At 46.0% G+C, this 72089-nt stretch overlaps 1 protein-coding gene across 4 annotated transcripts; it reads right to left on the reverse strand.

Annotated features, from left to right (window-relative positions):
- Positions 1 to 10459: 10459 nt before the first annotated feature.
- LOC129708458 (uncharacterized) lies at positions 10460 to 42204 on the reverse strand. Of its 4 annotated transcripts, none has more exons than XM_055654251.1 (7): positions 41953 to 42180; positions 25054 to 25135; positions 24033 to 24368; positions 20737 to 21042; positions 14073 to 14213; positions 12010 to 12054; positions 10460 to 10688 (listed from the first exon to the last, which is right to left on the reverse strand). In XM_055654251.1, exons 2-7 carry the CDS (start codon positions 25115 to 25117, stop codon positions 10681 to 10683), a joined length of 900 nt encoding a protein of 299 aa, XP_055510226.1. In that variant the 5' UTR covers positions 25118 to 25135; positions 41953 to 42180; the 3' UTR covers positions 10460 to 10680. The 4 variants fall into 4 exon arrangements, with proteins under 4 accessions (XP_055510226.1, XP_055510224.1, XP_055510225.1 ...); XM_055654249.1 differs by having other exon boundaries at positions 41821 to 42176; XM_055654250.1 differs by lacking the exon at positions 41953 to 42180 and adding an exon at positions 41731 to 41779.
- Positions 42205 to 72089: the final 29885 nt, after the last annotated feature.

Consider the following 72089-nt stretch of genomic DNA (forward strand, 5'->3'; position numbering starts at 1 on the left):
AGGCAGGAACAGGGTGATCGGCCATGATCCCTGAGAATGGCAGTACTGGCTCAAAGGGCCGAATGGCCTACTCCTGCACCTACTGTATTGTCTATTGTCTATTGTCACATGCTCCAAGATCCAACAATATCAGGACCGGGACATTCCCTCGTTAATCAGTACAGTAAACAAACTATTAACTTTAAACTTTTCCTGTTTATTCATGAAGGTTCATAAATAAAGAGAAAGTAAATCATGAACTCTACCACAAGTAAAAGTGGAAATCCAATTGACTGTGGAGCTAGGAAAAGCAATAACAAGATCCAAAATGAGTCAACTAATGTTGAAAATGAGAATTAGATTAAAATAAACATACTCAAGTCAAGTCAAGTTTATTTGTCACATACACATGCGAGATGTGCAGTGAAATGAAAGTGGCAATGCTGCGGACTTTTGTGCAAAAGACAAAACAACCAAACAAACCATAAACACAATCATAACACACATATTCTTTTACATCATAAATAATGGAAGGAAAAACGTCCAGTAGAGTTAGTCCCTGGTGAGATAGGCGTTTACAGTCCGAATTGCCTCTGGGAAGAAACTCCTTCTCAACCTCTCCGTTCTCACCGCATGGCAACGGAGGCGTTTGCCTGACCGTAGCAGCTGGAACAGTCCGTTGCAGGGGTGGAAGGGGTCTCCCATGATTTTATTTGCTCTGGAGTTGCACCTCCTGTTGTATAGTTCCTGCAGGGGGGTGAGTGAAGTTCCCATAGTGCGTTCGGCCGAACGCACTACTCTCTGCAGAGCCTTCCTGTCCTTGGCAGAGCAATTCCCAAACCAGATGGTAATGTTCCCGGACAAGATGCTTTCCACCGCCGATGCGTAGAAGCACTGGAGGATCCTCGGAGACACTCTGAATTTCCTCAATTGCCTGAGGTGGTAAAGGCGCTGCCTTGCCTTACTCACGAGTGCTGAGGCGTGTGATGCCCATGTCATATCCTCGGAGATGTGGACTCCCAGATATTTAAAACAGTTCACCCTATCCACAGGATCCCCATTTATCCTCAATGGAGTGTACGTCCTCGGATGATGTGCCCTCCTAAAGTCCATGATCAGCTCCTTCGTTTTTTTAATGTTCAAGAGGAGGCAGTTATCCTGGCACCAGAGTGCTAGATCAGCCACCTCCTCCCGGTAGGCCTTCTCGTCGTTGTCTGAGATCAGGCCCACCACCACAGTGTCATCAGCAAACTTAATTAATGAGTTGGAGCTGAACCTAGCCACACAGTCATGTAACTTGTAGGATTGTTACAATTACAGTTTTACATAGAAACATAGAAAATAGGTGCAGGAGGAGGCCATTCGGCCCTTCGAGCCAGCACCACCATTCATTGTGATCATGGCTGATCGTCCCCTATCAATAACCCGTGCCTGCCTTCTCCCCATATCCCTTGACTCCACTAGCCCCTAGAGCTCCATCTAACTCTCTCTTAAATCCATCCAGTGACTTGGCCTCCACTGCCCTCTGTGGAAGGGAATTCCATAAATTCACAACCCTCTGGGTGAAAAAGTTTTTTCTCACCTCAGTCTTAAATGGTCTCCCCTTTATTCTAAGACTATGGCCCCTGGTACTGGACTCGCCCAATATTGGGAACATTTTTCCTGCATCTAGCTTGTCCAGTCCTTTTATAATTTAATATGTTTCTATAAGATCTCCCCTCATCCTTCTAAACTCCAGTGAATACAAACCTAGTCTTTTAAATCTTTCCCCATATGGCAGTCCCGCCATCCCAGGGATCAAGGGATTTAACCCAAATATATAAAAAGGAAAGGCAACAACACAACCTCAACAATAATTTGCAACACTAATGCCCTGTAACGATTTGTTCCCAAACCCTTTCTTTACTTTTTCAAGTTCAGAAATGAACTGTATTCGTAATAAAACATATACAAAGTGAAAGAACAGTGCAAAACTCTTAATACATTCTTAGTGTCTGTTCAATATTGTTAGTGTTATTCCACATATGGTAGCACTGGGGTTTCCAACTTTCTAAATCCCAAACAAGGGACAAAAGGTCAAAATAAGGGACAAATTCCTGCTGGCAATTCGTTGACTGACTGGGCTATGGCTGGGTGAATAATGAGTTGGCCCGGATGCTGGACTGTACACAAAGCCCAGCCGGTGGGCCAGCTGAGGAGTTTTGGCCCGGGCACTGGACTTTGTGTGTGCGTGGGCCTGGGCCAAAACTCCTCAGCTGGTCGGCCAGCTGAGCTTTGTCTTCTGCTGCATGCAATGTCTGGCACCCCATCCAACTCATGAACTGTTGAGGCGCTGCTGCTGCACGCCATGGGCTGCACTACAACGGGACGGGTGAGGTGGGGCCGTACGCGGGTCTCCGACCCGACAGTATCCTCGACCCGAGTAGTAGCATTCAAATACGGGACAAGGGCGGACCCAGTATGGGTCCATTCAATTTAGCCCAATACACGGGATGTCCTGGCTAATATGGGACAGTTGGCAACCTTAGTTAGCACTTCCCTTTTTCTTTACACAATGCACCCTTGTCCCTCATTTGACCCCCTGGGGTGATGTCCCTTTCCTTGTATGAGGCCATATTCCTACAGACACAGTACTGCACAGACAAATTCTGCTCCAACTTCATTCACAGTTTGCAGATGACACCACTGTGTTGGGCCTGAACTATGATGTGACAGAGTTCAGAAAGGAGACAGAGAGTTTATTCAAATGGGGACAAGACAACAACTCTCTCTCTCAGCATCAACAAGGTGAAGGAGCAAGTTATTGACCAGGAAATGAGGTGGCGTACATGCCCCAGTCAGTATCAATGGTGCTGAAGTGAAGATGGTGGAGACCTTCAGTCCCAAGGTGTAAATATCACCAACAAGTCCTGGTCCAACCATGTTGAAGCTAGGGCCAATAATGCACACCAACATTCCCAATAGAGCAAAGGAAGTTTGGCATTCTCTAACAACTCTTGCCAACTTTTACAGCCACCTCATCATCCTAATGGGATGTGTTACAAAGTTTCTGAACCTTTTCATACCGCTAGTTTCCCTCACCCCTGACTCACAGTCTGAAGAAGGGTCTGGACCCGAAATGCCACCTATTCCTTCTCTGTAGTGATGCTGCCTGTCCCGCTGATTTACTCCAGCATTTTGTGTCTATCCTCTGGGATGTATCACAACTTGGTTTGGCAACAGTTCTGCCCAAGGCCACAAGAAATTGCAGAGAGCTGTGGATGGGTGTTACTTCATCACACAAGCCAGCCTCACACCATCGATTCTATTTACACTTCACACTGCCTCAGGAATGCGGCCAATATTATCAAAGATGACCACCCCCCCACCCTACATCAGTCTGAAGAAGGGTTTCGGCCAGAAACGTTGCCTATTTCCTTCCCTCCATAGATGCTGCCTCACCCGCTGAGTTTCTCCAGCACTTTTGTCTCCCTCCTAAGCCCATTCTCCTGCCTTCTCCCCTTAACCCCCGACACCCGTACTGATCAAGTTTAAGGAAGGACTCGATAAACCAGGGGGAGGGATGCTTTGTAATTATGGTGTGGAGGCAGAGCATATAACCATATAACAATTACAGCACGGAAACAGGCCATCTCGACCCTCTAGTCCGTGCCGAACACATAATCTCCCCTAGTCCCATCTACCTGCACTCAGACCATAACCCTCCATTCCCTTCCCATCCATATAACTATCCAATTTATTTTTAAATGATAAAAACGAACCTGCCTCCACCACCTTCACTGGAAACTCATTCCACACAGCTACCACTCTCTGAGTAAAGAAGTTCCCCCTCATGTTACCCCTAAACTTCAGTCCCTTAATTCTCAAATCATGTCCCCTTGTTTGAATCTTCCCTACTCTCAGTGGGAAAAGCTTTTCCACGTCAACTCTGTCTATCCCTCTCATCATTTTAAAAACCTCTATCAAGTCCCCCCTTAACCTTCTGCGCTCCAAAGAATAAAGCCCTAACTTGTTCAACCTTTCTCTGTAACTTAGTTGCTGAAACCCAGGCAACATTCTAGTAAATCTCCTCTGTACTCTCTCTATTTTGTTGACATCCTTCCTATACTTAGGCGACCACGGAATGAAGGGAAACAAATCGGACTTATTTATCTCTATTTGGACTTTACTGCTACTGATTGTGGATGATCAGCCATGATCACATTGAATGGTGGTGGTGCTGGCTCGAAGGGCCGAATGGCCTACTCCTGCACCTATTGTCTATTGTCTTTACCTTGCACTAGACGTTATTCCCTTTATCCTCTATCTGCACGCCGTGGACAGCTCGATTGTAATCATGTGTAGTTTTTCTGCTGACTGATTGGCTGTTCACTGTACCTCGGTCCACGTGCCAGGCCGAGCTTCCGTTGTGCTGCGTCTGTCTCTCATAGGATTGCCAAAGTAAAGGGCCTGTCCCACTTACGTGACCTTGGCTCGCAAATTACGCGACCTCGTGGTCGCTTGAGGCGTACGGGCACCGTATGGCCGCGCGGGGCCGGTCCCACTTAGAAGTGTAGAATTGTGCGGGGCTGGTCCTGAGATCGCGTGGGGCTACGAAATTGTGGCAGTGGCCGAAATCTTCGTGCGCCAATGGCCTGTCGACAAACAGGCGCTTTGCAATCGTACGCAGCGTCTTGACGGCGTACGCCTAGCGCGTAGTGTTGCGCGATGACGTCACCGCCCGGCGTGGCGTTGTGTGATGACGTCACCGCCAGATGCCGTGCGACGCCCAAATTCAGTCGGCCCGCCTCCTGCCCAGCTGATTGGTAAGTATGACGCAAATGACGTCACGCACGAACTTTAGCGCGTACTTAGATGCTTAAAAACACATTGCATCAGGTTCAGAAATAGCTACTTCCCCACTGTTGTCAGTCAACTGAATAGTCCCCCCCATGTGCCAGGATGTGACTCCATCTTCATCTACCTCATTGCAGAACCTGCACTTTGTACCTGTAACACTATAACTGTATACTATATTCTACATTCTGGTGTTTTCTCCTTATACTTGAATATGACGTGACTATTCCTGTGTGGAATGATTTGACTGGATAGCATCTCAGTATAGATAATGATATTAAACCAATAATAAGAAAACATGAGAGGTTAAGGGGAAAGGCCATTATTAAATACTGATGAGAAACAACAGAGTTAGAGTTGCCACCTTACAATGCCAGAGAACCAGGTTCGATCCTGTCTACGGGTGCAATGGAGTTTGTTCGTTCTGCCCATGACCTATGTGGATTTTCTCCGGGAACTCCGGTTACCTCCCACACTCCAAGGATGTACAGATTTATAGGTTAATTGGCTTCGGTAAAATGATAAATGATCCCCAGTGTGTAGGATAGCACTGGTGTACGGGTATCACTGGTCGGCGCAGACTTGGTGGGCCGAAGGGCCTGCAATTGAATTTGGAGCAAATTTTGTTTTCACTCAGTGTCAAACAAGGAGCAAATCATACAGTAAGTTGAGACCCAAAAGGAACTACAGTACTACCAGTGGGACATCAATATTCTGGAGACTGAAGCTCGCCTAATATTTAATTTTCATGTAATATTTACACTTTTGTATATCGGCAGCACACATTCAAATCTCACAGCATCGTGGCTCAGTGGTTAGTGCTCCCATTTCTGGGTTGGAAGGTTGTGGGTTCAAATCCCACTCCAACGCACAGAAATCTAGTGATGTTTGGGTGCTGAACAGGGGGAGAACTGCAGTGGTGGGTCTGTTTTTCAAACAGTGGCACAGGCAACACAGGCAGACATGAGCACCTCCATCCCCCACCACGATGGTCTCACAGCCCTCCGGTTCTTCCTCGACCAGAGAAGCAACCCATACCCAGCCACTGACACTCTCCTCCGCCTAGCGGAGCTGGTCCTTACCCTCAATAACTTCACGTTCGACTCCTCCCACTTCCTCCAAATCCAAGGCGTAGCTATGGGCACACGCATGGGCCCCAGCTATGCCTGCCTATTTGTAGGTTACGTTGAGCAATCCTTGTTCAATACATACCAGGGCCCCATCCCCAACCTCTACCTCCGCTACATCGACGACTGCTTTGGTGCCACCTCCTGCACCCGCACACAACTGACTGACTTCATCCACTTCACCACTAATTTCCATCCGGCACTGAAATACACCTGGACCATTTCCGACACTTCCCTACCATTCCTTGACCTCACTATCTCCATTGCAGGTGACAGACTTCTAACCGACATACACTACAAACCCACTGACTCCCATGGCTATCTTGACAACACGTCTTCCCACCCTGCTTCCTGTAAGGACTCCATCCCCTACTCCCAATTCCTCCGTCTACGCCGCATCTGCTCCACGGATGAGGCGTTCCACACCAGGACATCTGAAATGTCCTCACTATTCAGGGAACGGGGGTTCCCCTCCTCCACCATAAATGAGGCTCGCACCAGGGTCTCCTCCATACCCCGCAACACTGCTCTCTCTCCCCATCCCCGCACTCACAACAAGGGCCGAGTCCCCCTAGTCCTCACCTTTCACCCCACCAGCCGTCACATACAAAAAATAATCCTCCGTCAGTTTCGCCACCTCCAACGTGACCCCACTACTCGCCACATCTTCCCATCTCCCCCCATATCTGCCTTCCGCAAAGACCGCTCCCTCCATAACTCCCTTGTCAATTCTTCCCTTCCCTCTCGGTCCACCCCCTCCCCGGGCACTTTCCCTTGCAACCGCACGAGATGCAACACTTGTCCCTTTACCTCCCCCCTCGACTCCTTTCAAGGACCCAAGCAATCGTTCCAGGTGCGACAGAGGTTTACCTGCATCTCTTCCAACCTCATCTATTGCGTCCGCTGCTCTAGATGTCAGCAGATCTATATCGGTGAGACCAAGCGGAGGTTGGGCGATCGTTTCGCCGAACACCTCCGCTCGGTCCGCAATAACCAAGCTGACCTCCCGGTGGCTCAGCACTTCAACTCCCCCTCCCACTCCGCCTCCGACCTCTCTGTCCTGGGTCTCCTCCATGGCCACAGCGAGCAGCACCGGAAATTGGAGGAACAGCACCTCATATTCCGTTTGGGGAGTTTGCACCCCCGGGGCATGAACATCGAATTCTCCCAATTTTGTTAGTCCTTGCTGTCTCCTCCCCTTCCTCAGCTCCCCTGCTGTCTCCTCCCACCCTCCAGCCTTCTGGCTACTCCTCCTTTTCCCTTTCTTGTCCCCACCTACCCCTACCCCCGATCAGTCTGAAGAAGGGTTTCGGCCCGAAACGTTGCCTATTTCCTTCGCTCCATAGATGCTGCTGCACCCGCTGAGTTTCTCCAGCTTTTCTGTGTAACAGGCAGACATGAGTTCAATCCTGACCTCAGCTGATGTCTCTGTGGAGTTTACACTTTCTCCTGGTGTTCCGGTTTCCTCCCACATCCCAAAGATGTACGAGTTTAGAAGGTTAAGTGGCCTTAGTTGAGATTAGTTCCATTTAATGTCACGTGTACCGAGGTACAGCGAAAAGCTTTTTTCTATCGTGCTATCCAGTCAGCAGACAGACTATACATGATTACAATCGTGTAATTTTTGACCATCTTACTCAGAGTCCCCCACTGCTGCGCAGGACAAGAGGATTTTTCCCATCGATGAAAAATAAAAGAGTTATTAGTGTTTAAAAAATGTTAAGATTCTCTCTCCTGAAGGCCACGCCCCTTCCGGAGGGACTATAAAACCCAAAAGTGTGGAGGTGCCTCAGTTTTCTGCAAGATGGGGGAGCGAGAGGTCATAATTCTCAGTCTGAGCTGTGAATAACACTGATTACATGTCTACTAAACTGTGAGTGGTTTTACTCACCTGTCAGTGCCCTTAATGTGGTTTGAAAATGTAGTTTTAAAATGCAAAAGTATGTTTTGGTTTAAAAGTGCTAAAGCTGTGTTGCCTTTGGTTTAGAAAGTGCTAAAGCGAGCTGCCCTGCCTAATTAGAGCTGCCTTGCCTTCTATATAATTTAAAGTCTAATCTTGACCACTTCCTGTTTGCGCTCTATATTGATTTTAGAAAAAACCGCTACCACGTACTGCTGTGATTTTTGGCCATCTTACTCAGAGCCACCCTGCGCTCATCAGGTGCTGAGGATTCTTCCCATCGATGAAAAATAAAAGAGTTATTAGTGTTTAAAAAATGTTGAGATTCTCTCTCCTGTCAATCACGCCCTGAAGGTCATGCCCCTTATGGTGGGATGGGGGGGGGGGACTATAAAACCCGGAAGTGTGGGCGTGGCTCAGTCTCTGCAATATGGGGGAGGGAGAGGTCACGACTCGCTGTCTTTAGTGGCCTTGCACCCTCCTTGAAATTATATGAAACTGCACTTGAATTTGGTGCCCTTGCACCCTGTATGAAATGAAATTTCAAGGAATAGCCGTGAGTCAACTGCGAGCCCACCAGCCGTGAGTGAGTGAGCTGCCAGCACAACAGGCTTGAGTGACTGAGCCACCAGCCCAAGAATCCATTTGGCCCACAATGTCCATACTAGCCCTCTGGAAACCAGTCCCTTCAGTGCACAACACCCATACTAGCTCTCCAGAACCCCCCCCCCCCCCCACTGGCCACCAATATTGGAATTGGCGGAGAGGCGGAACATTGCGTTGGGGGACCAGCCCTCCCGTGTGATGCTAGGATGCAACGGGTCCCACTTAGTCTATAACGGGTCCCACTTATCCCTATAATTTGCCTCTAGTGTGAAGGAAGTGGATGGGAAGGTGGAATAACATAGAACTAGTATGAACGGGTGATCAATGGTCAGCATGGACTCAGTGGACTGAAGGGCCTGTTTTCATGTCTTATCTCTAAACCAAACTACAATAAATCTTAGCATGATGCTAAGGAGTGCAAGATAATTCCATTGCTCGCAGTGACTTGAGGCTAGAGGGTATTCTGGACCCATTCTATAGCATTCACAATAGCATTGGGCTATTGTGAGGACACTCATCATAGAGTCACACAGCATGGGAACAGGCCCTTCATCCCAGCTTGTCCATGCTGACCAAAATACCACATCAAAGCTAATCTCATTTGCCCATGTTTGGTCCATATCCTTCCAACCTTCCCTATCCATATACCTGTCCAAGTGTCTTTTAAGAACATGATGATAAATCAGCAGAATTTATGCAAAAAATCTTCACTATAATCTCAGGTTTTATTAGCATGGGATGTACAGTACACATGAATATAAATTTGACAGTGTTTGGAGGGACATTGGACATAACACACCTTGTTTTCAGTTATTATTTTTCCAGGTTGCATGTACAACTACTTGCCCACCTTTCATTCATCACTGTGTTAATCTCCCACTCTAACATGGTCCTAATACACTGTCAGCATAAAACAAGGCAGCATGTAGCTGTACCTGTGACTCTTGTGGTCTATGACTCTTGTAGGCGGCGCGACTCTCGTCAGCAGCGGCCTCTGCAGCCCGTCTGCGTTTTTATTATTTTTTGTCTATGTTTCTATGTAGTTTTTGTTATTTTTTGTTGGGGTGTGTGTGTGTGGGGGGGTGGGGGTGGTGTGGGAGGGAGGGGGTACTTTTAAATCTCTCCCTGCACGGGAGACCCGACCTTTTCTTTGTTGGGTCTCCGTTGTCGTTGGGGCTGCAACGAGGAGCGGCCTCCAACAGGAGAAGACCGGGGACTCTGGTGCCGACGACTCACCTCACCGTCGCAGAGCTGGCCGAGTCCGGAGCGGGTGGAGCGATGGTGGAGCGCTGCTGCTGCTGCGGCCCGACCTCCGGAGATTCTGTGGCTGCAACTGCGGGTCTGGTGGACGGCGGCACCGGGAGCCCGCGGGTCCCTGGAGGGAGACCGCTTTTCAGGGCTCTCGCAACGGCGACTTCTCCCGCCCGAGTTGCGGGGTCGAAGAGCTCCTGGAGCGGGGCCTGACATCACCGCCCCGTGCGGCTTGGAATGGCCGCGGGACTCTGCGAGCGCACGCCGGGGGGCTCTAACATCAAGACCCGGTGTGCGGCCTTGCACCTCCCGGCGTGGCTTTAATGGCCGCGGGACAATCTCCATCGCCAGCCGGGGGCTTTGACTTTGACTCTGACATCGGGGGGGGGGAGAGTGCAGTGGAGAGATAAGTTTATTTGGCCTTCCATCACAGCGATGTGATGGATGTTTATGTAAATTATGTTGTGTCTTGGGTCTATTTGTTTGTAATGAATGGCTGCAGAAACGGCATTTCGTTTGGACCTCAAGGGGTCCAAATGACAATTAAATTGAATCTTGTATCTTTTATCTTGTACACTGTCAGCATAAAACAAGGCAGCATGTAGCTGTACCTGTGACTCTTGTGGTCTATTAAGTTAAGGCTGGGTGTTTGTCAGGCTGATGGGATAAGTCTGAACTTGGATTTAGAATGCAAGAAAGAATGTCATGCTTAGACTTTCAACATTTGTCAATTTCATATTACAATAAAAAACATGTTGAAAATTGTCAAAAAACAAATTTAATGATAATGATATTTTCTTCGTCATCAAAGATTTACAATGTTGCCAAGAAATTTGAGTAATCATATAGCAAAGGCTATCTTTCTTTTATACTTGAGTGACGCCTGATCATAATCTTCTGAATGTCAAGTCTCTTCTTGTTATTTCAGCTCCGTTTATACACCCTTCATTCACTCTTCTTTTCTGAAGGATCAGATCTCAGTCAATTGGCTTGGAAACAAGTAAAATATAATTAGCTGTTTGAATTGTGATTTATCAGTACTTTGAGCTGTGGTGGAAATATCGAGACATGATGATGTTGCTAATTTACCTGAATGATTATGATAATAGGCAAGAGGGTTTTTCATATCCTAATCTAACACTTGTTTCAGGAATTTAACTTGATAAAATAATTTAGTTTGCAGATCATGTAAAGTCTTGTCACTTCAACTCTGTGCCATCTGTCACGAAATAAAGGGCAGCACAGCAGCGCAGCTAGTAGTGCTGTTGGCCCGCAGTGCCAGAGACCCAGTTGCGAACTTAACCTCGAGTGCTGTCTGTGTGGAGTTTGCACATTCTCCGTGTGGGTTGCCTCTGGGTGCTCTGCTTTCCTCCCACATCCCACAGATTGCACTTTGGGAAGTCAAATGCAAGAGGAATGTATACAATAAATGATAGGACTCTTAGGAGCACTGATGTACAAAGGGGTCTTAGGGATAGACACAAAAAGCTGGAGTAACTCAGCGGGTCAGGCAGCATCTCTGGAGAAAAGGAATAGGGGATGTTTCGGGTCGAGACCCTTCTTCAGTCTTCAAGGGATCTTGAGGTGCAAGTTCATAGCTCCTCGAAAGTGACACACAGTAGTCAAGCTGGTAGAGAAGGCATGGTTCCCTTCATCGGTGATGATGTTGACAATTCAGGAAGTCAGGTTGTAACTGCGTAACATATTGGTGACGTTGCATTTGGACTATTGTGAGCAGGTTGTTGTTGCCGTACTGCAGAAAAGGAGAGGGGGTGTTGAAGAGGGTGAAAAATGGGCTTACCTAGATTCTGGATTGATTAGAGAATTTTCTAAATTCTAAAAGGAGAGATTGAACAAACATGATTGTTTTATCTGGAGCATTGAGGTTTGATGGAGGTTGATAGAGGTTTATAGAATAATGAGCGGGTAAATAGTCAGTCTTTTTCCCAGTGTGCAAATGTCAAATACTTGAGGGTATAGCTTTAAGCTGAGAGAGGGATAGTTTAAAGGAGATTGACCAGGCAAGTTTTCTTAACACAGCCGTAAGTGCCTGGAGTACACAACCAGGGAAAGTGTTGGAAGCAACATTTAAGAGGTGTTTAGACAGGATTTGGTCAGGAAGAAAATGGACGGATATATACAATGGCTGATGGAATGAATTTAGATTGGCATCACAGTCTGTGCATACATTGTTGGCCAAAGGGCCTGGTCCCATGCAACACCATTCCATGTGCTACGTTCTAATTAAAGGTAAAGAAGGCGCTCTTATTTGACATTGTAAAACATTTTATTTTAAAAAAATTGACATACCTATTAGATTTGACCGTGATGTTTCAGAAAATCTCCTCATCGATGCTTTAGAGAAAATCACAACATTATTATTCAAGTAAATGTCAGGTTAGCAGTAGGTTAGAGTTGAAAGATTATTTCCTAGATAGCATTGCTTCATAAACATGCACCATGTCACACTCCTGTCTAACACCAAACTCTCGTCTTTTTTTAAACTCTAGATGTGTCTCGAGGTGTTAGGCGAATGGGCCAATGTAAGGCTAATGGAGTTTACTGTGGATAATCATTTACATTGGTACTTAAAACAGGAAGGCATTATTACTCGAGTCAATGATAGACTGGCAAAAGAAAATGTGCTGATGCCTGGTGTCCATGTGCACCAATTGTTGAGATTGAATCCTAGCGAGCCGCAGCCATGTGCCCAAAAACAGGCTGGGGTGGAATGGGAGAACTCGGAAACCACCCGGTGGGGAGGATGGAGAGAAACGGTGGCGGACACTGGATACAGGGCCCCTGTGAGGCACTGCCCATCCCAACAACTGGCCCGACTCACCCGCTGCGAGAGGAGGAGGATAGAAGGAGACGACGGCGGTTGCTGGACCAAGGGCCCAGTAAGAAGAACTGGGGGTCTTATGTTCTGCTCCCTCAAGTTCCGTTGCGGGAAGCGCCCCCCCCCCCCCTCCCAAGAACAAGGGATAAGGCAGCGGTGCAAGGAGAGGGACATCGGATCGCGGGACGACACAGATTGAAACGATGGCTTTAACAAGCTTTTGTGGCCGGCTGCAGCAGGGACTGTAAGATGGCATCAAAATGGCACCTCTTGCATACAACTAGTGCACTGTTCTACATTCTGTGTTAACTGGTAGATGGTGCTTATGTACGTGGATAATCTTGCTGAGTTTTATGCAAAAAATGTATTTCACTGTACCTGGGTACACATGACAACAAAGAAACATTGAACCATTGAAAGCAGCATTCAGTTTAGGTTAGTTTAGTTTAGAGATACAGCATGGAAACAGGTCCTTTGGTGCACCAAGTCCACACCGACCAGCGATCCCCGCTCATTAACACAAGCCTGCACACACTAGGGACAATTTACACATACACCAAGCCAATGAACATACATACCTGTTTGTCTTTGGAGTGTGGGAGGAAACTGACGATCTCGCAGAAAACCCATGCGGTCACGGGGAGAACGTACAAACTCTAGACAGACAGCGCCCGTAGTCAGGATCGAACCCGGGTCTCTGGTGCTGCAAGTACTGTAAGCAGCATCTCTACCCATGCACCACTGGCCAGCCACCCACGTCGTGGCTGCTTCAGCTAGCAAGGCCTCCATTGCAAGAAAGTTTGAGTACAGGAGCAAGGCTGAACTGTGCAACTGCACAAGATCTGGCTGAAATCCAATCTGTTTCATGTGCTATTTTGATCCCATTGATGTGAGCAGGAATGTGTTTGTTATGGAAGGATTGAGTGGTTGTTCACTAGACTGATTCCCGTGATGGAGACATTGATGGGTGGGCAGAGAATAGGTTAGTCAGATCTATATTCACACAAGATTAGAATAAAGAGAAAATAGGTGGCTCAGTGGCACAGCGAGTGGAGCTGCTGCCTCACGGCACCAAAGGCCCGGGTTCAATTCTGACCTCGGGTGCTGTCTGTGTGGAGTTTGCACGTTCTCCATATAACCGTGTGGGTTTCCTCTGGGTGCTCCGGTTTCCTCCCACATCCCAAAGATGTGCAGGATTGTAGTTTAATTGGCCTCTATAAAAAAAATGTCGCATTGTGGCACCCATACATAACGTGCTCCAAAAATAACAAGTTAACTCTCCATTTTATAGCTGGCTGCATATGATATAAATTCAGGAGATAACAGTGACAGGGACCAAGAGAAGTCTGTGTTGGAGAGTGGATGCAAAAGGGGGATAACATAGAACTAATGTGAACAGTCGATCGATGGTCGGCATGGACTAGGTGGGCCGAAGGGCCTGTTTTCATGCTGTATCATTAAACTAAATGATTCTTTGAAAACTGCTATGCAAAAATCAGTTTTTCCCTTTCAATTATCAGAATTAATAGTTTACCTCGAGATGACCGTTTTTTGTAGTAAAACATTGCTGAGAATATCAGAAGCATTAAGAAAACCACGGATAGAATAAGACCAACACCAGTTCTCTCCCTGTCTTTTGATTTCTCCAATGCTGCTGTATTTGAGTACCCAGATCCTGAAATAGAAAATAAATAATTAACGTGTCTCAAAAGGAAGAATATACTTTACTTTAGACTTTAGAGATGCAGCAGGGAAACAGGTCCTTCAGCCCACCTAGTCCGTGCTAACCCCATGCATCTAGCACTCTGGTGCCAGGATAACAGCCTCCTCTTGAACATCAAAAAAACGAAGGAGCTGATCATGGACTTTAGGAGAGCACATCATCCGAGGACGTACACTCCATTGAGGATAAATGGGGATCCTGTGGATAGGGTGAACTGTTTTAAATATCTGGGAGTCCACATCTCCGAGGATATGACATGGGCATCACACGCCTCAGCACTCGTGAGTAAGGCAAGGCAGCGCCTTTACCACCTCAGGCAATTGAGGAAATTCAGAGTGTCTCTGAGGATCCTCCAGTGCTTCTACGCAGCGGCGGTGGAAAGCATCTTGTCCGGGAACATTACCATCTGGTTTGGGAATTGCTCTGCCAAGGACAAGAAGGCTCTGCAGAGAGTAATGCGTTCAGCCGAACGCACTATGGGAACTTCACTCACCCCCCTGCAGGAACTATACAACAGGAGGTGCAACTCCAGAGTAAACAAAATCATGGGAGACCTCTTCCACCCCTGCAACGGACTGTTCCAGCTGCTACGGTCAGGCAAACGCCTCCGTTGCCATGCGGTGAGAACGGAGAGGTTGAGAAGGAGTTTCTTCCCAGAGGCAATTCGCAATTACAGAGACTGTAAACGCCTATCTCACCAGGGACTAACTCTACAGAACGTTTTTCCTTCCATTATTTATTATGTAAAAGAATATGTGTGTTATGATTGTGTTTATAATTTGTTTGGTTGTTTTGTTGTTTGTCTTTTGCACAAAAGTCCGCGAGCATTGCCACTTTCATTTCACTGCACATCTCGTATGTGTATGTGACAAATAAACTCGACTTGACTTGACTTGACTAGCACTATTCTACACACCCAGGACAATTTACAGAAGCACCTGGAGAAAACCCAAACTCCGTACAGACAACTACTGTCGTCAGGATCAAACCTGGGTCTCTGGTGCTGTAAGTCAGAAGCTCTACCACTGAACTGCTCTGATTTCTTCTTGATAAAGTAGATTTTATAATTTATTTATACAAGGCACTTGTGACACAGAATGGACAGGAATCTGAGACCAGGGAATAAGGACAATACTAATGGAGACTCAACTCTGGATGACGGTTAAACCCAATGCGGGGCTCACTGAAATTCCATTGTAATCATAACTAACTTATGAAAATTATGTGTCCAGAAGCCTTGGAAAAAACCATGCCTCACATCAAGCAGCAAAGCTTACAGAGGAGGGGAGTCAGAGAGTGTGGAGGGCCCTTGGAGAGATACCCAGCAGGGGATGCAGAGAACGAAGGGGGACCTGGCTGGGGTGGGGGGTCACCGAGATCAAAGGGGGGGGGGATCCAGCGGAAGAGGGGAGTGGGCTGTTGCCACTTGCGGCTGCAGGCAGTTGATAGGACTGTTCGGCGCAGTTTTGTAACTTAGTCAGTGCCAAAACATGGCAACACTTGTGTACTGCCTCGGTGAAGTCTGCTATATAATTTTACAAGGTTGTTTGCAAAACAAAGCATTTCACTGTATCGAGACATGTGCAACATTAAAGTATCATTGAATCATTGAGTATTCAACACTGTGATTCTTCAGAGATGGAACTCAGTTTATAGCTTGAAGGATTTTCGGTTGACTCACTCTCTGCAATGAGTTTTATTTTATAGTCAAAGTTAACCTATTATTGCCTGATTGCAATTAGAGCAAAAAATGGCCTAAACATTTAACATTTTCATTATGTTTGCAACATTAAAGAACTAGTTCCAATCAAAATCATCGCATCGATAATAATAAAAATAACATATAACTATGCAATGAAGGGTGGAACAGTGACTCAGCTGGTAAAACACTTCCAGTCCGAGCGGCGATGGGTCTTTCAATTAAATCCTAGCGCTTTGGCTCAACTGGAGAGACCTACATCAGGTAACGCCGTAGTGGTAGTTGACTCAATAGTGGGAGGTACGGATAGGAGATTCTGTGGAAACAGGCGAGATTCGAGGTGTTGCCTCCCTGGTGCCAGTGTTCAAGACATCTTGAATTGATTGCTGGGCATCCTCAAAGGCAGGGGTGGAAATCCCAGGGGGGTGGAGGGGCGGGGCAGGGGACACACGTCCCCCGGTTTTGAGAGGTGGGGGACGAACCCCCCCATTTTTTGTAATCCGGATTTTAAAACCCGGTGAAATCTTCGCTTTCCGCGAGACAGTGGGGGTGGGACTGCTGATCGAGGGCGCCGATTGGATGGGAGAGACGTGGGGGCGGGACATGATGATTCAGCGCGATCATTGGAGGAGGGTCCTGTCGGTCACAGGCGGAAGTGGAGGGGGGGGGGGTGGGGGGTGGGACTGAGGATAGAACGTGGTCATTGGAGGAGGGAGACGTGCCAAAACACTCTTGGCAGCCCTGGACACCAACCTGCGCCTCATCCGCAGCCAGGATCGACCCCGGCTCTCCGGCGCTGCAATCGCTGCCGAACTGCCACTGGACCATCTCCAGGGGGTGGCCAGAGACGTCGGGAGTCAGACAGGAGCTGTGCCCCCAGGCCCATAGCCAGCACAGAGAAGCAGCGCTAAATCTAGCTCAACTCTGCCTGTCCTGCCAGGTTAACCTACAGCCCTGCCTGGATTTACGGGAAATATGGCCCAGGTTTACAGCCAGCGCGGAGAAGCAGGACTAGCTCCACGACTCCAGGCTGGTGTCTCGTCAGTCCAGGCAGGGCTGTAGGTTAACCCGGCGAGACAGGCAGAGTTGAGCTGCATTTAGCGCTGGATTGAGCTGAAATAACCGTTCAAAAGGCCCACGGCTGAAGCCTCTGAAGGCTCGCGTGTGAGTGAGTGTGCACATGCGCGCGCGGTCGCCAAGAAGTGGTGTCCCCCCCATATTTTGATAGCGATTTCCGTGCCTGCTCAAGGGGGAAGGGGAGCAGCTGGAAGTGGTTGTGCAAGTTGGCACAAATGACGTTGGGAAGAAGAGGAAGGAGGTTCTGCAACACGAGTTTAATGATTTCGGAAGAAGGCTGAAAAGCAGGACCTCTAGGGTGTTTATCTCTGAATTGCTTCCAGTACCTCATGCTGGTGAGGGCAGAAACAGGGAGATAGGGGATCTGAATGTACAGCTGAGGGGCATATGCAGGGGGCAAGGATTTTGATTTATAGACCACTGGGATCTCTTCTGGGGTAAGGGGGACTTGTACCATAGGGATGGGTTACACCTTAACTGGAGGGGGACCAACATTCTGGCAAGTAGGTTTGTTAGTTCTGCACAGGGTGGGTTAGACATAGAAACATCGAAAATAGGTGCAGGAGTAGGCCATTCGGCCCTTCGAGCCTGCACCGCCATTCAATATGATCATGGCTGATCATCCAACTCTGTATCCCGTACCTGCCTCTCTCCATACCCCCTGATCCCCTTAGCCACAAGGGCCACATCTAACTACCTCTGAAATATAGCCAATGATCTGGCCTCAACTGCCTTCTGTGGCAGAGAATTCCAGAGATTCACCACTCTCTGTGTGAAAAATGGTTTTCTCATCTCGGTCCTAAAAGACTTCCCCCTTATCCTCAAACTGTGACCCCTTGTTCTGGACTTCCCCAACATCGGGAACAATCTTCCTGCATCTAGCCTGTCCAACCCCTTAAGAATTTTGTAAGTTTCTATAAGATCCCCCCTCAATCTTCTAAATTCTAGCGAGTATAAGCCGAGTCTATCCAGTCATTCTTCATACGATAGTCCTGACATCTCAGGAATCAGTCTGGTGAACCTTCTCTGTACTCCCTCTATGGCAAGAATGTATTTCCTCAGATTAGGAGTCAAAAACTGTACGCAATACTCCAGGTGTGGTCTCACCAAGACCCTGTACAACTGGAGTAGAACCTCCCTGCTCCTATACTCAAATCCTTTTGCTATGAATGCTAACATACCATTCGCTTACTTCACTGCCTGCTGCACCTGCATGCCTACTTTCTGAAGAAGGGATTCATCCCGAAACGTCACCTATTTCCTTCGCTCCGTAGATGCTGCTGCACCCGCTGAGTTTCTCCAGCATTTTTGTGTACCTTCTGCCTACTTTCAATGGCTGGTGTACCATGACACCCAGGCCTCGTTGCATCTCCCCTTTTCCTAATCGGCCACCATTCAGATAATAATCTGGGTTTAAACTAAATAGCCGGGGGGGGGGGGGGGGGGGGGGAATCGACAAATTGGAAGTACAAAGATGGAGTTAAAGGGGAAGAGAGTAAAGTTATGAAAGACACCTGAATTAATGGAACGGAAAGTTCAAGAAAGAATAAGAGAGTAAGGTCAAGTGAAATAGGAACTGGTGTGAGAGGGGAGGTGAATACCAAATTTAAAATGTTATATATGAATGTGGGAAGTATAAGAAATAAAGTAGATGAGCTTGGGGCTCAGTTAGGGCTCCAATTACTTTATTATATGATAAATCAGGTCATAAATGAACCATGAGATTAAAGTAAACTGAGATACAATAGGTGCTAAGAGTTCTCTATTACTCAGTCAAGGTGTTGTATCTATAAATCTAGAGATAATAGTTGTAGGAGCTGTTATAAATGGAATGACCAAGCCAAATAAAACACTCAACAATATCGTAATTGCAGATTTCCAGTAATAGGATTTCTGTATGTTTATCTCTGGGACCACTGCCAACTCCATATGTCCATATATACCATTAAAGGCACTAAATAAGTCGGAAAAACAAGGGAATGCAGATGCTGGTTTACAAACAAAAATACAAATTTTACTAAAATGTTGCCTGGGTTTCAGCACCTAAGTTACAGAGAAAGGTTGAACAAGATAGGTCTTTATTCTTTGGAGCACAGAATGTTACAGGGGGACTTGATAGAGGTCTTTAAAATTAAGAGAGGGATAGACAGAGTTGACGTGGATAAGCTTTTTCCATTGAGAGTAGGGACGATTCAAACAAGAGGACATGATTTGATAATTAAGGGACAAAAGTTTAGGGGTAACATGAGGGGGAACTTCTTTACTCAGAGAGTGGTAGCTGTGTAGAATGAGCTTCCAGTGGAAGTGGTGGAGGCAGGTTTGATTTTATCATTTAAAAATAAATTGGATAGGTATATGGACGGGAAAGGAATGGAGGGTTATGGTCTGAGTGCAGGTAGATGGGTCTAGGTGAGAGTAAGTGTTCGGCCCGGACTAGAAGGGCCGAGATGGCCTGTTTCCATGCTGTAATTGTTATATGGTTATATGGTTGTAAAGTGCCGGAGTTGAGGGCCTGTTCCTCTTTCAAGACCTAATTCACAACCTTTTTTACTCGTGGACATTTTTCATCACGCTAGAAAAAACGCCCCCGACCTACTTGATGCCACGAGTACCTACAACTAGCATCACAGCCTGCTACGACTTACCTCCAACCTCCTCTGACCTTGTGAGGGCTATGCTGCGAGTATGATTCAAAGGCAAAGTCGGCAGAGGTCGTGAATTAGGTGTGAAATTGGGAAAGGCCCTTATCACAGACAGCATCTCTGGAAGACATGGATAGGTGACGTTTCAGGTCAGGACTCTTCTTAAGACTGCAGGAGGGAGGGGGAAAAGACGGAAAAGAGGTGGGGGCATGACAAATCCTGGTGAATGATAGGTAGATACAGGATAAAGGGGGGTTGGTGTTGCAGATTGGAGGGCACTGAGCCAGAAATGCCAAATATCGTACAGTTCCTTCACATTTATCTACCTTTCATTTGAAATGACTCTGGATAGCTTACAGCTCCTTGCTCTCATCAAATAGCAGAAAACTGATGAAGTTTGTGTATCAATAATAAGACTTCTCTACTTGTCATTCACAAAGGCCACTTGTTGCACAATTTATCAATATCTGATATTTCTCCATCAAAACCTTCTATTTTCTCAATTCTCACAGCATTTAATATGTAAACTGAATCTTCATGAGAGGAATAGATCGGGTAGATGCACAGAGTCTTTTGCCCAGAGTACGGGAATCAAGGACCAGAGGACATAGGTTCAAGGTGAAGGGAAAAGATTTAATAGGAATCGGAGGGGTGACTTTTTCACACAAAGGATCTTGGGTGCACGGAACAAGCTGCCAGAGGAGGTAGTTGAGGCTGGGACTATGCCATAATTTAAGAAACAATAAGACAGGTATATGAATAGGACAGGTTTGGAGAAATATGGATCAAACGCTGGCAAGTGGGACTAGTGTAGCTGGGACACTGTTGGCCGGTGTGGGCGAGTTAGGCTGAAGGGCCTGCTTCCACACTGTATCACTCTATGGCTACTAAGGGTCTCGACCCGAAACGTCACCCATTCCTTCTCTTGACAGATGCTGCCTGGCCCGCTGAGTTACTCCAGCATGTTGTGTCTATTTTCCGTTTAAACCAGCATCTGCAGTTCTCCCCTAAACATGATCTCACTTACGCATCCACTCCCTGGTGCAATATTACTCACCTTCAACGATCAAAGTGATGAGCGCAAAGTCATATCCATGATCTTTACGCACAGTATACCGATACGTTCCGTTATCTGACAGTTCCGTTTTATGGATAATCAGTGACAGATCATATGGGTCTTGATGGCGTAATTGGATTCGATCCTGACCTCCAAGAACATTCAATGTTTCATCACGGGTTGGATCTTGATGCAGTTTTATTAATGTGATGTTAGTTGGACCTGTTGTATCTGTTTTGCACGGTAGGGTGGTATCCTCATGCAGTTTTCCTGTCACAGATTCGTTACAAACCAAAGTCACAGATGCTGAAAATCATAGAAAGAAGAGGGACAGGCCTTTTAGAACGCCGCGGTGCATCAGTAGAGCTGCTGCCTCACAGCGGCAAAGACCCGGGTTCGATCCTGACCTTGGGTGCTATCTGTGTGGAGTTTGCATGCTCACCCTGTGACCATGTGGGTTTTCTCTGGTTCCCTCCTGTATTCCAAAGACGTGCGGGTTTGTAGGTTTATTGGCCTCTGAAAGTTGCCCAAAGTGTGCAGGGTGCAAAGGGGGATAACATAGAACTAATGTGGGGGTGATAATGGTTGGCATGGGCTCGGTGGGCTGATGGGCCTGATTCCATACTATCACTCTATGATTAAGGGTCTCAACCAGAAATGTCACCCATTCCTTCTCTCCAGAGATGCTGCCTGGCCCACTGAGTTACTCCAGCACTTTGTGTTTATTTTCTGTTTAAACCAGCATCTGCAGTTCCTCCCCACACATTATCTCACTTGCTCATCCACTCCCTGCACACTAGGGGGAGGTTTACTTTTATAGAGACCAAATAATTCCCACAACCCACAAAACTTTGGGATGTGGGAGGAAACCAGAGCACCCGGAGGAAACCCACGCGGTCATAGGGAGAACGTGCAAACTCCACACAGACAGCACCCGAGGTCAGGATCAAACCCGGGTTTCTGGCGCTGGAGGCAGCTGCCCAACCACAGCTGTGCCACTGTGCCGCCCACTAAAGAAATATAGAGTTTAAAAAAAAAGCCGTGGTAATACTCTCTGAACGTAATCCTCAACATTCCATAAATTTACCAAACTCACACCTGTGCTTTGGAAGCGGAAAGCTGCAATTTATTAACAATTAACTGTAACCAGTACAGGTGCACAACCTTTTATCCGAAGATCCAAATAACGAAAGCCTCCGAATAGCGGACATTTTTTCGGTCCTTGAAGAAAGGTCCTTGAAAACGTTCACCGAGGGCGGCCCGCAGAGGTGACAGCGGAACCTCTGGTCGGTCCTCGAAGAAAAGGGAACTAAATCCCCATTCATAAAAGAGAAGGTGAGGGTATATTGCGCAGGAGGGTTAATAATTGACAATATGCTGCTACCTGCCCGCTGCGTTAAAAAGTTCCCACGGTAGACACGATACACAGTGTATCGTGAGTCTTGCGTGGGAACTTTTTAACTCAGCGTGCAGGCAGCAGTAGATTGTCGCTCCCTTCAGTTTCACCCCACCTACACCCCTCTGCTTCCCGGCCATGTGTGTGACCCCTTCCCCCCCCTCTCCAGCTCCCCGCTCAATGCACCGGCGCGGGGGCTTTGTACTGTCTTCACGTCGCGATGCTAGCAGCACAGTGCAGTCACCGGAGACGTCAGGACCAACGGAACACCGACCCCCAGGCCCACTGCAAGCACGGAGATCCCAGATCAGCAACTCCAGCCCAGCCCCGTTCCAACTCCAGAGGAACACGCTCCCTGTATGGGCAGAAGCTGATGGTGTGCAAGGGCTCCGTCTTGTTCTTGGGGTCGCGCAGCTCGGGCTGTGGGCGAACTGCCACTTGTCGCCATAGCGGCCCACTGGGGAGCGGATTCCTCTGGAGTTGGAGGGGGAGGGGGGTATTGTGCTGTTTGATCGCCCCCTACTATCCCAGGGACAGTGAGACAGGACGTTCACCGAGGGCGGCCCGCAGAGGTGACAGTGGAACCTCCGGTCGGTCCTCGAAGAAAGGGGAACTAAATCCCCATCCATAAATGAGAAGGTGAGGGTATATTGCGCGGGAGGGTTAATAATTGACAATATGCTGCTGTCTGCCCGCTGAGTTAAAAAGTTCCCACGGTAGACTCACGATACACAGTGTATCGTGAGTCTTGTGTGGGAACTTTTTAACTCAGCGTGCAGGCAGCAGCAGATTGTCGCTCCCTTCAGTTTCACCCCACCTACACCCCTCTGCTCCCCGGCCATGTGTGTGACCCCTTCCCTCCCCTCTCCAGCTCCCCGCTCATTGCACCAGCGCGGGGGCTTTGTACTGTCTTCATGTCGGCGATGGCAGCAGGCCAGTGCAGTCACTGGAGACGTCAGGACCAATTGGACGTCGACCACCAGGCCCACCGCAAGCACGGAGAACCCAGAGACCCACAGCCAACAGCAGCCCAGCCCAGCCCCGCTCCAACTACAGAGGAACCTGGGTTGCGGATGACGGGGCGCAGCTTGGGGCGTCGTAGGGGCCCATCGGGGAGCGGGTTCCTGTTGGTCCTGACGTCTCCGGCCACCTGCTATCCTCCGGGAACTGTACCGCCCTTGCAGGAGAGTGGGGTTGTTTGCAGTTGCAGAGGGAGGGGGCAAGGGCGGTACAGTTCCCTGTCTCAGCTCCAGTCCAGGGGGGTGGCCGGAGACGTCAGGACCAACGGGACAGCGACCCCCAGGCCCACTGCAAGCACGGAGACCCACAGCCAGCAGCAACTCCAGCCCAGCCCCGCTCCAACTCCAGAGGAACACGTAGGGGCAGAAGCGGATGGTGTGCAAGGTGTTCTTGGGGTGGCGCAGCTCGGGCTGTGGGCAAACTGCCACTTGTCGCCGTAGCGGCCCATCGGGGAGCGGATTCCTCTGGAGTTGGAGGGGGAGGGGGGTATTGTGCTGTTTGATCGCCCCCTGCTATCCCAGGGACAGGGAGACACAGCGGCTTTTTAGACTGGTGGGCAATCACTTCCAAAGTTCTGCCCACACAGTCAGTACACCTCTCCTACACTGCATTTCATACTGCAAGAAAAAACGACATTGAAGACTCAAACTCGCGACCGAGTAACTGCCGGGATCAAGGCGCAAACTCGCGACCTTGCGGATATGAGCCGAGCACTCTACCACTGAGCCAGCCATTAAAATCTACGCTAAAAAATTTCCATTCCGAAGACCGACAAATTCTGAATTACGAAAAGTGTCTGGTCCCAAGGCTTTCGGATAAAAGGTTGTGCACCTGTATTTAAAAAGTGAAAGAAAGGAAGAGAAAGTACAATATTACTCACCTTCAACGATCAAAGTGATGAGAGCAGATGCATGTCCATGTGTTGCATACAAGGCATACTGATACGTCCCGTTATCTGACAGCTCCGTTTTATGGATTATCAGTGACAGATCATGTTGACAACGTAATTCATCTTGACAACGTAATTGGATTCGATCCTGACCTCTACGAACATTTTCACTTGAGGTGGAGATCAATTTTTTATTACGGGTTTGATTTTGATGCAGTTTTATAAATCTGATGTCAACTGGGTCTGTTGTATCTGTTTTGCACGGTAAGATGGTATCCTCATGCAGTATTCCTGTCACTGATGCGTTACAATCCAAAGTCACAAATGCTGAAAATCATAGAAAGAAGAGGAACAGGCCTTTTAGAACAGAGTGGTGCAACCCTGGAGCTGCTGCCTCACAGCGGCAACGACCCGGGCGCTATCTGTGTGGAGTTTGCAGGTTTTCCCTGTGATCCTGTGGGTTTTCTCCGGTTTCCTCCTATATTCCAAAGACGTGCGGGTTTGTAGGTTAATTGGCCTAAGTAGGCAGGGTGCAAAAGTGGGATAACATGGAAGTGTACGGGTGATCATGGTTGGCATGGGCTCGGTGGGCCGAAGGGCCTGTTTCCATGCTGTATCTCTGAACTTAAAACTAAACACAACATCTGTGCCAAACATGTTGTCAACATAAACTGATCTCATCTGCCTGCACGTGACAACATGCCTCCATTACCTGAATATCCATAAGCTTCCATCAACTTCTAGTAGAGTTTAGAGATATGGCCTTTCAGCTCACCAAATCTGCACAAACCACCAATCACTTGTTCATACTAGTTCTATGTTGTCCCACTTTCCCTACAAGTCACGGGCAATTTACAGAGGCTAGTTAACCTGTAAATCCATCTTTTGAGATGTGGGAGGAAACCAGAGCACCAGGGGAAACCCACGCGGTCACAAGTTGAACGTGCAAACACCACACAGACAGTAACTGAGAGCAGCATCAAACCCGGGCCTCTGGGTTTTAGGTACTTACTTTCTGCAGAGGGTACGCATAAGTGTAGAATGAAATAAAGATAAAATGTGAGGCATAAATCCATTTCCAGAATTCAGTTCACCTGCCGATATAAAGATAATACGAAAAAAGTTACAATCTTTCAGATCTCATAAAATCAATTCCACTTTTCTTGTGCTCCCTAAGCTTGGAAGGTAGGACATTTACTGACATTTTGGTTGTTGAAAATAATGGAATTAAATGTTCCAGTGAAAATGTATTGAATAAATCACGTGTAATGTTTAAAGGGAATTGATCATCCCTTTGGAAAACTTTAGTGCCCCTCTCTCGTGGCTTTCCATTTGCCGATGCCTCTATGAGATGTTTCACTAGCAGCTTGGGTTCAGGGTTTAAGTTTATTATTGTCACGTGTATAATGAAAGGCTTTTCTTTGCGTGCTACCCAATCCAGTCAAATAATACTGCACACAAATGCAATCAAACCAAACACAAGTACAAAAGGTAGAATGAAGCTAAAGGTACCAGAGTGCAGAATATAGTTCTCAGGATTGTATCGTCTGGAAATAGTGATAGATTTACAGGTGGTATATTTAGACTTTAGATTTACAGTGTGGCGACCCTTTGACCCATCGCGTCTGCGTTGACCAGCGACCTCCCTGGACCCTCGCACTATCCTACACACTAGGAACAATTTACAATTCACAGAAGCCAATTAACCTAGAAACCTTTGGATTGTGGGAGAAAACCGGAGCACCCGGAGAAAACCCATATGGTCACAGGGAGAATGTACAAACTCGGTACAGACAGCACCCGTAGTCAGGATCGAACCCGGACCTTTTGTGCTGTAAGGCAGCAACTCTACCGCTGTGCCGCTGTACGGCACTATGTTGCCCCAGATGATAAGAGATCCTCCTGTGGGACCAGCATGTAAAGAGTCGCCATGCTCCGACATTATCTTGGCCTGATCATCTTGGCTTGGCAGGGGTGATGGAAAAACACTTTGTTCAAGCAGTAGTGTGTGTGTGAGAAAGGCATGGTTGTGTTTTTCAGCACCTTAACCTGAGCCGTAACAGTCTGGGCTTGTTGGCTGCGGGCACTTTTGTAGCCAAGAACTACCCTTAACTATTTACAGTTCAGAATGCAGCAGCCACTACATGCTAATGGAACCAGGTACAAAACAATTTAACTATCGTAAGCACGAGGGACAATTTACAATGTTTGTCGAAGCCATTTAACCTATAAATCTATGCGTCTTTGGAATGCGAGAGGAAACCGGAGCACCTGGGTAAAACCATGTGGTCACAGTGAGAACGTACAAACTTCGAACAGACAGCACCCGTAGTCAGGATCAAATCCGGGACTCTGGCGCTGTAAAGCAGCAACTCTACTGCTGTGCCACCGTGACACCGCAATAATACGGGGAGTTCTTACAAGGAAATAGAGGTCTTGAAATATCTCCTGCAAGTACAATTAAGAAGAATCCTAAATCATTCTATAAGTTATTAGGAACAAGAAGGTAGCCATGGAAAGAGGGGAGGGAAATGTCTCCTTCACAATCATACACATGAGGGAGCCACACGATGCATGGTGGCGGAGCGGTAGAGTTGCTACCTTATAGCGCTTGAAACTCCGGAGACCCGGGTTCGATCCCGGCTACGGGTGCTGTGTGTACGGAGTTTGTACGTTTTCCCCGTGACAGCGTGGGGTTTCTCCTAGATCTTCGGTTTCCTCCCACACTCCAAAGACGTACAAGTATGTAGGTAAATTGGCTTGGTATAAGTGTAAATTGTCCCTAGCGTGTGTCTAATAGTGCTAACATGTAGGTGCTGGTCGGTGTGGACTTGGTGGGCCGTAAGGCCTGTTTCCGCGCTGTATCTCTAAACTAAACTAAACTAAAGAATAGGAGGGGGGATCGATATGCGCAACCAAGAGGTGTAGAAATACTATAAATGTATACTTCCCATCTGTATTCACCAAGGTGAAGTGTGTGCAGTATAAGGAGTTCGGGTTTGAACATGCAGGCATTGAGATGGTGTTATTAGATTGTCTTGGAATGTTTAAAGGTGAATAAATGCCCAGAGCCACACAGGATCTACGTCAGAATGACGTGGGGAAACAAAGTCAAGTACAGTTCAGTTGAGTTTAGTTCACAAATACTGTGAGAATCAGGGCAATGGAACTCTCGCCTGTAGCAGGAGCACAGGCACAGACTCAGCCAACATGCAAAAACATAAGCTATATGTAACATACATAAATTACACATACATTCTGCAAGGCAGCAAAAAATAAATAAGACTACAGAAAAAGACAATACATAGTGCAAAACACAAGTAGAAAAATAATCATTGTAGTGCAAGAGGTGGTCCTTAGGTTCTGTTGTCGAAGTAGGATTAGGGTTGTATGCGCGGAAACATGCCCATACTCATCTACGGGTGCTATCTGTACAGAGTTTGTACATGCCCAACTTGCCAACACTGACCAATAGGTCCCACCTACAGTAGTCCTACCTGCCTGCGTTTGGTCTATATCCCTCTAAACCTATCCTATCCTTGCAACTATCTAATTGTTTCTTAAATGTTATGATAGTACCCGCCTCAATTACCTGGTAGCTCGTTCCATGCACGCACCACACGTTGTGTAAAATAGTTACCCCTCATGTTCCTATGAAATCTTTCCCCCCCTCACCTTAAACCTATGTCCTCTGGTTCTTGATTCCCATTTTGTGGGCAAGAAACTGTATGTCCACCCGATCTATTCCTCTCACATCCTCCTGCGCTCCAAGGAATAGAGTCCTAGCCTGATCAACCGCTCCCTAGAGCTCAAGCCCTTGAGTCCTTGGCCTTGGAAATATTGTAAATTGTCCCTAATGTGTATGATAGTGTTTGTGTAGGGGATGGTCGCTGGTTGGAGCAGACTTGTTAGGCCTGAGGACCTGTTTCTGTGCTATATCTCTAAAGTATTGCGTTGAATTGATTGTTGAGATTTTTGCAATCATATTATCCCCAGGTGAAGACTAGATGATAGCTAATGTTGTTCCTTTCTTTCAGAAGGACAGTGTAAGCCCGGTAACTTCAGACAGGTAAGCCTCAGGTCAGTGGAGAAACAAGGAAATGCAGGTGTTGGTTTATTTTAAAAAAAAGACAAAGATACGAAGTGAGGATCAGCCTGCTGGATGTGCTGCAAACCATTTTAACTCCCCTTCCCGTTCCTGTACAGACTTTTCTGTCCTGGACCTCCTCCATTACCAGAGTGAGGCCATAAGCAAACTGGAGGAACAGCACCTCATATTCCACTTGGGTACCTTACAACCTAACTGTATGAACATTGAATTCTCAATTTTTAGGTAACAAACTTACAAAGACCACCATCCCTCTCTTCCCTGTGCCCCAATGGTCTAATTTAAGAAGGGTCTCAATCTGAAACGTCACCCATTCCTTCTCTCCAGAAATGCTGCTTGTCCCGCTGAGTTACTCCAGCTTTTTGTGCCTATCGTCATTCCACTTTCTTCCACCCACCTATATTCCTTCCCCTGGCTCCACAAGTTGCACCTCTTCCATCCTTATCTCATATCTTTAGTCTTTTCATCTATGGACTGTCCAACCAGCTGCCTATCAACTCCACCCCTCATTTGTATCCACCTATCATTCACCATGCTTTGTCCAGCCCCACCTCTCTTCCAGTTTTCGTCCCATCCCATTTGGCAGCACTGGGCTGGGCTACTCGCTGGAGTTTAGAAGGTTGAGGGGGGGACCTCATTGAAACTTACAGAATAATGAAAGGCACAGATAGAGTGGATGCGGAAAGGATGTTTCCGCTGGTGGGTGTGTCTAGGACCAGAGGTCAGACTCAGAATTAAAGGGCGCTCTTTTAGAAAGGAGGGGAGGAGGAATTTATTTAGTCAGAGAGTAGTTCATCTGTGGAAGTCTTTGCCACAGAGGGCAGTGGAGGCAGTCAGTGAATATTTTTACGGCAGAGATAGACAAATTCTTGATTAGAACAGGTGTCAAGTGTTATGGGGAGACGGCAGGAAAATGGGATTATGAGGCAGAGATCAGCTATGATTGAATGGCGGAGTAGACTCGATGGGACGAATGGCCTAATTCTACTACTATTATTTATGAATTTATTAACGCCCCACCTCCTCCCCTCCACCACAGTCAATCTGAAGAAGAGTCTCGACCCAAGACATCGCCGACCCACGTTCTCCACAGATGCTGCCTGACCCGCTGAGTTACTCTAGCACTTAGTCGCCTTTTTGAGCCTTAGGTCAGTGGTTGGGCAATTCCTAAGGAACGTGATTTATGTATCTTTCAAATGGCAGAGATTTGAATAGGTGACATTTAGCCTGGCTCTGTGTAGGGGAAATCCTGTCCCACAAATTTGTTTGTGTTTATTGAGAGAACCCCAGGGGCGCCACATGTTTGTCAGCCTTGCCAACAGTCTATCTGTTTTGTCGTCTCTTTTTGTGTTATTATTAGTGTGTTTTAAAGTTTGTGTAAATGTTCCCCAGTTTGTTTTATGCGGGGGAGGGGTAGGGGGTCGAGGGAATTTTTTTTCCAGTCTCTTACTTTGCCGGAAATGCGATTGTTTCATGGGTCGTATCTCCGGTTGTTCTGCGGCCTAACATCATGGGGCTGGAGACCTCGCACGAGACTGACTTTGGGCCCCACTGCGGGGACTTTGCCTGGGACTTTAACATCAAGGGCTCGCAGTCTCGGGAGAGACCGAGTCGGGAGCTCCAAGGACACGGAAGGTTCGACAGCATTGACCTGGGGTCCGGTGGAGCTGAGATCCCCCGATGCAGGAGCTTGATCGCCCCAACGAGGAAGTCCCGCCGCCGGCTACAAGACTAAGATCGTTCCGTCAACGGAGGCCTCGAGGCCCCCGACCGTGGGAGAGCAAAGGGAAGAAATGCAACTTTCTTTTGCCTTCCATCACAGTGAGGAATGTGGATGAGTCGCTGTGATGGATGTTTATGTTTAGATGTATTTTGTGTGTTCTGTTGCTTTTTATTTGTATGAATTACTTGGCAAATGACATTCCTCGTATGTTGCAAGACATACTTGGCAAATAAAGTATTATTGGATTGCATTGAGAAAACAAAAGAGACTTTGTTGTCTTATGGACTTTGGCACGGCATTTGGCAAGCCTGCGTGTTAAGGAACTTAGGAGCCATAATAGGCTTGTTGAAAGGAGGCAGAGTGTTGTGGTAGAAGGATGGGTTTTTTTCTGATTGTAAGTCTGTCACCATTAGTTTATCAGTGGGATGGGTGCTGTAACCTTTGTGTTTTATTCTGGTAACTAGGGCATGAATGTAAGAGATTAGTAAATCTGCAAGTTACATTAAAATTATTGGTGTTGCGGATTGCAGGGCAGGATTGTTAGGCTATAGTAAGACATAGATCAGATGACAAGTTGGGCAGAGCATTGGCGGATGGAATTTAATCCTGCCAAATCCTGAGGGCGGCACGGTGGCGCAGCGGCACAGTCGCTGCCTTACAGAGCTTGCAGCGCCAGAGATACCGGCTCGATCCCGACTACGGGCTCTGTCTGCACAGAGTTGGTACGTTCTCACCGTGACTGCCTGGGTGTTCTCCGAGATCTTCAGTGTCCTCCCACACTCCAAAGACGTACAGGTTTGTAGGTTAATTGGCTTGGTATAAGTGTAAATTGTCCCTTGTGTGTGTAGGATAGTGTTGATGTGCGAGGATCGCTGGGCGGCACGGACTCGGAAGGCCGAAGGGCCTGTTTCCGCACTGTATCTGTATCTCTAAACTAAAGCGGCAGTTGATGCATACTGGGAGCTCAATTGTAGATAGGACATATATAGTCAATGGCAGCACTAAGGAATATTGATGAACAGATAAACCTCTTTGTCCAAGTCCATTATTCCATCGGAGGAATTGATTGGGGAGATGCACAAATTCTTGCCCAGAGTAGCGGAAATCTAGAACCAGAGACCATTGGTTTGTGAGGGAGGAAAGATTTAATAGGAACTTGAGATGTAACTTTTTCACACAAAGGTGGGTGTATGGAACGAGCTGCTGGTAGAGGTAGCTGAGGCAGGTACTGTTGCAACGTCCAAGAAGCAATTAGACAGGTACATGGGCAGGACAAGTTGAGAGGGATATAGGCCAAACGCAGGCAAGTGAGACTAATGTGGATGGGATATGTTGGCCGGTGTGGACATGGTGTTATCTATAATGCGCTGTCAGAGAAGGTGGTAAATTCAGATACCAATTACTACGTTAAGCACAGACAGATTGTTCAGAGCCAAGCTTAGAAGGATACAGGCAAATGGAATTGGTTTAGTTGGACTAAAATGTTGGCATGGACATGGTGGGGCCGAAGACCCCTTACTGTGCTGTACAGGTTTGTGAATCAATAACAATAGAGTTTATGAATGATGTTTAAGAAGGAACTGCAGATGCTGGAAAATCGAAGGTACACAAAAATGCTGGAGAAACTCAGCGGGTGCAGCAGCATCTATGGAGAGTCTGAAGAAGGGTTTTGGCCCGAAACGTTGCATATTCCCTTCGCTCCATAGATGCTGCTGCACCCGCTGAGTTTCTCCAGCATTTTTGTGTACCTACAATAGAGTTTATGATTTGATTAACTTGCCTGCCTCGGCAATGCCACCAGCATAATCAAGGTCGAGTCTTACCTCAGTGATTCCCTCTTTTCCCCACTCCCATAAGGCAAAAAGTACAGAAGTGTAAAAACGCACACCTTCAGATTCTTCTCAGCTGTTATCAGGCAACTGAACCATCCTACCACAATCAGAGAGCAGTCCTGAGCTACTGTCCACCTCATTGAAGATCCTCAGACCATCTTTATTCGGACTCTACTGGACTTTATCTTGCACCAAACATCATTTCTTTTATCCTGTATCTGTACACTGTAGAGGGCTTGATTGTAATCATGTACATAAAGCCTTTCCGCTGACTGGTTAACATGCAACAAAAAGCTTTTCGCTCTACCTCATCAGTACACGTGACAATAAACTAAACTAAACAATAATAATATCTTACAGTTATACAAATGAGTGGTCAGAGCCTACAGAGTTTTGCATACATCATGGTAAGCAAATATTGCCTTTTGAAGGCCATGCTGATTTACTGGAATAGACTGGATGCCCTGGATTGCAATTCCTTAAGCATTGATAATTAGGAAACAATCCCATGGAAGTGGGCGAGATCAGGCATGGAAGTGATAGCATTGTTGGAAACACATTTATCTGGATGGGAATGTTTAACTTAGTTTAGTTTAGTTTATTGTCATGTGTGGAATGAAAAGCTTTTGCTGTGTGCTATCCAGCCAGCTGAAAGACAATATATGACTACATTTGAGCTATTTACAGTGTATAGATACATGATAAGGGAATAATGTTCAGTGCAAGGTAAAGCCAGTAAAGTCCGATTAAAGATAGTCTGAGGGTCACCAATGGGGTAGGTATTAGAAACATAGAAACATAGAAACTAGGTGCAGGAGTAGGCCATTCAGCCCTTCGAGCCTGCACCGCCATTCAATATGATCATGGCTGATCATCCAACTCAGTATCCTGTACCTGCCTTCACTCCATACCCCCTGATCCCTTTAGCCACAAGGGCCACATCTAACTCCCTCTTAAATATAGCCAATGAACTGGCCTCAACCACCTTCTGCGGCAGAGAATTCCAGAGATTCACCACTCTCTGTGTGAAAAAAAGTTTTCCTCATCTCGGTCCTAAACGATTTCCCCCTTATCCTTAAACTGTGACCCCTTGTTCTGGACTTCCCCAACATCGGGAACAATCTTCCTGCATCTAGCCTGTACAACCCCTTAAGAATTTTGTAAGTTTCTATAAGATCCCCCCTCAATCTTCTAAATTCTAGCGAGTACAAACCGAGTCTATCCAGTCGTTCTTCATATGAAAGTCCTGCCATCCCAGGAATCAGTCTGGTGAACCTTCTCTGTACTCCCTCTATGGCAAGAATGTCTTTCCTCAGATTAGGAGACCAAAACTGTACGCAATACTCCAGGTGTGGTCTCACTAAGACCCTGTACAACTGCAGTAGAACCTCCCTGCTCCTATACTCAAATATTAATTCAAGACTGCTCTCTAATTGTGATAGGACGATTCAGTTGCATGATAACAGTTGGGTAGAAACAGTCTCTGAATCTGGAGGTGTGCGATTTCACACTTCTATACATTTGCCCAAAGGGAGTGGGGGAAGCGGCCAGGGTCCGACTCGTTCTTGATTATGTCGCTGGCCTTGCCGAGGCAGCACGAGGGAGAAACAAGGTCAATGGATGGGAGGTTGGTTCTTGTTTAAAACAAGAAGCCATGACTTAAAAGCATTTCTCGTCCAAGCAAAGAGGAAATCTAGAATTCTTTAATCAGAGTACTTCTGAAGATTTCAAATTTAACCATTTGAAATTTGAGATGAATGGATTTTATTAGGAATCGGTATCAAGGGTTATGGAACCAAAGTAAGTGGATGGGGTTAAGAAATGATTCAGCCATGAGGTTAAATATAATGGCAGGTTATGGAGGTCATGCTGGAACTGTTTAAAACAGTAATTATGTTACAAATAGGAACCCCACGGGCAGGTTTTTCCATACACAGAGCGGTGGGTATATGGAACGAGTTTGAGTAACATTTAAAATGCCCTTGGACAGGTATTTGGATAGGAAAGGTTTAGATGGATATGGGCTAAATGTGGGCAAATGGTATTAGTTTAGATGGTGCAATTTGGTCAGTATGGATAAGTTGGGATTAAGGGCTCAATTTTGCGTTAAATGACTATCACCATAACTGAGAGCCACGGTATAGTTCTGGAAACTAAAAAAAGGGAAAATGACAAGTCCAGTAACAAGCAAGAGTAGGAATTTAAGCAGAGCATTTCGTTATTTTCAATGTCTGCCTATGTCACCACTTTCAGGGATCCATGCATTTACATTCCAGGGTCCTGCCTTAAGTCTTCCCTGGTTTAACCTGCCAGTCCAAATCATTGCACTTGGGATAAAATTCAATTCTATCTGCCGTTCCTTGGGCTCAGTTTCCAAGTTGATCTACATTCTGTTGTAATGTTAGATAACCCTTCTCACAGTCCATTATACCACCGATGTGTCACAACATGCTCCAGTGCTCAATATTAAAGAGAACATTAAACTACTCAGTGAAGTAAGGTGGGATCCCAAGCTCCAATACTTTCTTCCTGTGTCAAACATAAGAAATATGCAGAAACACAAAGGAACTGCAGATGCTGGAATTTTGGGCAAAACACAGGGTGCTGGAGGAGCTCAGTGGGTCAGGCAGCATTTGTGGAGGGAAGGGATAGGCGACGCTTCGGGTCGAGACCCTTCTTTTAAAGAAAGATCTTGACTCGAATCATCGCTGGAGTTTGTACGTTTTCCCTGTGACCGTGTGGGTTTCCTCCGGGTGCTCCGGTTTCCCCCACATTCCAAAGACATGATGATTTGTACGTTAATAGACCTCTGTAAATTGCCACTAGTGTGTAGGCACTGGATGCAGAAGTGGGATAACATGGGAAGTGGGTAGAGGTGGTGCGTTCGGCACAGATTTGGTGGCCGGAGTGCAGGTTTCTACGCTTCATCTTTCAAATCAATTCTATTCAATGTTCGAGGGGCATTTGGCCTATTTTACATGATCCATCATTCAATACGATTTGTGGCTGATCTATGCGACACATTGGCGCAGTGGTAGAGATGCTGCCTTACAGCACCAGAGACCCAAGTGCAATCCTGACTACGGGTGCTGTCAGCTCAGAGGTTGTACTCTCTCCCCGTGACCGTGTGGGTTTTCTCCAGGTGCTCTGGCTTCCCCCCATGTTCCGAAAACATCCAGGTTTGTAGGTTCATTGGCTTTGGTAAAATTGTAAATTGTGTGTAGGATAGTATTAGTGTCTGAGGTGACCGCTTGCTGGCATGGACTCAGTGGGCAGAACAGTCTGGTTCCACGCTATATATAAAAGCTCAGAGAATTGCTAAGGACAAACTGCACCCCCTCCACATACACCTGGATCTCCTGCCATCAAGCAAGAGATATCGAAGCATCAAAGCCCGGACTACAAGACTGCTAAACAACTTCCTACCACAGGCTGTGAGGCTGCTAAACAGTCACTCTGTACTCACAGTCACTTGATTCTGCGGCTGGAACGGACACTTTAATAACTGGCACTGGCCACTCAAATCAGCTGCCCCGGACATTTTTATGATTGGTTTATTGTATTTTAACATTGTGTTTTACCTGCTTTTAACTATTTATACTGTTCCATCAGGGACTGGATTGTTTTTAGTGTTATTATGTGTGAAATGTTTTAAATTTCATGTGCGATGCTCCACTATTCACTGGGAAACGTCTTTTCATTTTGCACTGTACAACTGTTGCTTGCAAGATGACAATAAAGGTTGATTGATTGATTGATTGATTGATTGATTGATTGATTGATTGATTGATTGATTGATTGATATCTCCAAACTCTAGATTTAGCTTTCCTACATTAACCCCAGATGCCTTGATATGCTTCTTGTCTAAAATCAGTCAGTAATTGAGTTGACTGGGCCGCCATCGGCTTCTTTGGTAGAATTGTCCAAAGCAAAGTTTAACATATGGTGAGATTTTGACGGCGTTGGGCCTATTCTCTCTGGAGTCTGGCAGGATGAATGGGAGCCTCATTGAAAACTACTGAATAGCAAAGTGCCTGGATTGAGTGGATGTGGAGAGGATGTTTCCGCATGTGGAGAGGATGTGACCAGTGGGCATAGCCTCAAGATAAAAGGACATACCTTTACAAAGGAGATGAGGATGAATGTCTTTAGCTAGTTGGTGGTGAATTTGTGGAATTCATTGCCATGGAGTGCTGTGGGGACTGTAATTGGGTATTTTTAAGGTGCAGAATATTGATTAGTAAGGGTGTCAAGGGTTTTGGGGGGTAGGCAGTAGAATGGGGTTGAGAGGGATAGATAGATCAGCCATGATTGAATGCCGGAATAGACTTGATGGGTCAAATGGCCTAATTCTGCTCCTATGACTTATGAACTTCACGGCCCCCCGGGAGATGACGTTCCTTACCCCCGTTGTCCTGAACAGCTGATTCCTGAACCTAGACGTGATGTCAGCACCAGATACATGAGCTGATTAGTGTTCTGTAATTATCATTGCACACCACATCAAACGTTTGGGAGTTTTTCATGAGATCATCTCTCATTCTTGCAAACTCTCTCTCGAGGATCAATCCACTTAGCCTCACCAACAAAACCCTTCTCCCACGATAGACACAAAGTGCTGGAGTAACTCAGCGGGTCAGGCAGCATCTCTGGAGAAAAGGAATATGTGATATTTTGGGTCAGACCCTTCTCCAGATGCTGCTTTATATCATCAACATCTGCAGTTCCTTCCTACACATTTTGCCTGCTCCCTAGAATCAATCTGGTGAGCTTTAGTATTAAAGTCGAAACATAGAAAATAGGTGCAGGAGTTGGCAATTCGGCCGTTCGAGCCTGTACCGCCATTCAATATGATCATGGCTGATCATCCAACTCAGTATCCTGTACCTGCCTTCTCTCCATACCCCCTGATCCCTTTAGCCACAAGGATCACATCTAACTCCCTCTTAAATATAGCCAATGAACTGGCCTCAACTACTTTCTGCGGCAGAGAATTCCAGAGATTCACCACTCTGTGTGAAAAATGTTTTTCTTATCTCGGTCCTAAAAGACTTCCCCTTTATCCTTAAACTGTGACCCCTTGTTCTGGACTTCCCCAACATCGGGAACAATCTTCCTGCATCTAGCCTGTCCAACCCCTAAAGAATTTTGTAAGTTTCTATAAGATCCCCGCTCAATCTTCTAAATTCTAGCGAGTACAAGCCGAGTTAACAGGGGCAGCATAACGCTGCAGCTGGCGGAGCTGCCGCCCCACAGCGCTAGGGACTTGTGTTCGATCCTGATCTGGGGTGCTGTTTTTGTGGAGTTTGCATGTTCTCCCTGTGACCGCATGAGTTTCCTCGGGGTGCTCCGGTTTCGTCCCAAATTCCAAAGACGTACGGCTATATAGGTACGTCCAAATCATTGCGTTTTGGTTCAAATTAATTTCTATCTGCCGTTTCTTGGCCCAGTTTATCTATGTCCAGTTGACAGCTTAGATAACCTTCCCCACTGTCTCAAATTCCAAATACCTACAGATTTGGAGGATAATTGACCTCTGTAAATTGCTCCTGGTGGTGTAGGGAGTGAATGCGAAAGTGGGATAACATAGAACTAGGGTGAATGGGTGATACATGGTCATGGTGGATTTGGTTGGTCGAAGGACCTGTTGCTATGCTGTTTCTTTAAACATCGTTCCTCGGTCGGGAGACAAGGATTATACAGAATATTCCACCTTTGCTTAATTATATTTGATGGATGCATCTTTGTAAACACATCCTTCAGCAGTGAAGACCAATAGACTATGTGCTTTCTTAACTGCTTGTTGCATAGACACATGTTTTCAGTGAGAAGTGTACAAGGATATCTAGGTCCCCCTTAATATCTTTCAGTCTCTCCCATTACAAAAGATGTTGTCTTCTTATTGTTGCCCCACCAAATTGGACAATGTCCCATCATGTCTATATTATATAAAGGAGGCCACTAGGGGCGCCGCATGAAGGCTGCCTCTGCCTACAGTCTGTCTGTATTTTCCCATCTTTTTTTATTTTTGTAGTTTGTTTAAAAGTATGTTGAGGAGGATTTGTTTGTTTTTCTATGTGGGGGAGAGGGGAGGGGGAAGGGGGAAAACCGTCTCTCAGTCGCCCCCTGGTGAGGATGTGACTATTCTCCGAGTCGTGTCCTCGCCCCCCCCTCCCCTCGCGGCCTACCACCTGGATTGGCGCGGCCTTTCCTGGATACATCGCGGAGCGGGGCGATACCTCTACTGGGATCGCCGTTTGAAGCTCCCAAGTGCTGGGCCTGCTGCACAACATCGCAGTGGTTTTGAAGAGCTTCCAGCGCAGGAGGCGCTGACTTGAGTTCCATCATCCTGGCGAGAGAACCTGAGCATCGGGCCACCCATAGCGGTGACTGTGGAGGGCTCGGGTGGTCCCGACCACGGGTGAACATCAACGAACATCACAGAGGAGAATGACTGAACTTTGGACCTTCCCTCACAGTAGCAAACTTTGATTCCGCTGTGCAGTGGATGTTTATGTCTATTGTGTTTTGTTCTTTGTTATTTGTATGGCTGTATGGTGTCCCCACATTTCACTGAACCAATTGGTGCATGTGACAATAAATGTCTCTTGATCTTGATATCTTTATTTGTGATTAAATAGGATTTGGGAGATGTGAAGATTCCCTTTCATGCCTTCGTTCTTTCTTGTTCTACAATGTTGAAAACTCTATTCTTTACCTTGAACCTTGCCCTTGACTCTGCTTATTATACACGAGTTTGGCTCGATAATATTTATATACAGATCTTATCTGATCTGATTGGACAGCACGCAAAACAAAGGGAGAGAAACGAGAGAGGGGGGGGAGAGGGAAACATAGAAAATAGGTGCAGGAGTAGGCCATTCGGCCCTTCGAGCCTGCGCCGCCATTCAATATGATCATGGCTGATCATCCAACTCAGTATCCCGTTCCTGCCTTCTCTCCATACCCCCTGATTCCTTTAGCCCTTTAGAGGGGGGGGAGGGAAAGTGAGAGAGGGGAGAGAGGGAAAGAGAGAGGGGGGGAGAGGGAAAAAGAAAAGAGGGCAGGAGTAGGCCAGCCCTTCGAGCCTGCGGGGGCTGAGGGCCTTCTCTCCAAAAGCCCTTTAGAGGGGGGGAGGGAAAAGTGAGGGGGGGGAGAGGGAAAGAGAGAAGGGGGGAGAGGGGAGAGAGGGAAAGGAGAGAGGGGGGGAGGGGAAAGAAAGGGGGGAGGAAAAAGAGAGGGGGGAGGGAATTGTGAAAGGGGGGGGGGGGAGGAGGGGAGGGAAGAAGAGCGGGGAAGAGAGGGAGGAGGAGAGAGGGGGAAGAAGAGAGGGGGGAGGGAGAGAGGGGGTGATTAACAGGGAGGGAAAGGAAGAAGGAAACGGGGAGGGGGTAAGGTGGAGAGGGGGTGTGGGGAGCGGGGAGAGAGGGGCAGCTGCAGGGCCGGATTTACGTATAAGCTAGACAAGCTTAATCTTAGGGCCTCGAGTTCTAAGGGGGCCTTACTCTCCTCTCTGCCTTACCGAACCCGTCGAACCTCTCCCCTCATTGATACCGAACGGTCTATCCTCAGCAGAGGCCTCACCTTTGTCCCCCTCCGTTGATGATTCCTTTTCCCGTCTACAACGGACCCCCTCCTCTTGTACCCCCCTCACGGCCAATGAAATTTGGGGGTCACCATCTGACGTTGGAACGGGACGACATTCTCAGCGGCTTGGACTTCCGAATCGGCCACTTCCTACCAGAGACCGCACCACCTGAAGTCCACAGGCTGAGCTGGGTGGAGATTCACGCTGGTGGCCCTCGGCAAAGGGTCCCCAGGGCTCCGCGATATTAAAATCAGCGCGGCCCGAGTCTGGGAGCTCCGCAAACCACAGCTCGGTGATGTTGAAGCAGCAGGCCCAACGCTCAGGAGCTTTAAACGGCGATCCAGGTAAAGCATCGCCCGCTCCGCGGTGAATCCAATATGGATTTTAAAACCAACTGTTTAATGACAACATACAGTCGGATCTACAAGGGTCACACTGTCACTGTCGGGTAGTATGGTCCTCTAGTCGTGGGGGTGGGGGATTGGGGGGGGGGGGGGGGGGGGCTCACAAGTGAAATAGCTTAGGGCATCTCTTCACCTAAATCCGGCCCTGGGCAGCTGCGAATAGCAGCAATAAAGAGCAGAAAGAACTATTTATTACTTAAGCTTATTACTTAACTATTTATTACGAACACATGAAGTCACAAAGAACTGTAGGCTGAACAAAATACAAAGTGTTGGGGAACTGAGAGTACAGAGAAGGTTCACCAGACTGAGTCCTGGGATTTCAGGACTTTCATATGAAGAAAGACTGGGATAGACTCGGCTTATACTCGCTAGAATTTAGAAGACAGAGGGGGGATCTTATAGAAACTTTTGTATTGGACTGGCTAGTTCCCGATGTTGGGGGAGTCCAGGACAAGGGGTCACAGTTTAAGGATAAGTGGGAAATCTTTTAGGACCGAGATGAGAAAAACATTTTTCACACAGAGAGTGGTGAATCTGTGGAATTCTCTGCCACTGAAGGTAGTTGAGGCCACAGTTCATTGGCTATATTTAAGAGGGAGTTAGATGTGGCCCTTGTGGCTAAAGGGATCAGGGGGTATGGAGAGAAGGCAGATACAGGATACCAAGTTGGATGATCAGCCATGATCATATTGAATGACGGTGCAGGCTCGAAGGGCCAAATGGCCTACTCCTGCACCTATTTTCGATGTTTCTATGTCTAACCCACCCTGTGCAGAACTAACAAACCTACTTGCCAGAATGTTGGTCCCCCTCCAGTTAAGGTGTAACCCATCCCTTTTGTACAGGCCCCCCTTACCCCAGAAGAGATCCCAGTGGTCTATAAATCAAAATCCTTGCCCCCTGCATATGCTCCTCAGCCGTACATTCAGATCCCCTATCTCCCTGTTTCTGCCCTCACCAGCATGAGGTACTGGAAGCAATCCAGAGATAACCACCCTAGAAGTCCGGCATTTCAGCCTTCTTCCGAAATGACGGTGCAGGCTCGAAGGGCCGAATGGCCTACTCCTGCACCTATTTTCTATGTTTCTATTAACTCAGTGGGCCAGGCAGCATCTGTGGGGGGAATGGACAGGTGATAGTTCGGGTCAGGACTCTCCTTCAGACCGAAATGAACTTTCACTTCAGATAGACACAGAATGCTGGAGTAACTCAGCGGGACAAGCAACACCTCTGGAGAGAAGCGAATGGGTGCCGTTTCGGGTCGAGACCCTCTGAGTCTGAAGAAGGGTCTCGACCCGAAACGTCACCCATCCCTCCTATCGAGAGATGCCGCCTGACAACGCCGAGTTCCTCCAACACTTTGTGATGAGTGTAGAGATCTGGCGCAGTTTCACCTAAAGCCGAGGTCAGGACGATATTCAGGAGTCTCCAGCCAACTACACAGACACACACCACGGACACACACACACACCACACACACACACCACACACACCACACACACACACCACACACACACACACACACACACACACCACACACAGGCACACACACACACACACACACACCACACACACACACACACACACACACACACACCACACCACACACACACACACACACACACACACACACACACACACACACACACACACACACACACACACACACACACACACACACACACACACACACACACACACACACACACACACACACACACACACACACACACACACACACACACACACACACACACACACACACACCACACACACACACACACACACACACACACACACACACACACACACACACACACCACACACACACACACACACACACACACACACACACACACACACACACACACACACACACACACATACACACACACACACACACCACACACACACACACACACACACACACCACACACACACACACACACACACACACACACACACACACACACACACACACACACACACACACACACACACACACACACACACACAGGCGTTTGTTTCACCTGTGAAACTGCTACAGTCGCCTCTGCCGTGAGCCCGTCATAACCACAACAAAGTGGCTTATATTCTGCAAAAAAAGCGTGCCCACTAACCGTCACCAGGCAGATGATGTATCCTCTGCCGGGTTTAATCCCCGCCGACCACATCCATCCTGAGCGATCGCACCTTCTCATTAAACCCGGTGCAGGGGGGTAAACACTGGTTTAAACACTTCGCCCACTCGCCTGCGGTTTCTGTTTCAGTTTGGAGATTCGGGAGCAAGCAATAACTATCGGTCCATGGGCGGAAAACAAAGCATTCTCTGCATCACAGTAGTCCTTAACCAACGTGGGGAGAGACTGCGTCAATTGTCTTAGTTAAAATGTTTACACAAAGTGACCCAACAGGTCAGGCAGCATCTCTGGAGAAAAGGAGGAGGTGTCGTTTCGGGTGGAGATCTTTCATCAGGCACAGGGTCTCTGAAGAGTGGGGTCTCGACCCCAAACGTTACCTATTCCCTTTTCTCCAGAGATGCTGCCTGACCCGCTGTTACTCCAGCATTTTGTTGGTACACGCTTCGGTGTAAACCGGCGTCTGCAGTTTCATCTTACGCATAGTTAAAATGTTTTAAATTTTTGAATGATTAAAATGTATTTAAAAGAACGAATGACGTCAAAGAGGCAAACATACACAAATAAACGCAAACACTCAATATCCTGTAGCTCAAATGGAAAGTTGCACTTTGTCCCAGCCGCCAGGCTCTTGTTGATTTAAGGTCCAGCGATTGTCCTCCTGGTCGCGGGAGAGGGTTGCAGTCTGCAGCTTTCCTTGCCGATAGTTCCACACGGACCGCTGAAAAATAACGTGGAGGACCCACTGTGGAGGACTCCGGGGTTAGAGGAAAGATAGCTGAGTTTATAACTATATAGTCAGACTGCACAGAAACAAGTCCTTCTGCGCGACTTGCCCATGCCGACCAACATGTCCCATCTGTGCTAGTTCCACTTGCCTGCATTTGGCCCGTATCCCTCTAAACCTATCCTATCCATGTAACTGTCCAATTTTGTTTGAAAGTTGGTTAAGTGCCTGCCTCAAGTCCCTCCTCCTCAGATCGTTCCATACACCCACCACCCTTTGTGTAAATAAATCCCCTCAAGTTCCTATTAACGCTCCCCCTCCCCCCTCACCTTAAACCTACCTCCTTGATTCCCCTACTTTGGATAAACAAAACTCTGTGAATTTACCCTCTCCATGTCTTATGAAGAAAGACTGGATAGACTTGGTTTATACTCTCTAGAATTTAGGAGATTGAGAGGGGATCTTATAGAAACTTACAAAATTCTTAAGGGGTTGGACAGGCTAGATGCAGGAAGATTGTTCCCGATGTTGGGGAAGTCCAGGACAAGGGGTCACAGCTTAAGGATAAGGGGGAAATCCTTTAGAACCGAGATGAGGAGAACTTTTTTCACACAGAGAGTGGTGAATCTCTGGAACTCTCTGCCACAGAGGGTAGTTGAGGCCAGTTCATTGGCTATATTTAAGAGGGAGTTAGATGTGGCCCTTGTGGCTAAAGGGATCAGGGGGTATGGAGTGAAGGCAGGGATGGGATACTGAGTTGGATGATCAGCCATGATCATATTGAATGGCGGTGCAGGCTCGAATGGCCGAATGGCCTACTCCTGCACCTATTTTCTATGTTTCGACTTTAATACTAAAGCTCACCAGATTGATTCTAGGGAGCAGGCAAAATGTGTAGGAAGGAACTGCAGATGTTGATGATATAAAGCAGCATCTGGAGAAAGGTCTGACCCAAAGTATCACATATTCCTTTTCTCCAGAGATGCTGCCTGACCCGCTGAGTTACTCCAGCACTTTGTGTCTATCGTGGGAGAAGGGTTTTGTTGGCGAGGCTAAGTGGATTGATCCTCGAGAGAGAGTTTGCAAGAATGAGAGATGATCTCATGAAAAACTCCCAACCTTTTGATGTGGTGTGCAATGATAATTACAGAACACTAATCAGCTCATGTATCTGGTGCTGACATCACGTCTAGGTTCAGGAATCAGCTGTTCAGGACAATGGGGAGAAGGAACATTATCTCCCAGGGGGCCGTGAAGTTCATAAGTCATAGGAGCAGAATTAGGCCATTTGACCCATCAAGTCTATTCCGGCATTCAATCATGGCTGATCTATCTATCCCTCTCAACCCCATTCTACTGCCTACCCCCCAAAACCCTTGACACCCTTACTAATCAATATTCTGCACCTTAAAAATACCCAATTACAGTCCCCACAGCACTCCATAGCAATGAATTCCACAAATTCACCACCAACTAGCTAAAGACATTCATCCTCATCTCCTTTGTAAAGGTATGTCCTTTTATCTTGAGGCTATGCCCACTGGTCACATCCTCTCCACATGCAGAAACATCCTCTTCACATCCACTCAATCCAGGCACTTTGCTATTCAGTAGTTTTCAATGAGGGCCGAATGGCCTACTCCTGCACCTAATTTCTATGTTTCTATGTTTCATAGGGTGATTTCACGAAAGGTCACTGGAGCGTAGATCCGCACCCATGTGACCGAAAATCTCAAGTGGAGGACATGCTAGACATCCGGTACATGTTAGTGGATGGGAAAAACGCACTTTCCCACCCGTTAAAAACATAGAAAACGGCCAGGTTTTGATCTGCAATTTACTGTGCCAGTCGGGGTGACCGTGAGGCACAGCTACCTAGATTTACAGTTAAAAAAAAAGATAGAAACTAAGGTAAATTAAAGAGGGAGCTGAAGGTGCCAATCCAGCGGAAGTGAACAGCGGACATTTGCCATGGAGATTTAAAGGTCCAAAATATCGGGAATTATCGCATTTGCTCGCTGCATTTCATCAAAAGTAAGTCATTTTACTTTTGATGAAATGGGAAAGTGCGTGTTTTCCCATCCACTAACATGTACCGGATGTCCTCCACTTGAGATTTTCGGTCACGTGGGTGCGGATCTACGCTCCAGTGACCTTTCGTGAAATCACCCTATACCACTCGTGATCTTGTACACCTCATTAAGATTAGCATCCTCCTGCGCTCCAAGGAATAAAGTCCTAGCCTGCTCAACCTCTCCCTCAGGTCCTCGAGTCTTGGGAAAATCCCCATAAATGTTCCCTGCACCCTTTCCAGCTTGATAACATCTTTCCTATAACATGGTGACTAAAACTGAACACAATATTCTAAATGTAATCTCACCACTGTCTTGTACAACTGTAACATGACCTCCCAACTTCTATACTCAATACTCTGACAGGTAGATACAAAATGCTGGAGTAACTCAGCGGGACAGGCAGCATCTCTGGAGAGAAGGAATGGGTGACTTTTCAGTTCGAGACCCTTCTTCAGACTGATGTCAAGGGAGTGGGCAGGACAGAGATAGAATGTAGTTGGAGACAGTTAGACTGGTGGGAGAACTGGGAAGAGGGATTGGATGGAGAGAGAGGGACATGAGCAAGGGCTATTTGAAGTTAGAGAAGTCAATGTTCATACCGCTGGGTGCAAGCTACCCAAGCAAAATATGAGCTGCTGTTCCTCCAATTTGCACTGGGCCTCACTCTGACAATGGAGGAGGACCAGGACAGAGAGGTCAGATTGGGAATGGGAAAACGTTCCCAATGTTGGGCGAGTCCAGAACCAGGGGCCACAGTCTTAGATTGTAGGGGAGGTCATTTAAGACTGAGGTGAGAAAAAACTTTTTCACCCAGAAAGTTGTGGATTTATGGAATTTCACTGCCACAGAGGGCAGTGGAGGCCAAGTCACTGGATGGATTTAAGAGAGAGTTAGACAGAGCTCTAGGGGCTAGTGGAGTCAAAGGATATGGGGAGAAGGCAGGCACGGGTTATTGATAGGGGACGATCAACCATGATCACAATGAATGGCGGTGCTGGCTCGAAGGGCCGAATGGCCACCTCCTGCACCTATTTTCTATGTTTCTATGTTTCTATGGGAGGGGGAGTTAAAGGAGTGAGCAACCGGGAGATCATGTAGGTAAAGGTTTACTGAGCAGAGGTGTTCAGCGAAACGATCGCCGAGCCTGCGCTTGGTCTCACCGATGTAGAGATGTTGACACCTGGAGCAGCGGATACAGCAGATGAGGTTGGAGGAGGTGCAGGTGAATCTCTGCCTCACCTGGAAATACTGTCGGGGTCCTTGGATAGAGTCAAGCAGGGGAGGTAAAGGGACAGGTATTGCATCTCCTGCGGTTGTGGGGAGGGGGGGGTTTGGGTGGAAAACGAGTTGACCAGAGAGTTGCGGAGGGAACAGTCTCTGTGGAAAGCAGAAGGTGGGATGTGGGAAGATGTGGCTAGTATTGGGATCCCGTTGGATCCTCGGGCAGCTTGTTCCATACCCTCACCACCCTTTGTGTGAAAATGTTACCCCTCAGATTCCTATTAAATCTTTTCCCTTTCATCTTAAACCCATGTCCCCTTGTCCTCGATTCACCTACTCTGGGCAAGAGACTGTGTGCACCTTGATTCAGATAAAGTGCAAGATGCCTGCATCACAATCTCTCACGATACCTGGTCCACAGCAGAATCAAACCGCTGCATGTGGCAATAGATTACACAGTGGCGTACGTGTGGGGAGTAATAGAAATGGAACTGGTCAACAGACTGGAGATGAGATATCATTTATGGCCTTAGGTAAACACTGGCAAGGTAATACCATCCTTTATATCAGGCAGGGCTTGTCACTATTCATTACAAGAGAGGGTTGGTAGCACTACTGCTGACTAAATCCCAAAGGATGAAACTATCAGAATGTTTCTGTGGATGTTTGCTTGCACCAGGTATATCTGTCTCTGCTGGAGTTGACTGCTGGGCAGTTCATGTGGAGACACATTCCCGTTTCATGCCGAGGACCTGAGGAGCGACACAGTGGCACAGCGGTAAAGCTACTGCCTCACAGCACCAGAGGCCCGGGTTCGATCTTCACTATGGGCGCTGTCTGTACGGAGTTTGTACGTTCCCCATGACCACATGGCTTTTCTCCAGGTGCTCCTCCAGGGTTTCCCATCACATTCCAAAGCCGAGCAGGTTGTCGGCCAGGAGTGTTTTATCGTCATTTATCCCAGACAGAACAAATAAATTCTTACTTGCAGCAGCACACCAGAATGTGTAAACATAATACTCTGTAAGTTTAGGGGTAGCATGAGAGGGAACATATTTACTCAGAGAGTGGTAGCTGTGTGGAATGAGCTTCCAGTGGAAGTGGTGGAGGCAGGTTCGATTTTATCATTTAAAAATAAATTGGATAGGTATATAGACGGGAAAGGAATGGAGGGTTATGGTCAGAGCGCAGGTGTATGGGACTAGGGGAGATTATGTGTTCGGCATGGAGTTGTAGGGCCGAGATGGCCTGTTTCCGTGCTGTAATTGGTTATATGGTTAATATAATAAACGAGAAAAAAGTTCAGTGTACATATACGAACTCGGTTGGCCAAAGGGCCTGTTTCCACGCTGTATCTCTAAAGCCTCCTATGTCATATACTCCAGACTATTTCTTTGACCTGTACCAATAGTCATGCAGTTCTGCGATTGATCCTGCTCAATGGTGGCTCAGTGGTAGAGTTGCTGCCTGGCAGTGCCGGAGACCCGGGTTCGATCCCAACTACGGGTGCTGTCTTTATGGAGCATGTGCATTCTCTCCATGACTGTGTGGGTTCTTTGGTTTCCTCCCATACTCCAAAGACGGACAGCTATGTATGTAAATTGGCTTGGTATAACTGTAAATTGTCCCTAATGGGTGTAGGATAGTGTTAATATGGTCGGTGCAGACTCGGTGGGCCAAAGGGCCTGTTTACACTTTACGCTTTATCTCTGAAACTAAAACTAAAACTAAACTGTTGAACTTCTGTGGGAGCAAAGAGAAGCTCCCAGCAAAGTCACATTGTAAGTTGGGTCATAAAACCCATCGTAAGCCTTGACATTTAAACTGAAAGGAATATGTATCTTGATTTAAACAGTCATACAGCATTGGAAACAAACACTATTCAATTCAATTCAATTTATTTGTCATTTGGACCCCTTGAGGTCCAAACGAAATGACGTTTCTGCAGCCATACATTACAAACAAATAGACCCAAGACACAACATAACTTACATAAACATCCATCACATTGCTGTGATGGAAGGCCAAAAAAAATATCTCTCCCCTATCACTAAACGAGTATTTAAAATACGAGGAAATTAAAACATATTTTAGTGCTCAGTAGCCACTACTCATTAAACTGGGACAGAAATAGTCCAAGTGAAACAAAAGATGAATAACAAAAGATGACGTTTTACAAGGGAAAAGTACAGGTTTGATTGGTATCTCCTGTTAGTGTCATTTCCAGAAATGGCAAATCAACAGGTATCATAAACTATGTGTTTACAGAACCTTTCTCGTCAATGTCGATGGAATAAGAGACGTAACCACTCCTGTGTTGCAACTGCCGGCACAGTATATCTGTTTTTAGAACAAAGTTCCTTCCTATGATTGACATCAGGATAATTAGTATTATATAATAAGGCAAAACAGGTTAGCATCTTTATGGTGCAATGTTTATAGTAGACACCATTGTACACCATTGCACAAGTTAAGGTGATACTGTTAAACAAGTTCAGGCACTAATATTTTCCAAGTTTCATTGCATTTCCCCACAGGAGTTGACCTTTTTTACATTCCTGGAATCAATTCATGTCATGATGGTTGCAAAGTTATTACTATGATGCATTGAAGTGGGCATCAAGATATACTCACTGGCATGGATTTATATCAGCAATAAATGTTCACAATAGAGAAACATAATTCTCCTTGAAACCGAGTGGGTTTGTCCAGGTGCTCCAGTTTCTTCCCACACTGCAAAGACGTGCAGGTCTGTAGGTTAATTGGCTTCTGTAAATTGTCCTTAGTGAACAGTGTAACACTAGAATACAGGTGATGGTCAGCACGGAATCAGTGGGCCGAAGGGCCTGTTTCCATGCAGTGTCTCTCAACTAAAAGTGTAACTGTGTCACTGATCATAGAAACATAGAAACATAGAAATTAGGTGCAGGAGTAGGCCATTCGGCCCTTCGAGGCTGCACCGCCATTCAATATGGTCATGGCTGATCATCCAACTCAGTATCCCTTACCTGCCTTCTCTCCATACCCTCTGATCCCCTTAGCCAGAAGGGCCACATCTAACTCCCTCTTAAATATAGCCAATGAACTGGCCTCAACTACCCTCTGTGGCAGAGAGTTCCAAAATGGTTAACTCATTTTTTTAATTTTTAATTGTGGAACATCAAAATTTAAAACAAAGAAAATTAACTCATTTAACTTCATCAATAGTTAGTTAACAGTGGTTAATGCAAAAGACTAGGTTTCAGGCAGAAAGAGTAAAATTAGGAATAGTAGTTTGAGAACCACTTTGTTCTGGTGAGCTTTGAGACTGAACAAGCTTTGGGTCATATTTACCAGATCACATACAAACTGCATAATTTCTGTCACTTCCATAGTCTCGTCATGTACTGGACTACTTCAACTTATATTATTCCACAACTTTATTATCTTTAAACTGCGCTCCTTCTTGGTTGACTTCACCCTAAAGACCAATATGGTTTTATCATAAATCCCACCTATCTTCATTCTTATCTTAATATCATCTGACTCACTCATTTTTGGCAATACCAAAAACCTCTACAGAGATTGGACCCACCCATTTCCATGACGATTTCTGTTCAATGACCTCGCCCTCTCTCTCCATCCCTCCCCTAACTAAGTCGCACCAGGTTCCCGTTCACACCTAGCAAAGCTAACAATGGCCTGTTCCATTATCATTGCTACATTTTGTATATCGTTCATTCATAATAATAATACATTTTATTTAATGCCGCCTTTCAAGACACTCAAGGTCACCTAACATCATATAATATCAGCAATAAACATATAATAAGTGAAAAGTATTCATGCATATTCATGTATATGCTAATGAGTTGGTGTTGTATATAAGTAGGGAATGTTGGGTAATAAATCTCTCTTGTGATCCAGGCAGCCTGCGTGTAAGTTGTTATTTATTCTGCTGTCCGGAATATAACAAAATTGGCAACGAGGATGGGATAGAGTTTGTGAACTCATCCTTTAAATACAATGCAGGACTGTTTTGCAACACGCAGTATTGTTTAGCAGTTTAAACAGTAAATACGGAGTTGTGTCGCAGTTGTTTGCGAGCTGGACATGAGAGACCTGCAGATCCGTCTATGCAGGGGACTGTAGTTTAAATCAGCAGCTGGATAAATCGGCGAGAGTTTGTCAGGCTATCTCTATGTTGTGTCTACGTGGCAAGATGTCGTCCTTGGGAGTGTATAACATTTTAGAATGAGTTTTTTTGTCGAATTCCTCATGCTGAATAGTCTTTGTACAGCTAAGTTTTAGATGAATTGCTACACCAGAACAGACTGGAATTCGGGGTTTTTGAACAGACTTTTTATTTAAATAAAAGAGAATGACACGATGGCAGCGAACACGGGCTACATTGGAAACATTGGCACTTTTGACCAGAGTAGATAACCGTTCAGCTTCTATATGGAGAGAGCAAACATGTTTGCTCATGAGAAGAACTTTTTTCACACAGAGAGTGGTGAATCTCTGGAACTCTCTGCCACAGAGGGTAGTTGAGGCCAGTTCATTGGCTATATTTAAGAGGGAGTTAGATGTGGCCCTTGTGGCTAAGGGGATCAGGGGGTATGGAGAGAAGGCAGGTATGGGATGCTGAGTTGGATGATCAGCCATGATCATATTGAATGGCGGTGCAGGCTCGAAGGGCCGAATGGCCTACTCCTGCACCTAATTTCTATGTTTCTATGTTTCTATGTTTTACACTGCAAACAATATATTGGAAATTAGTGGTGAAGGAGAGATAGCGACTGAAACAAATATGTCCGTTTGCAAACGCATGAAAGCGATTCTGCTCACGGAGATCGGTCCTGAAGTGTACAGCGTACTTGTGAATCTCCTTGCACCCTTAAAGGCAAAAGATGTGCCATTCAATGACATTATAAAGGAGCACTTCAACCCAAAGCCTCTGGAAATTGCAGAAAGCTATAAATTTGGCACTAGAAACCAGAAGCAGAATGAGACAATCAATGAGTACATTGTTGCCTTGAAAAACTTATCGGCAGTTCATCGGCTCTCTCCGCGAGCCGCTGCGGGTCGCTGATATCGGCTCCCGCTAGCAATAGCTGCACTTCGTCGGGCATCTGCTCTAAGAACGGCTGTTCGAAAAGCAGGCAGGGGCGGTGTCCATCCATCAGGGCCAACATCTTTGCTATGATCGTCGATGGCCTTCGGTCTCCGATACAGTCCATATGTAGCAACCTTACCGCCCTGTCTGTACGGGTAAGACCGTAAGCATGAAATAACAGGGCCTTCAACCCTTCGTACTTGCCGCTGGATGGATGGTCTCTTATAAAGGGCAACAGCCTCGATGCACAGTCCTGTGGTAATGCTCCTACCACATGAAAATGCATGGTGTCATCATCGTCGATGCGATGTTGATGAAACTGTGCCTCAACATGGGCGAACCACACCTGAGGTTGATCAGGCCAAAAGGCTGGCAGTTTGAAGGCTGGTGAGCCCTGCCTCGTGCTGGCTGATTCTGCGGAAACATTCTCTTCCTGCATAATTCTTCTTGTCTAACACTGGCGATCACGTCGGGGTCACCAATTTAGTGGTCTGAGAAACGACTACTGGAGTTTTAAACAGATCTTTATTTGAAAGTTCAATAACCACCATACAGGCTTTTCAGACACGTCTGCCCACAACAGTGGTCAGCGCTGAACTAACTCATGCAAGGGAAAAACCACGCAAAACCAGCAGCCCCTCCCGAGTCACGTGACCGTGGCTTCCGAACGCCGGGTTCAATATCTGCGTGCGCTAGCAGACGGCGCTACATTGTCATCAATAAAAGCTTAATTCATATATTAGGGTTAAGAGATACAGGCCAAACCCAGGCAAATGGGACTAGTTTAGATGGGGCATCTTGGATGGTATTGATTAATTAGGCTGATGGGCCTACATGATCCTGGAGAAAATATAGATTGGCATAGGTTTTAATGCAGAATAACAAACTTCACCTAGCAGTGTCAGTTATTTGAATTAGAGAAAAAGTGAATTTCACACAGAGATTCACCACTCTCTGTGTGAAAAAAATTATTCTCATCCTTTAAAACCGAGATGAGAAAAACTTTTTTTCACACAGAGAGTGGTGAATCTCTGGAACTCTCTGCCACAGAGGGTAGTCGAGGCCAGTTCATTGGCTATATTTAAGAGGGAGTTAGATGTGGCCCTTGTGGCTAAGGGGATCAGGGGGTATGGAGAGAAGGCAGGTACGGGATACTGAGTTGGATGATCAGCCATGATCATATTGAATGGCGGTGCAGGCTCGAAGGGCCGAATGGCCTACTCCTGCACCTAATTTCTATGTTTCTATGTTTCTATGAACAGTTTATCCTGAAATACAAACTGCTCCATTAATTTTAATTCTGACATCTAATGATAAGCTGCAACGTTTTAAACTTACTACACAAAATGTATCAGTGGGCCCCAAAATGGAAAAGACTCCAATGCAGGCTCACCAAGAAGTACTGAAGGAAGCCCAAAATCTAGACGCTAATGGAACCAAAAGATATAGACCTGGAACCAACAGTATGCAGAACTGATCAGTCGGCACCCAATTGGTGGTGATCTCAGGTAATTATACCGTGATAAATTAGGGGAGCAGATTAACTGCAGGTGTAACTCCTAATAGTTCAGTGGAGGAGTGTGGAAAGAGTCTCAAGTGTCTGAATTGTCTGAAAAGTGTGACAAAATGACTTTGTGAAGATCTTCCAGTTGAATGCTATAAAGCTCAGTGTGGATGGGACATGTTCGTCAACATGAGCAAGTAGGGCCGAAGGGCCTGTTTCCACACAGTATGACTGTACGATTGTATGACTGTATGACTTTATATCTGACTCCTTGTTGCTGAATCTCTTGCCATAATCTTACTGCTCTGATGAGATGTTGATCAAGAAATTGGTCCATCATACCACAAGTGAGATAAATAGATCTACATATAGACCCCGACCTCGGGTGGACTATGAGGGGGAGAACTGGATATTTTTAGTGCCTTCCCTCACAGTGAATTCTGCTGTGGGGGGACGTTTCATGTTGATTTCTATAGTGTACTGTTCTGTGTCTTTTTTTCTTTTTTCTCTTTTTTGTTTTGTATGGATATATTGACATTTGGTCTGTTCTATTAATTTAATCAAACTCTGTAAAGCACTTTGGTTCAAATACTGGTTTTGTTGAAAAGTGCTATATAAATAAAGATTATTATTATTATTATTATTATAGCTTCTTCTTCTTGCGTTTGAGGCAGCAGAGGTCCGCGGCAGGGTGATGCCATCCGGTTCGACACCCGTAGGAGCCCACAATAAAAAGGGCGCATGCTCCGGGTTGGCGCCAAGCTGCAGTGCTGCTACTCTCTCTGTTTGTTGTCGTTCCCCTGCCTGAGATCAGTTGACAGTGGTGAATCTCTGGAACTCTCTGCCACAGAATGTAGTTGAGGCCACAGTTCATTGGCTATATTTAAGAGGGAGTTAGATGTGGCCCTAGTGGCTAAAGGGATCAGGGGGTATGGAGAGAAAGCAGGTACAGGATACTGAGTTGGATGATCAGCCAAGATCATATTGAATGGCGGTGCAGGCTCGATGGGCTGAATGGCCTACTCCTGCACCTATTTTCTATGTTTCTATGTCTATGTTTCTATGACAGGGCTCACCACGGGGAGGTCGACAACATGAGCCACGTTCAATAGCTGAATTGGATGCAGCTGTCTATTAGTCATCTATTCTCAGCGAAACCCTTGGCTGATTCTTCTTTCAAAAGAGCTTTTGGCTTGAAATATTTTAATTTCATGCGATTTGAGTTCAGTTGGCCTGACAACTGCACCACTTTGTGGTCACTGTCAGAGGAAGTAGTCTGCTAGTCACTTTTATTGATGCAAAATTACAGAAAATATATTGAAACCATGAAATATGTTGAACATTTGACAACGATGTTGCCAGGAGTATAGACGTTGGGAGATCATGTTGCAGTTTAAGACGTTGGTGAGGTCGCATTTAGAGTATTGTGTTCAGTTCTAGGCACCATGTTATGGGGCAGATGGAAAGGGTACAAAGAAGATTTACAAGGATGTTGCTGGGACTAGAGGGTCTGAGGTAAAGGGAGAGGTTGAGCAGGCTAGTACTTTGAGCGTAGGAGCATGAGGGGTGATTTCATGAAGGGAAATGATGGGATAAACGCACAACCTTTTGCCCAGAGTAAAGGGATTGAGAACCAGAGGACATAGGTTTAAGTTGAGGGGGAAAGGATTTTATAGGAACCTGAGGGGTGACTTTTTTACACAAAGGATGGTGGATGAATGGAATGAGCTTGCGGAGGTGGTAGTTGAGGCAGGTACTATTGCAACGTTTAAGAAGCAGTTAGATAGGAGCATTGATAGAACACGTTTTGAGGGATATGGGGCAAACACAGGCAGGTGGAACTTGTGTAGATGGGGCATGTTGGTTGGTGTGGGCAAGTTGGGGCCAAGGGCCTGTTTTCTCACTGTATGACTTCATGACCAGGGGAATCATGTAAAATGATTAATTAGGAAGTTACATTGTATAATTGGCATTATCTAGACCCAGTTGGCATTCAAAATTATGGGAAAGTATGAGAGTGTGTACAGTGAAATATTATGTAATAATAATAATAATAATAATAATAATAATAATAATAATAATAATAATAATATATAGTATTTATATAGCACATTTATAGTCAATTTTCATTGACCCCAAAGTGCTTTACATAATTTAAAAATCAGTTCCATACAAAGCATAAAGATGGGTTAACAAAATAATAAAATGCATAAACAGGACACAACATGTAACATAAACATCCACCACAGCATTCATCACTGTGGTGGAAGGCACAAAAATTTTGGCCGTCCTCCTTCATTTCCCCCCCATGGACAAGACCAGAGTCCAGTCCAGGATCGGTCTTTCCTCACCGGAGACCGCGGCTTCAAGATTGTGTAGGCCACAGGCCGGCGGTTGAGATTTAAAGTCCCCGCCGCAGCCAGAAGCACCGTAGACTGCAGGGCCGGCGGTCGAAGCTCCCCTCCAGGGGTGATGGTAAGTCCATGCCGGGCCCGCGGTAGAAGTTATCCGCGGGCCGGCAATGGCGGCTTTTTCTTCCCCCGGGTCCCCCACGAGGGATCCCGGGCTGTAGACGCCGCAGCAGCTGGAACTCTGCAGACCGCGGCTTCAGGATGCGACTTCAGGCTGCCGGCTGCCCCGGGCCAGTGAAACGGAGCACTCCCCTCCAGCGAGACCCAGCGAGGGCTCACCCGCTCCACGCCGAGAGCCCACGCTGCGCCTGCCGCTGAAGCCCCGGGCACGTCTCCGGGAAAGACCTCGCCGATCCTTGATGGTAGGCCACGGGGGAGGCGACCTGGAAAAAGTTGCCTCTCCATGGAGGAGGCGACCGAAGCGGTTTCCCCCTTACACCACCCACACCACCCCCCACACAAAACACAAAAACCCCACTAAATACACACTTTAAAACATACTAAAAATAAAAAATAAAATTGAAAGGCTGACGCGCTGCTGCCATGGCTGCCGCCAGAACAGCGCCCCTGGAGTTATGTGCACGAGTTGGTAACGTGCTATAGATGATGTTAAGATTGGAAGTTTTTGACGTGATACAGTGTGGAAACAGGCCCTTCAGCTCACCGAGTCTGCACTGACCAACGATCACCTGTACACTAGTTCTATGTTTCCCCTGATTTGCATCCTACACACTAGGAATAATTTACAGAAGCAAATGAACCTCCAAACCTGCATGTCTTTGGAATGTGGGAGGAAACAGGAGCATCCAGAGATAACTCGCAGGGAGAACATGCAACCTTCTCACAGTGAATGACCACATTTTGGTTTAGTGTTGGGATAAGGTAAAATAAAATAAATTACGAATACACTTAAAAAGATGGGCAATATAGGGTTAAACTGATCTTGTTTTGAGCAGTAAATATGCTGCTCCCCCCTCAAGTCACCTTGCTCCTTTTCCCTTCTTCATGCAGTCAGCAGCATCTCAGTGAGATCCAATAGACATGGAAGCTTTCCCATCATTATTAGCAACACGTTGTGTGGCTGAACAACTTCCTGCAACAATTCCTCATGGACACCAACTGTAACATCACTGGTGTGGTTCTGACATGAGCGGGGCTTCCACATCTATATAACTAAATGTCCCATCTTGACCATTCCTGACTGCGCTCTATATTGATTTTAGAAAAAATGTTACCATATATCGCTATGATTTTTGGCCATCTTACTCACAGTCCTCCTTCGCTGTGGCAGCCTGAGGGTTTTTCCGATCGATGAAAAATAAAAAAAGTTATGAATGTTTAATAAATCTTGAGATCAGCTGATTGATGGGGGGGCAGGACTATAAAATTCCGGATGCCTGGATGTGAGTCAATCACTCTGGAAGATCACGAGGGAGAGGCCACAACTGATTTTAAGTTGTGAATAAACTGAACTGTGAGTCTGCAATGTACTTGCAATAAATTATTTGTTAGCCCTTAATGAAAATGAAATGAGTTGTTTGGCCCGCCGTGTGCTTGAAACTGCAATGGAAATGGAAATGAAATGAAAATACAATGAGCTGTTTGGCTTGCCCTGTGCTTGAAACTACAATGGAATTTGAAATGAAATGAAAATGCAATTAGCTGTTTGGCCTGCCCTGTGCTTGAAACTGCAATGGAAATGGAAATGAAATGAAAATGCAATGAGCTGTTTGGCCTGCCCTGTGCTTAAAAATGCAATGGAAATGGAAATGAAATGAGTTGTTTGGCCTGAAACCACTAATTTCGGCCCACAAGACCCCTATTAGCCGAGAAACCAGTCCCTTTCCCCCAAAATGCCCGTATTAGCCCAGGAAGAGCATTTTGGCCCAAAAGGCCCGTGCCAGGCCAGGAAAAGTCCAGAAAAAGTGCCTTTTACTGAGATTTTACCACAATTTTTTTTAAGGGCCCATTTGGCCCTGTACTAGCCCAAGAGTAGTCCCTTTGGCCCATCAGTAAGTATTTCCCCTGCAAGTATTAAACCTCACCCCAGTATTTTTCTCCCTCCCTTCATTGACTCCCAGGCCAGGAGAGACTTTCCTCCTTCATTGCTGTGATCTGCAAAAACAATATGAAAAATGTCTAAAATTGATTCTCCACCCTCTCCCCCTTCTCTCTCACAGAATCTCTCACCTGTTTTGGGCAGAATTTCTGGCAATTTCTGAGCTGTCAGCCCACCAGGCATGAGTGACTGAGCTGCCAGCCCACCAGGCATGAGTGACTGAGCTGCCAGCCCAAGAATCCAATTGGCCCACAATGTTCATACTAACTCTCTGGAAACCAGTCCCTTCGGCCCACAACACCCATACTAGCGCTCCAGAGAGCCCACACACCCCCCCCCCCTCTGGCCACCTATATTGGAATTGGTGGAGAGGTGGAATATTGCATTGGGGGACCAGCCCTCCTGTGTGAACATGGGACATGGGACCCAATGGGTCACACTTAGTCTAGTATTTATACAATCCAATTCTAAAATATGCTGAAATATACTAAAATAGGATACTAAAGAAGGGTCTCAGCCTGAAACATCATCTATTCCTTTTCTCCAGAGTAGCTTCAGCTCCAGTGACCTGCAGAGTAGCTCCAGCTTTTTGTGTCTATCTTTCCCATACTAAAACAATTTGACAGCTGGATAACTCAAAGGACTGAGCAGTATCTGTAATTCTGTAATCCCTAGCTGAGCTGGCTGTCGAAGAAAACACAATAGCAGTGTCTTAAGATTATGGTTTTACTAAAGTCTGTACCAGTGGATTGATGTTTTGAGGCATGAAGTGCTCAGAGTGCAGGGGATGAGGAATGAGTCCATATCGCTAAGTACAGAGTGGAAATGAAGGCTCTGTCTGTCCCAGTCTGTGAGAGGGATGATGTGGTGTCAGATTGGGCGGGGTGCAGAGAATCCTTGGAGACCAGAATCTTTGGTATTGGGGAAGGAAAGGGGACTGTGATATCAGCATCATTGTCGCAGCCTGTAGGTTGTGGGGTGCAGTTGGTGCAGGAACAGAAGTTTGGATAGAGGAAGGGAGCATAGAGCGTCTCGGTGGCGCAGCGGTAGAGTTGCTGCCCTACAGCACCATTGACCCGGGTTCCATCTGACTACGGGTGCTGTTTGTACAGAGTTTGTATGTTCCCCCAGTGGCCACGTGGGTTTACTTCAGGTGCTCTCTCACATTAAAAAGATGGGCAGGTAACATAGCAACATAGAAAATAGGTGCAGGAGTAGAGGCCATTCGGCCCTTCGAGCCTGCACCGCCATTGAATATGATCATGGCTGATCATCCAACTCAGTATCCCATACCTGCCTTCTCTCCATACCCCCTGATCCCTTTAGCCACAAGGGCCACATCTAACTCCCTCTTAAATATAGCCAATGAACTGGCCTCAACTACCTTCTGCGGCAGAGAATTCCAGAGATTCACCACTCTCTGTGTGAAAAATGTTTTCCTCATCTCGGTCCTAAAAGATTTCCCCCTTATCCTTAAACTGTGACTCCTTGTTCTGGACTTCCCCAACATCGGGAACAATCTTCCTGCATCTAGCCTGTCCAACCCCTTAAGTATTTTGTAAGTTTCTATAAGATCCCCTCTCAATCTTCTAAATTATAATGAGTGCAAGCCGAGTCTATCCAGTCTTTCTTCATATGAAAGTCCTGACATCCCAGGAATCAGTCTGGTGAACCTTCTCTGTACTCCCTCTATGGCAAGAATGTCTTTCCTCAGATTAGGAGACCAAAATTGTACGCAATACTCCAGGTGTGGTCTCACCAAGACCCTGTACAACTGCAGTAGAACTTCCCTGCTCCTATACTCAAATCCTTTTGCTATGAATGGAATGGAAAATATTTATCCATATACTGAATCTTAGATAATTTTGTGTATTTAGGTATATAGGTTAATTGGCTGGAAACTTTAGAGATACAGCATGGAAACAGGCTCTTTGTCTCACCAAGTCCCTGCCGATCAACCCAAACAATAGCATTATCATACACACTAGGGCCAATTTACAGAAACCAATTAATCTACAAACCTGAACCTCTTTGGTGTGTGAGGGGAAACTGGTGCTGTTGGAGAAACCCATGTGGTCACAGGGTGAACATACAAACTGTGTACAGGCAGCATCCATAGTCAGGATTGAACCCGGGTCTCTGGCACCACTATGCAGCTTTGATCAATCGTCACCAGTGTGTAGGATAGAACTAGTGTGAATGGGTGATTGATGGTCGGCATGGATTCAGAGGGCCGAAGGACCTGTTTCCACGCTGTATATCTAAAATAAACTAAAAGCTAAATACTAAGAAGCCAGTGGGGAATTGGGCATTGGAGGTTAAGGGACCAGGAGGTTTGCAGACCAGGTGATTGGGTGGTGATGGTGGATGGTACACTTGCCGTGTGTGTGTGGAATGGATCAGGGATGCCTGGATCTCGATGAGTTGGGGACAGAGTTTTAATAATGTGTGGGGTGAGAATTTGGATAACAATTCACTGACCTGTTCAGAATTTCAAGTCAGTGTTGTACTATGGCTATGTAGGAAGTTGTGGTCGGAAATAACTACAGACGCTGGTTTATATCAAAGATAGACACAAATGTCGGATACTGATCAGGCAGCATCTCCGGAGAAAAGGAATAGGTGACATTTTGGGTCGGAAGCAGTCTGAAGAAGGGTTCCCACCCAATACTTCACCGGGGATGCTGCCTGACTCATTGAGTTACTGTGAGGACTATGTTGTTCTGGGAGTGTCTATTTATGGGCACCCTTTGTATTGTAATGTCTGTGTTCCTCACAAGGTTCTTTCAGTAGAATTATGCAGAAGTGGCCACTTACCACACAGTCTGGATACCAAAACATGACCAGTCATGTGGGTGCCCCACAGCCGGAAGCACCCATGACGTTTTCAAAGTGAGAAAAAAAAGGAACATTATTATAATTTTTCACAGAAGAAAAATCTTAATCAATGGTGATAAAAAATTGGTATCTCATTTGCAAGCAAATTACATTTCAGAATCTTTATCCATGATATTTGGGGATGTATCACAAAGATAGGTCGACTTTGTCTTATTTTCTAATTGTGAAAGGTGTATGAAATTGTAAATTAACTTCACGGTTCTTCCTTATTCTGGTTTGATGTAAATTCCCATTTAGTTTGTGATGTAAATTCCCATTTAGTTTTGGCTTTGAACAATGGCTCAGGGGGTATGGAGAGAAGGCAGGTACGGGGGGGGGGGTTTTATACTTTTGGATGTGGCCCTTGTGGCTAAGGGATCAGGGGTATGGAGAGAAGGCAGGTACGGGATACTTTAGCCGTGCCAAGCAAAATTCAGGCTCGAATCAAACTCCAGCAAAATGTTTCTATGTTTCAGGTCACGACTTGGAGGATTGAGTAAGCCGTGTATGGAGTCATAGTGTAATATTGCACAGAACCAGGCCCCATGGTCCAACTTGTCTGTGGCGACCAAAATGCCACATCTAACCCTTTCCTATCCATGTACCAGCCCAAGAATCTTTTAAATGTTGTTATTGTATCTGCCTCAACTACTTCCTAACTCAGTTCCACTCAGTTCTATCTCAACTGCTTTGGTTACTTGACCTTCATGATAAGTAAAGTGCCGATAAGTAAATTTCCAGGCAATATTTTTCCAACAAAAATACAGTTTTATACATTTTCCAAAGAATTCCCCACGTTTCATCCTGCAGGAAATATCTTCCAGTCTTTGCGTATCTATTTACTTTGAGCCCTAGAATATTCTTTGGAAGCATCCATTCAAAACATACTCTTGATATCAAGACATTCATCTACCAGATACACCAGTCAGAGATGCCTCTAATTTGTTTCACTTTATTTATATTTACCTGCACTTGTTCCATTTCCCTCCAAACCTGTCCTATCCATGTACCTGTCTAACTGTTACAGAAATGATGGGAGAGTCCCAGCCTCAACTACCTCCTCTGGCAGCTTGTTCCATACACCAACCACCCTTTGTGTGAAAAAGTTACCCCTCGGATTCCTATTAAATCTTTCCCTTTCACTTTGAACCTCTGGTCCTTGATTCCCCTACTCTGGGCAAGAGACTCTGTGCATCTACCCGATCTATTCCTCTCATCTTGATCTCACTGCAGCAATGTTGAGTTACTCCAGCACATTAACATACAAAATAGGTGCTGGAGCAGGCCATTTGGCCCTTCGAGCCAGGCTGATCATCCCCAATCAACAACTCGTGCCTGCCTTCTCCCCATATCCCTTCATTCCACTAGCCCCTAGAGCTCTATCTAATCTCTCTTAAATCCATCCAGTGACTTGGCCTCCACTGCCCTCTGTGGCAGGAAATTCCACAAATTCACAACTTTCTGGGTGAAAACGTTTTTTCTCACCTCAGTCTTAAATGGCTTCCCCTTTATTCTAAGACTGTGGCCCCTGGTTCTGGACTCGCCCAACATTGGGAACATTTTTCCCGCCTCTAGCTTTTCCAGTCCTTTTATAATTTTATATGTTTTTAAAACATGCCCCCTCATCCTTCTAAACTCCAGTGAATACAATTGTGTCTATCATTGGTATAGCCAGCATCTGCAGTTCTTAGTTCTTTGTTTCTACATACTAGTGCATTAGATGGTTTCCTGAGCTTGAGAGGAGAAGTTGCTGAGATACCTCATCCATCAGGCACCTTTCACCTGGTTTTGAAGCCTTTTGTCACCCGATGAAGATAAAACCACTTCTCCATTCACGGGATTTTTTTCTCATTTTATTTTTTCCCCCATTAAACTTTTAGGGAGAACTTGCTGAAATCGCCTTGTGATGTGGTGAACAACTGGCATTGCTTCATTTCAGGCATATTTAGTACTATGCAGCTCTCGGGTATAGCAACATAGAAACATAAAAATTAGGTGCAGGAGTAGGCCATTCGGCCCTTCGAGCCTGCACCGCCATTCAATATGATTATGGCTGATCATCCAACTCAGTATCCCGTACCTGCCTTCCCTCCATACCCTCTGATCCCCTTGGCCACAAGGGCCACATCTAACTCCCTCTTAAATATAGCCAATGAACTGGCCTCAACTACCCTCTGTGGCAGAGAGTTCCAGAGATTCACCACTCTCTGTGTGAAAAAAGTTCCCCTCATCTCGGTTTTAAAGAATTTCCCCCTTATCCTTGAGCTGTGACCCCTTGTCCTGGACTTCCCCAACATCGGGAACAATCTTCCTGCATCTAGCCTGTCCAACCCCTTAAGAATTTTGTAAGTTTCTATAAGATCCCCTCTCAATCTCCTAAATTCTAGAGAGTATATACCAAGTCTATCCAGTCTTTCTTCATAAGACAGTCCTGACATCCCAGGAATCAGTCTGGTGAACCGTCTCTGTACTCCCTCTATGGCAATAATGTCCTTCCTCAGATTTGGAGACCAAAACTGTATGCAATACTCCAGGTGTGGTCTCACCAAGACCCTGTACAACTGCAGTAGAACCTCCCTGCTCCTATACTCAAATCCTTTTGCAATGAAAGCTAACATACCATTCGCTTTCTTTACTGCCTGCTGCACCTGCATGCCTACCTTCAATGACTGGTGTACCATGACACCCAGGTCTCGCTGCATCTCCCCCTTTCCCAATCGGCCACCATTTAGATAATAGTCTGCTTTCCGTTTTTTGCCACCAAAATGGATAACTTCACATTTATCCACATTATACTGCATTTGCCAAACATCTGCCCACTCGCCCAGCCTGAGTATGAGTGCATGAGAATGGAACTGACCTGTTTACATTGTGCTGCCGCTAAGATTTAATCAATTGCAGAAGTTGATTTCACAGTGAGTGAACAGTACCAGTCATTACTTGGCCTTACTCGATCCAAACCCAAGGTCTGCTGGGTATCCCAATCGCTAACTCCCCTTCTTATTAACATACCAACCTTCCTGTCCTTGGCCTCCATTGCCAGAGTGAGGCCACACCCAAACTGGAGGAACAGCACCTCGTATACTGCTTGCATAGCTTCCAACCCAATGGCATGACCATTGAATTCACCAGCTCCAAGTAAAACCTCCCTCCCCCTTCACTTTTCCCTGTGTGTCCCCACCCTACACCCACTTCTCCCTCTGTCTCCCACCCTCCCAGTCACCAACTCCTTTCCACCCATTCGTACACTCATCTTCCACTTTGCGTGGCATTTGTACCATTGTGAAACTGCTGCATTTTTGAGATTACGGAAGGATTCTTTGATTTTAAGCTAACGTCTTTTTAACAAACAAATTTATCCGGTAAATTTTACTGCGTTGAAAGATGTCCCAAAACTCCAGGCATTTACCCTGACTCTGGGTAAAAGACTCAGGGCATTCTGTGCATTCACCCTATCTATTCCCCTCATGACACTGTACACCTCTATAAGATCACCCCTCATCCTCCTGCACTCCAAGGAATAAAGTCCTAACCTGACGAACCTCTCCCTTCAACTCGGGCCCTCGAGTCCTGGCACCATCTTCAAGTCCTGCCAACCTTTGCTTCTCTCCTTGTGGCGGTTTCAGTGATCCTGTATACTTGTGCACGATAAACATCTTGGCTTTGCATTTGCACAAACCAGTGCACTCCCTGTACACATATCAATGTGCTTCTCGGGTTTCAGTTTTGCTCGGCGGTTTCTTTTACAACTCCTCCGTCAGTTTTGCGTTCATTTTTTGTTCAATGTTAGATTGACTGCATTGTTTAGAAAATCTGGGTCCATATCAGTTTAGGTAATCTGAACTCAGAGCAAAAATATTATCATCTGATGAATGAGTGAAAAGTTACTCTAATCAATCCACTACAGGTCTAATGATTGCGATCTCATTTCTAAAATTGCGGAATTCAATACCTAAATGACTGCCAATTTTTACGGTCAGGTAAGATTGGCTGGTGTTATTGTTATGAGGCCCAGAGATTACACGGCATGGATTTTTGGAACAGGATCACATAGAAGGAAGTATTGTAGCCAGTGTTCTAAGATGCAATGATCACTGATCCAACTAGTGATTGGAATTTGGTGCCTAAGCCTGGCGATTCTCTATGTGTTGGTCCCAGAAGCAGATCTGCAATCATTCGTTACAATTGCGCACACTTCTACCCCCCTTTATCCTGTATCTGTACACTCTTGACAGCTTGATTGTAATCATGTGCAGTCTTTCCACTGGTAAGTTAACACCCAACAAAAAAGCTTTTCACCTTGGCACAAGTGACAATAAACTAAACTAAACTAAGCTAAATCTGTGAATCAAACCTTCCTCACTTGTATCCACCTATCACTTACCAGGATTTGTCCAGCCCCATCTCTCATTTTCAGCTTTCCTTCCCCCTACTTCTATCCGTCTGAAGAAGGGTTCAATCCTGAAATGTCACTTTCCCATTCCCTCCACAGACAGTGCCTGACCCATTGAGTTCCTCCAGAACTTCTTGTTTTGATCAAGATTCTTGCATCTGCAGTTTCTTGCTTTTTCCAAGGATTACATTTCCAGATGCTGGTTTATACTGAGGATAGAAACAAAATGCTGGAGTAACTCAGCGGGGCCGGGCAGCATCTCTGGAGAAAAGGAATAGGTGATGTTTCGGGTCGGAACCCTTCATTCAGACTGGAAGATAGAAAAGGCCAGAACAAAACAGGGCCAACAACAGATGACTTCAGGAAGAGTGGAGTCCATAATGGCCTAATGTTGGCTGTGGAAGATGTGTTAGCAATCGGGTAAAATGATGCAGACAGTGGGACTAGTAGGATGATGAAGGTGGGGGGGGGGGGGGGGGGAATGCTGTCTGTACAGAGTTTGTATGCTCTCTCTGTGATCGCGTGACTTTCTCCGGGTGCTCCGGTTTCCTCCCACATTACAAAGACGCACAGGTTTGTTCATTAATTGGCTTTGTTAAAAATGTCCCTAGTGAGTAGGATAGTGCTAGTATATGAGATCGCTGGTCGGCCAAAGGGACTATTTTCATGCTGTGTCTCTAAATTAAAATAAGCTAGACTAAGCTAAAGGTAGTCAAAGCCCCCCTCTCTCAACCATTATTTTGCTGTGTGTGCACTTTGTACATGAACTACAGTTCGTCCTTATTTTGATGTGATGGTTTATGATATAAACTTATTTTGATTTAAAACATCGGGCAGAGTGACTTGTGCACAATTTTTAAAACTTATATATTTTTTACTTTCCTGCAGTAAAACATTTCATCACTTCATCACCATTCCAACTCATCTGAATGTTTGAATATTTTTAAATTAACTCTTAGTTATTGAGATGAGCCACATTTGGAACAACCTTATTATTGCGCTGTTTGTTCCTGCTGCAACCCATTCGAGTTTAGTAGCTTGATCATAAATGCTTCAGGCATTCAACCCGATGAACCTGAAAAATAACCTGTACTTTCCTTAGATTTGATGGCAATCTCGTTTCACAAAGGAATCTGAGTGTTGACACTGAACGAGTCAGCTAAATTATAATTAATTTTACATGCCATCAAAATAGTGAATGATAACTCCTTCAGGGCAACAAATAGCCACAAAATTACCTGGGATAAGAGTAAAAACATGGGCTCCATGGAGAGGTGGCTGACTGTTTACAGAATTGGCATTATCGTAGGAAGCAGAGGGTGTTGACGGAAAGTTGTATCTCGGACTGAAAGCCTGTGATGAATGGAGTGCCTTCGGAGTCAGTGCTGGGCCCATTGTCATTTGTCGATCACCTCATACACTTGTTCTACCCTATATAATAAAGACAAATTACCGAAACCAATTAACTTACAAACCTGTACGTCTTTTGAGGTGTGCGAAAAACCACAGGTGTGCAAAAAACCACGCGGTCTCTGGGGGAATGTAAAACACCACATGCGGCAGCACCCGTAGTCAGGATCGAACCTGGGTCTGTGGCACCACGAGGTAGCAGCTCTACTAGCTGTGCCACCTAACATGTTCACCCTTGTCAGGAGTCTTTCTCTCCTCAAACCTGGTGCTCACCCCTGTAGTTTAATACATGGCAGAGACTGGCCCGAACAGCTGAACTAGTGTTGTCCAACAACCTCGCTGTTTTGTTCATTATTGTCACACCTGTACCGAGGTACAGCGAGAAGCTTTTTGTTGTCAGCGGGAGCACTACACATGATTACAATCAAGCCGCCCGCAATGTACAGATATAGGATATTTTAATTAAATTTTTATTAGAAGTACGGTAAATTACAATAATACACAACACATATGTCTTAATACATTTTTTGTACCGCTTCATTTTTTGACCTTTAAGATAAAGATAGAAGTAAAGAAAGTAAAGAAAGTGAGCAAGAGTCGTGAAGGTGCAGGAGAGTGTTGAGAAAGGAAAGCCCCTTAGAAAAGAAGTTAGAGAAGGAAGTAAAGAAAGAAAGTAGACCCTAGAAAAGAAGGAAAAAGAAAGGAGAAACAATCGCTCTATTATAACATTAAACTCCGCGGAAAGGGGATTACCAACTAAGTCTGTTTTTGTTGTTTTGGTTTTTTTACCCCCCGTTGCCAGATCCTGGCACCTTTTATTTATTTATCTATTTATTTATTTATTTATTTATCTATTTATTTATTTATTTATTTGTCTATGTGTGTATTTATTTATTTATTTATTTAAATTACTATTGCACCAGATATAGGATAAAGGGAGATAACATTTCATGAGGAGTTTAAGAAGCGCAAAGTTAGTGTTTAAAAATACCGCTGTTGAAATGAAGATTTACAAGAGTGGAGCGATTGTACTGTTTGAGAGCAGATCCACTTCTGGGACCAGCATGTAAGGTGCCGCCTGGCTTCAGTGCCATCTTAGATGCTGGTTTCGTAAACATTAAATTCCGTAGCCTCTTCCACTCCCTCTATTGTATTAGTGCAATATTGTCACATGCACTGAGATACAATTTGTGTGATCTCCAGGCAAATCATGCAATACATGAGTACAAAAGGTAGTGCAAAATAACAAGGGATTATAGAGTGACAGCTGCAGAGAAAGTGCAGTTAAAAAAAGTGTAAGGGCCACAATGATGTAGATTGGAAGATGGGGAATACATCTTTCATTCAATAGTCTGATAATGGGAGAAGAGGTGGTTCTTGAATCTGGTGGTAATAGCTAACAGGCTTTTGTGGCTGCTGTCCGACGGGAGAGGGGGGAAGAGGGAATGACAGGGTGTGAATGGTCCTTGAACTGTTGGGTGCTTTGGTAAAGCAGCAGGAAATGCCATCAGATTTGAAGGAGGCAGGTTTGCATGATGGGCTGGGTTGCATCCACTAATCTCTGCACCCGCTAATTCTTGTAAACTTGGGCAGAGCAGTTGCCAAATTTAGCCGTGATGCATCGCGAAAGGATGTTTTCTCTGGTGCATCCATAGAAATTGGCAACGGTCATTACAGCCAGCAATGGCTGCCTCACCAACAGTCTGTCTCGTCCATTCCTTCTTTGGTGTTTATAGTATGTGTTAAATGAATGTTTTGACATAGAAACATAGAAACATAGAAATTAGGTGCAGGAGTAGGCCATTCGGCCCTTCGAGCCTGCACCGCCATTCAATATGATCATGGCTGATCATCCAACTCAGTATCCCGTACCTGCCTTCTCTCCATACCCCCTGATCCCCTTGGCCACAAGGGCCACATCTAACTCCCTCTTAAATATAGCCAATGAACTGGCCTCAACTACCCTCTGTGGCAGAGAGTTCCAGAGATTCACCACTGTGTGAAAAAAGTTCTCCTCATCTCGGTTTTAAAGGATTTCCCCCTTATCCTTAAGCTGTGACCCCTTGTCCTGGACTTCCCCCAACATCGGGAACAATCTTCCTGCATCTAGCCTGTCCAACCCCTTAAGAATTTTGTAAGTTTTAGTGTTCTTCAACTTGTTTTATGTGGGGGGAATATTTTTTTGATCGCCCCGACACGGGGATCGCCCTGACACGGGGGCTTCGACTGCCCCAGAGGGAAGAAGTTTGGACTTCATTGCCTTCCTTCATAGTGAGAGATGTGGGGATCCGCTGTGGTGGATGTTTATGTTAACTTTTATATTGTTGTGTGTCTTCTCTTGTTGCTTCTTGTTAGTATGGGTGTTTTTTTAGTATGGCTGTATGGTAAATCGAATGAACTCTGTACCTTAATTGGTAAACGTAACAATAAAAATCTTGAACTTTGAACCGTGAACCTTGAGTCATGTTGAATGATGGTGTCGATTTATGATGCAGAATTATAATCAATAAATAGTGCTCTGACATAGGTGGCCTCATTATCCAGATGTTCCAGCGATGAGTTTAGGGCCAGGGATAAGGCATTTACTGTGGAGCTGTTGCAATGGAAGGTGAACAGTTGTGGATCAAGGCTGTCTGGGAGGCTGGAGTTGATGTGTGCAATGAACAGCCTCTAAGCTCTAAGTTAACTTTCATTGCAAAAGGATTTGAGTATAGGAGCAGAGAGGTTCTACTGCAGTTGTTCAGGGTCTTGGTGAGACCACACCTGGAGTATTGCGTACAGTTTTGTTCTCCAAATCTGAGGAAGGACATTATTGCCATAGAGGGAATGCAGAGACGGTTCACCAGACTGATTCCTGGGATGTCAGGACTGTCTTATGAAGAAAGACTGGATAGACTTGGTTTATACTCTCTAGAATTTAGAAGATTGAGAGGGGATCTTATAGAAACTTACAAAATTCTTAAGGGGTTGGACAGGCTAGATGCAGGAAGATTGTTCCCGATGTTAGGGAAGTCCAGAACAAGGGGTCACAGCTTAAGGATAAGGGGGAAATCCTTTAAAACCGAGATGAGAAAAACTTTTTTCACACAGAGAGTGGTGAATCTCTGGAACTCTCTGCCACAGAGGGTAGTTGAGGCCAGTTCATTGGCTATATTTAAGAGGGAGTTAGATGTGGCCCTTGTGGCTAAGGGGATCAGGGGGGTATGGAGAGAAGGCAGGTACGGGATACTGAGTTGGATGATCAGCCATGATCATATTGAATGGCGGTGCAGGCTCGAAGGGCCGAATGGCCTACTCCTGCACCATTTCTATAGTTTCTATGTAAACGCACTTCATGAAGGTGGATGTCAGAGACACTGGACTGTATAGTCAATAAGGCACACGACCTTGTTTTTAGTTTAGTTTAGTTAGTGCCGACTAGTGATCACACCACTATCCTACACACTTGGAACATTTTCCAATTTTTACCAAAGTCAAATTAATCTACAAACCTGCACGTCTTTGGAGTGTGGGAGGAAACTGGAGCGCCCGGGGAAAACCCACGCAGTCACAGGGAGAATGTACAAAATTTGTATAGACAGCACCCGTAGTCAGGATCCAGCCTGGGTCTCTGTCGCTGTAAGGCAGCAACTCTACTGCTGCACCACCGGGATGATGGTGGTCTTCTTAAAGCAGATGGCAACCTCAGAATGGAGTAGGGAGAGGTTAACGACATCTGCCAGCTGGCCCACATAGGTTCTGAGGCCAAAGCTGCAGCTGAAGACTCATAGAGCCATAGAGTCATACAGCCTGGGAACAGGCCCTTCATCCCGTCTTCCCCATGCATGACTAACATGTTCCTGGAGACTCCATCTGGGCTAGTTGCTTTCTGCGGGTTTAGAAAGGCTGATCTAATGTCTGCAATGGTAACCATGGGTACAGGCTCCCCAAGACTGTTGGCTGGGGAAGAGGTGATTACAAAGGGATACACTGATGTGAACAGTTGGAACTAGTGGGATGCCTAGTGTGGGGAGGGAGAGAATGCAGGGGTTACTAGAAATGAAAGAAATCAACCTTCATACCACTGATTGGATAGCACGAAACGCAAAAGCTTTTCACTGTACCTCAGTACACATGACCATGAACGAAACAAAACAAAACAAAATTAAACTAAACATCGGATTAGGGTGTGCAATACCTTTGATCAATCAATTGAGTAGGGCATAAAATTCCTTTTAAAATGACCGAGAGTTTCATTGCCCTGAGTGTCAATAGAAGGAGGTCTCTCTCGGCCCAGTACAAAATGGCTGCCTCCCCCATCCTGGTATCACAAATGCACTCTCCTCCTCTCGCTCCTTGGAGAATATTGTTAATTTCTAAGTCAAGATTCTCCTTGGAATCTCCTTGGAATCTGTCCTCTCGGGAGTGGGTTATCCAGGCAGGTGGGATGAGGTCCCCAGCCAGCAATGACCCAGCACCATGCCCTGGCAAAGTGTTTCAATACTCCAGGTGATTTGATGGGGACCTGTGGACTGTTTTCAGCAGCAGAAGCTGACTGGATACAACGTTGTGTATTTGTACTGCTAATATATTTACAGTATTTTTTAATATTTATTTTACAGTAGGCAATTAAACTTGGGGGATAAAAGGGACATAAGCCTGATCCTGGATTCTCTACCGGCATCCTTGATGTGGTTGCGATTGTCTTCTATAGATTTCTTGTATAGAACAAGATTACCAAAATTAATAGGCCAAGAATTGGACTTCACTCAGCGTTGATATCAGTTTATTGGTTTATGATTGTCCGAAACCAATATGATCATTATGAAACCGAAATACAGTTAATTTTTGATGTATTTTTGAGTGCTATGCAGTCTAATCAAACCATACACGTGTAACAGAGTGCAAAGTGAAAAACAAACAGAGTCCAGAATAGAGTGTTACAGGCACAAGGAAAATTGCAGGTTAAATAAAAATGTATTGGCCACAATGACGTGGGTTGGATGAACCACACCTTTAGCTCATGAGCGCTCAGTTTAATCATTCCGATGACTGCAGGTTCCTGAATCCAGCGGTGATGGGCTTTCAAGTCAATTCAAGTCAAGTCAAGTTTGTTTGTCACGAGATGTGCAGCGAAATGAAAGTGGCAATGCCTGCAGATTGTGCAAAAAACTAGAGCAGAATAGAACAGAATCAGTTTTTACATATTAGAAAAACCCCCCAGCAATTTTAAAAAGACACAACACAACAGTAAATTAGTCCCTGGTGAGATAAGAGTTTACAGACCTAATGGCCTGTGGGAAGAAACTCCGTCTCACCCTCTCTGTTTTCACAGCATGACAGCGGAGGCGTTTGCCTGACCTTAGCGGCTGGAACAGTCCGTTGCTGGGGTGGTAGGGGTCCCCCATAATGTTACTGGCTCTGGATCTGAACCTTCTGATGTATAGTTCCTGCAGGGGGGGGGGGGAGTGTAGTTCCCATAGTGCGTTCGGCTGAACGCACTACTCTCTGCAGAGCCTTCTTGTCCTGGGCAGAGCATTTCCCAATCCAGATTGTGATGTTGCCGGACAAGATGCTTTCTACAACCCCTGAGTCGAAGCACTGAAGGATCCTCAGAGAGACTCTGAATTTCCTCAGCTGCCTGAGGTGGTAAAGGCGCTGCCTTGCCTTACTCACCAGTGCGGCAGCGTGTGATGTCAGATCCTCTGTGGACTCCCAGGTATTTAAAGCGGCTCACCCAGTCCATAGTAGCCCCATTCATCTCCAGTGGTGTATACATCCTGGGATGTTGTGCCCTTCTAAAGTCCACAATCAGCTCCTTAGTTTGTATGACACTCAAGAGGAGGCTGTTGTCCTGACACCAGAGTGCCAGATCAGCCAACTCCACCTGTAGGCCTTCTCATTGTTATCAGAGATCAGGCCAACCACCACAGCATATTGTATCTTCTGCTCAATAGGAGTAAAGAGAATGGCCGAGGTGTGAGTCGTCCTTGATTGCATTGGCTGCTTTCTTAAGGCAGCATGAAATGTAGACAGAATCCATTGTCTGTTGGGGGACATTGCACTGTGTTAGAGACGGGCCAACATCCACAACTCTCTGCAATTTCATACAGTCATGGTCAGAGCTGTTGCCGAACCAAATAATGAACGGGATGTTTTATTATGATGTATCTGGTTCAATGTTTCACTGGTTCTTTTATTGCCACGTGTACCAAAGATGCAATGACATATATACATATATGTTTTACATTTAGATCAGTGCAATTTTTGCCATCCATAAAGACAATCCCCAATTGAGGACCCCATGGATGGAAACAGCCCACTGAGTCCATATGCAATACTTGCCGGATGTCGATGCCATTTTACACAGTCCAGGCTGCAGCTGGTCATAAAGGTCCATTGCAGGCATCACCTTGTTCGGAGTCATCCTTTCTCGCAGCCTCTGTTCCCCTGGGATTGCCTCCCGCAACCGACCTTGAAGACATGAAGGTTAGACC

Source organism: Leucoraja erinacea, chromosome 23 (genome assembly GCF_028641065.1).
Source record: "Leucoraja erinacea ecotype New England chromosome 23, Leri_hhj_1, whole genome shotgun sequence".
NCBI lineage: Eukaryota > Metazoa > Chordata > Chondrichthyes > Rajiformes > Rajidae > Leucoraja > Leucoraja erinaceus.

Excerpts from the sequence above, each read along its gene's own strand:
- LOC129708458 (XM_055654251.1), bottom strand. The coding sequence starts at position 25,117 with ATGGATTTATGCCTCACATTTTATCTTTATTTCATTCTACACTTATGC. Across the intron at positions 21,043-24,032 it reads CATCACTTTGATCGTTGAAG|CATCTGTGACTTTGGTTTGT; the intron begins GTGAGTAATATT and ends TATGATTTTCAG. Across the intron at positions 12,055-14,072 it reads CAAAAAACGGTCATCTCGAG|CATCGATGAGGAGATTTTCT; the intron begins GTAAACTATTAA and ends TTTTCTCTAAAG.